The 72,089-nt window shown below is 36.0% G+C and overlaps 2 protein-coding genes and 1 long non-coding RNA gene across 6 annotated transcripts; 2 read left to right on the top strand and 1 right to left on the bottom strand.

The window, feature by feature from the left end:
- The first annotated feature begins 23,047 nt into the window (after positions 1-23,047).
- Positions 23,048-27,366, top strand: LOC143631156 (uncharacterized). Its single transcript, XM_077100003.1, has 2 exons — positions 23,048-25,497; positions 25,987-27,366. The coding sequence occupies exons 1-2, from the start codon at positions 23,100-23,102 to the stop codon at positions 27,351-27,353; spliced, it is 3,765 nt and encodes a 1,254-aa protein (XP_076956118.1). The 5' UTR covers positions 23,048-23,099; the 3' UTR covers positions 27,354-27,366.
- On the bottom strand, positions 24,673-68,116 carry LOC143631158 (uncharacterized). 4 transcript variants are annotated; one of them, XR_013153300.1, is made up of 5 exons: positions 67,989-68,100; positions 67,842-67,889; positions 25,144-25,287; positions 25,000-25,095; positions 24,687-24,771 (listed from the first exon to the last, which is right to left on the bottom strand). It is a non-coding gene; the product is annotated as an uncharacterized LOC143631158 (long non-coding RNA). The 4 variants fall into 4 exon arrangements; XR_013153298.1 differs by having other exon boundaries at positions 67,842-67,928; positions 67,980-68,096; XR_013153301.1 differs by lacking the exon at positions 25,144-25,287 and having other exon boundaries at positions 67,842-67,928; positions 67,980-68,096.
- LOC143631157 (uncharacterized) lies at positions 66,779-71,279 on the top strand. The gene is made up of 3 exons (XM_077100004.1): positions 66,779-68,246; positions 69,225-71,008; positions 71,111-71,279. The coding sequence occupies exons 1-2, from the start codon at positions 66,917-66,919 to the stop codon at positions 70,970-70,972; spliced, it is 3,078 nt and encodes a 1,025-aa protein (XP_076956119.1). The 5' UTR covers positions 66,779-66,916; the 3' UTR covers positions 70,973-71,008; positions 71,111-71,279.
- The last annotated feature ends 810 nt before the right edge of the window (positions 71,280-72,089 follow it).

The following is a 72,089-nucleotide window of genomic DNA, read 5'->3' as shown; positions in this document are numbered from 1 at the left end:
TATAATAATAAAATTATAACTTTTTTTTTTCTTTTCCTCTAACTCGGGAACACATAAAATATTTAAATTCCTTGGTTTTCCTTTTCTTCCAATTAAACTCGGGAACACAAAAAAAGCTTTTAATCTCATTTCTTTTCTCTCCTAATTTCTTTTCCCTTCCCTCCCATCGCTTAATGAGACTCTAGGACACATTAAAAGCTTATTAGTTTAAATTATTATTATTATTATTATTATTATTATTAACTCTCCAATTATATTTGTTCTTAAAAGTTTGGGTCAATGGCGTGTTGGAGTCTCCAAAGTGCAAAATGATTGAAGGGTTTTGGGCTCTTAGCTGGGTGATGAGGAAAAACGAAGACATATTATATCCAAAAATTAAAAAATTATTTTATGTGATTTTCAGTTACAACAAATTATATTAAAAATTGTAAATTCAAACTCATATAATGTTTGTTTATAAATTTCATGTACTCGTTCAAATTGTACTTCAGAATACGAATTGGTATTCCTAGAAAAATATATATACGTCATTTATATATTATCTTTTCTAATAGTCATCTCATTATTATATTACATTTTGTGTTACAAAAATATACCGTACAAATTAATTACATCAAATTAACTTTAATAAATTATTTATGTGTTAATGGGATCCAACATAATGCGTTTTAAATATAAAGGTAAATTAATTATTTCAAATGTATTTTATTTTAACAAATATTTTATATCTTTAGTGACGGTAACTAACACATTAATGTATAGCATTGTCAGTGTTGCAAAGATTGGCCTTGGCGGCCAATTTATCGGTGCGCGAGCATTAATCAAACCCCATGTGTCTTGATATTAGCTTATCGGATGCTCTAGTAACTAGTCGGCTAAAATCGGTCATAGTTAGAAAAATTAGTCCTAGTCGGGAAATCGGTCCGAATAGCCTAACTCGGCGTCGGTCAAAATCGGTCCAAGTTGGATAAATCAGTCCAAATCATGCAACTCAGCCCAAATCGTCCAACTCGACCCAATATGCCAAACCGCTTTTTAGTAAACCCGACCCAACAAAATCGGCACAAATACACTTTTTGACCTAGATGACTAGACAAAAACTTTCTAAAACCTGATTTGTTATGTTAAAGGTTAAATGCTTCAATTTCGAACTCTTTTCAAGTATTATATTCACATTGATGTGTATATAACTACATAACTATACATATATAAATTTGAAAAGTTACATATAAAAGTTCTAATCAGATCAATTATGATTATTCCTAGGCGATACCCGATCACTTGGCTGGCGCCTAGCGACTTCAACAAAACTGCAACTGAGCATTGCAATGGTGATAAATCTCTGTAACCTATAAAAAGTATTATCAAATCCATAATTTGTAAAAGAGATGATCAAATACGAAAAGTAGTTATCCCGAGACTATTTACGTTGTTAACTGTAAATTTTATTTATCTTGACTCAATTTTGTCACCTTGATAAAACTACTTAAGTACTTTTGTATAATTATCTCTTAATTTTATTTGCTTTCACTCAATTCTGTAGTCAAGATTATACTACTAGACAAAAATGTTAAACTATTTATGTAGGTTTATGAATTAATTTATTTTGTTTAAATTATGAGAGTTTCAAGTGAAGTGATAACATCAAACTACTCCGATATTGATTGATCAACAGCATTTTTATCATGTCTTAACGCAACTTACGGAGTAGGTAATTTAATTTTTAATTACGGATTTAATCATTATTAGTTGAAAAAAAGGTTTACAAATACTATAATTAAACCTTTAAAAAATTTAATATCTTCATAAACATCTTTTAGCTTTTCTAGAATTGTGAATTTCTAATGGCGACACAAATCTAACACTAACCTATTAACAAGTTTAAGTAAACATGCAATGTTCGGTCAAAATGCTAGGTTCCATGTGTTTTAGGTTAACCCGTTTAATTTTATACTTTGTTAATAAATATGTTTTTGAACGGCTAACGAATAAAGCCCAACTATCTGGGGTAACCAATGACAAAAGACGACCCCATACACCTGCGATTGCAAATAACACTGGGTAGCTCAAGCCAACCATCCGAAGGCCCACTACCATAAATCCGGTTGTACGTGATCGGATTCGGACTTGAGACCTTACGGTCTTTAGCTTGTATCTTTATTTCCACTCTAATGACAGTTGAGCTAAAGCTCATTGGGTTTCAAATACGTTACATCTCACAGGTTAAACTAAATAAATATTTCTTTAATCAAATAAAAAAAAAAGATAATTGGGCATCAAATTTAATATAGTTTAAACGTAATTATTTGGTATACTTTTCTATATTGGTTTTAAATTTATTATTTCAGTGTATATATGAAAACATAAATAACTAGTTAAACAAGCCCGTAAAAAATCGTGTCGTGTTTAGGTTTATGATTTTTGAGTTCGTGTGGGGTTCAATAACATGCCAACATGACCCATTTAGGCGTTTAACACCTCTTTTTACACTTACGCTAATCTTTTTTTTTATTAATAAATAATAATGGTACATTTGAACTGAAAAATCTAATGATACCTGTACTTTTATTATTATTATTATTATTTATTATTATTATTATTATTATATCCATTTGATGGGTTAGGTTATAATAGGAAGTATAGTTTTTGTAAGAAGGATTAGAAGTAATCTTGTCCATTGATTTTGAATATGGAGGGTTGAGATTAGTTTAAGAGGAAATCAAATGTGAAAGAAGGGGAAGGGCATAAAAGGAATAACACATTTGTTGACTTTCTCTCTCCACATGCAAGGCACATGCCAAATTCTCCCATCATTTTAAAACATAAAAAAAGACGTTTTTATTGAAAAACAAATTCACCATAATAACGAGTGTCTTTTTATCTTTCATATGAGTACCATATTGTAATATAAAATTTAAAAAAAATTAGTTGGTTTTTTACAAATTGTGTTTTACCAAATTGTGTTTTACAAAATTGTGTTATACAATAGTGTTTTTCATTGTATTTTTTACATTGTGTCATACAATTGTGTTTTTTATTGTGTTTTTTTCATAGTGTTTTCCATTGTGTTTTTCCGGACTTTTCCGACGAGGTGGTGGCGGTGGGCGACGGTTGTGGTGGCGGTGGGCAGTGGAGTGGTGGTGGTTGTAGAGAGTAAATATGTAATTGGGTTTTATGTAAGTGGGTTTTTGAAATTAAATTAAGTGGTTTTTGATATTTAAATGTTAAACTAAAATACTCTCCTTCCTAGTCTTCTTAGAAAAATCAAACTTCTTATTTGAACTTAACCCTTAATTATTATATTTCAAATTTGTTAGATTGCGTGGGCTAAAAATGCCACTAAAATACTTATTAGTTAATAATAACTTATCGTGATTATATGATTTATAATTACAGCCTATCGGCCCGTTTGGAAGAAAAGTTGAAAACAATAAAGAGTCAATAATGCCGTCCAAAATAAAAATAAAAATAAAATAGAGGGTGAGTAGTATTATGGAAATATTTTTGAATTTAGGGAAATGCATGTGAAAAATGCATTATTGGGGCTTGTTTGAAATCAACTTTGCTATCAAGAGAATAATCACATACGAAATATGTGACTTTTGTATATGAAATACTAGATTTTATCTCCCGTATTACGGGGGTTGTTTTACATTATTCGTTTTTAATATATATACATATATAGATTTTAATTTTATTTATTGTAAGAAAGTTAACAATTAATATACTTGAGGTTTGATTATAAAATGGTTTCACAAATATATGATATGTTATAATCCGGTTTAAAAACTATCTGGGTTTGGTGATACCCATTATCCGTTTATTTTCTTTATTATAAAATTCTTTCTTAATTATAAATAATATCTTTTTTTTAAATAAAATATGATATTAATTTTTAGTATATCCCTGTTTTATAGGATTTTCATATCAAATATTTGATGAGATTAATTTTTAATATAATGAGATGTTATAACACGTTTAAGAGCTATCTGAGTTTGGTAAGACCTTTACCCGGGAATTCGGGTCAAATGTGTGAGAAGTCTTCATTTACAAATAAAGCAATCTGATGGCTTGAGATAATGGTTGTTTTACATTTTTCGTTTTTTAATATTTATTTTTTGGATTTTAATTTTCTTTATTGTAAGAAAGTTAATAATAATATACTTAGGGCTTAATGATAAAAGAGTTTCATAAAAAAATGATATGTTATAACCCGTTTAAAAACTATCTGGATTTGGTGACCCATGACCCGCTTAAGTTTTTACTATAAAATTGTTTATTAATTATAAATAATATCTTTTTCTTTTTAAATTGGATATTAAATTTTAGTATATTCCTATTTTGTAGGATTTTCATATCAAATAATTGGTAAGATTAATTTTTAATTTAATGAAATGTTATAACCCGTTTAAGAGCTATATGGTTTTGGTAAGACCCATACCCATTAATTTGGGTTAAATCAATGAGAGACCTCCATTTAAAAATCAAGTAATCTGGTGGCTTCTATAAAAAGGGGAGCGACCAAATCACGAAACGTAGGATTTTAGGGTTTTCATTTATATATATTATAGATATAGATAGATATGACTTTGTAATATATATCTATGATATATATAAACGAAAACCAAAAAATCCTATGTGTCGCTCCCCCTTTAAGGATGGAGGCCACTAGATTTCTTGATTTTTAAATGGAGGCCTTTCATTGATTTAACCCAAATTAATGGGTATGGGTCTTACCAAAACCATATAGCTCTTAAACGGGTTATAACATCCCATTAAATTAAAAATTAATCTTACCAATTATTTAATATGAAAATCCTATAAATTAGGAATATACTAAAATTTAATATCCAATTTAAAAAGGAAAAAGATATTATTTATAATTAATAAACAATTTTATAGTAAAAAACATAAGCGGGTCATGGGTCACAAAATCCAGATAACTTTTAAACATGTTATAACATATCATTTATTTATGAAACCCTTTCATCATCAAACCCTAAGTATATTATTAACTTTCTTACAATAAAAAAAATAAAATCCAAAAAATAAATATTAAAAAATGAAAAATGTAAAACAATCATTTTCTCAAGCCATCAGATTACTTTATTTGTTAATGAAGGCTTCTCACGCACTTGACCCGAATTCACAGGTAAATATCTCACCAAACCCAGATAGCTCTTAAACGGGTTATAACATCTCAAATATTTAATATGAAAATCATATAAAATAGGAATATACTAAAAATTAATATTCTATTTTATGTTAAAAAAAGATATTATTTATAATTAAGAAACAATTTTATAATAAAGAAAATAAACGGGTAATGGGTATCACCAAACCCAATATATATATATATATATATATATATATATATATATATATATATATTATATATTACGGGAGTTGTTTTACATTATTCGTTTTTAATGTTTATATATGCATATTTGTATTTTAATTTTATTTATTGTAAGAAAGTTAATAATTAATATACTTGAGGTTTGATTATAAAATGGTTTCACAAATAAATGACATGTTATAATCCGGTTTAAAAACTATCCGAATTTGGTGATACCCATTACCCGTTTATTTTCTTTATTATAAAACTGTTTCTTAATTATAAACAATATCTTTTTTTTTAAAATAAAATAGGATATTAATTTTTAGTATATCCATATTTTATAGGATTTTTATTTCAAATATTTGATGAGATCATTTAGGCGTTTAACACCTCTTTTTACACTTACGCTAATCTTTTTTTTATTAATAAATAATAATGGTACATTTGAACTGAAAAATCTAATGATACCTGTACTTTTACTATTATTATTATTATTATTATTATTATTATTATATCAATTTGATGGGTTAGGTTATAATAGGAAGTATAGTTTTTGTAAGAAGGATTAGAAGTAATCTTGTCCATTGATTTTGAATATGAAGGGTTGAGATTAGTTTAAGAGGAAATCAAATGTGAAAGAAGGGGAAGGGCATAAAAGGAATAACACATTTGTTGACTTTCTCTCTCCACATGCAAGGCACATGCCAAATTCTCCCATCATTTTAAAACATAAAAAAAGACGTTTTTATTGAAAAACAAATTCACCATAATAACGAGTGTCTTTTTATCTTTCATATGAGTACCATATTGTAATATAAAATTTAAAAAAAATTAGTTGGTTTTTTACAAATTGTGTTTTACCAAATTGTGTTTTACAAAATTGTGTTATACAATAGTGTTTTTCATTGTATTTTTTACATTGTGTCATACAATTGTGTTTTTTATTGTGTTTTTTTCATAGTGTTTTCCATTGTGTTTTTCCGGACTTTTCCGACGAGGTGGTGGCGGTGGGCGACGGTTGTGGTGGCGGTGGGCAGTGGAGTGGTGGTGGTTGTAGAGAGTAAATATGTAATTGGGTTTTATGTAAGTGGGTTTTTGAAATTAAATTAAGTGGTTTTTGATATTTAAATGTTAAACTAAAATACTCTCCTTCCTAGTCTTCTTAGAAAAATCAAACTTCTTATTTGAACCTAACCCTTAATTATTATATTTCAAATTTGTTAGATTGCGTGGGCTAAAAATGCCACTAAAATACTTATTAGTTAATAATAACTTATCGTGATTATATGATTTATAATTACAGCCTATCGGCCCGTTTGGAAGAAAAGTTGAAAACAATAAAGAGTCAATAATGCCGTCCAAAATAAAAATAAAAATAAAATAGAGGGTGAGTAGTATTATGGAAATATTTTTGAATTTAGGGAAATGCATGTGAAAAATGCATTATTGGGGCTTGTTTGAAATCAACTTTGCTATCAAGAGAATAATCACATATGAAATATGTGACTTTTGTATATGAAATACTAGATTTTATCTCCCGTATTACGGGGGTTGTTTTACATTATTCGTTTTTAATATATATACATATATAGATTTTAATTTTATTTATTGTAAGAAAGTTAACAATTAATATACTTGAGGTTTGATTATAAAATGGTTTCACAAATATATGATATGTTATAATCCGGTTTAAAAACTATCTGGGTTTGGTGATACCCATTATCCGTTTATTTTCTTTATTATAAAATTCTTTCTTAATTATAAATAATATCTTTTTTTTAAATAAAATACGATATTAATTTTTAGTATATCCCTGTTTTATAGGATTTTCATATCAAATATTTGATGAGATTAATTTTTAATATAATGAGATGTTATAACACGTTTAAGAGCTATCTGAGTTTGGTAAGACCTTTACCCGGGAATTCGGGTCAAATGTGTGAGAAGTCTTCATTTACAAATAAAGCAATCTGATGGCTTGAGATAATGGTTGTTTTACATTTTTCGTTTTTTAATATTTATTTTTTGGATTTTAATTTTCTTTATTGTAAGAAAGTTAATAATAATATACTTAGGGCTTGATGATAAAAGAGTTTCATAAAAAAATGATATGTTATAACCCGTTTAAAAACTATCTGGATTTGGTGACCCATGACCCGCTTAAGTTTTTACTATAAAATTGTTTATTAATTATAAATAATATCTTTTTCTTTTTAAATTGGATATTAAATTTTAGTATATTCCTATTTTGTAGGATTTTCATATCAAATAATTGGTAAGATTAATTTTTAATTTAATGAAATGTTATAACCCGTTTAAGAGCTATATGGTTTTGGTAAGACCCATACCCATTAATTTGGGTTAAATCAATGAGAGACCTCCATTTAAAAATCAAGTAATCTGGTGGCTTCTATAAAAAGGGGAGCGACCAAATCACGACACGTAGGATTTTAGGGTTTTCATTTATATATATTATAGATATACATAGATATGACTTTGTAATATATATCTATGATATATATAAACGAAAACCCAAAAATCCTATGTGTCGCTCCCCCTTTAAGGATGGAGGCCACTAGATTTCTTGATTTTTAAATGGAGGCCTTTCATTGATTTAACCCAAATTAATGGGTATGGGTCTTACCAAAACCATATAGCTCTTAAACGGGTTATAACATCTCATTAAATTAAAAATTAATCTTACCAATTATTTAATATGAAAATCCTATAAATTAGGAATATACTAAAATTTAATATCCAATTTAAAAAGGAAAAAGATATTATTTATAATTAATAAACAATTTTATAGTAAAAAACATAAGCGGGTCATGGGTCACAAAATCCAGATAACTTTTAAACATGTTATAACATATCATTTATTTATGAAACCCTTTCATCATCAAACCCTAAGTATATTATTAACTTTCTTACAATAAAAAAAATAAAATCCAAAAAATAAATATTAAAAAATGAAAAATGTAAAACAATCATTTTCTCAAGCCATCAGATTACTTTATTTGTTAATGAAGGCTTCTCACGCAATTGACCCGAATTCACAGGTAAATATCTCACCAAACCCAGATAGCTCTTAAACGGGTTATAACATCTCAAATATTTAATATGAAAATCATATAAAATAGGAATATACTAAAAATTAATATTATATTTTATGTTAAAAAAAGATATTATTTATAATTAAGAAACAATTTTATAATAAAGAAAATAAACGGGTAATGGGTATCACCAAACCCAATATATATATATATATATATATATATATATATATATATATATATATATATATATATATATTACGGGAGTTGTTTTACATTATTCGTTTTTAATGTTTATATATGCATATTTGTATTTTAATTTTATTTATTGTAAGAAAGTTAATAATTAATATACTTGAGGTTTGATTATAAAATGGTTTCACAAATAAATGACATGTTATAATCCGGTTTAAAAACTATCCGAATTTGGTGATACCCATTACCCGTTTATTTTCTTTATTATAAAACTGTTTCTTAATTATAAACAATATCTTTTTTTTAAAATAAAATAGGATATTAATTTTTAGTCTATCCATATTTTATAGGATTTTTATTTCAAATATTTGATGAGATTAATTTTTAATATAATGAGATCTTATAACTCGTTTAAGAGCTATCTAAGTTTGGTGAGACCTTTACCCGTGAATTCGGGTCAAATGCATGAGAAGCCTTCATTTATAAATAAAGCAATCTGATGGCTTGAGAGAATGGTTGTTTTACATTTTTTGATTTTTAATATTTATTTTTTGGATTTTAATTTTCTTTATCGTAAGAAAGTTAATAATATACTTAGGGTTTGATGACGAAGGGTTACATAAATAAATGATATGTTATAACCCGTTTAAAAGTTATCTGGATTTGGTGACCCATGACCCGCTTATGTTTTTTACTATAAAATTGTATATTAATTATAAATAATATCTTTTTTTTAATTTGGATATTAAATTTTAGTACATCCCTATTTTATAAGATTTTCATATCAAATAATTGGTAAGATTAATTTTTAATTTAATTGTAACATCCGGCCCCTCGCACCACCAATATTGTCCGCTTTGCCCACGAAAAGCTCACAGATTTGTTTTTGGTTGCTCAGGTGGAGACTTCCTAGAAGGTGTCAAGCAGATTTAAAATTAACTTGGTTGTATAGCAATTATGGAAAAGTAACCAACTCCAGGTTTCAGGCTGTGAAGTAGACTTGACCAATTGATTAAACCTATTTGAAATACTTGTTCGATTACACCTATAATCAAAAGATGAAATATTTGACCTTACTAATTGACGGACTTCAATCCAAACAATTGGTTTGGATGAATAACAACCTAATTGATTACCAGTTTTAGGGGCTGATAAATAGAGGTGATTTAATGGAGAACGATAAACGGGTCAATGACTCAAAGAACTTAATCCTAAAAGTTGATGACCACAAATCAATTTACTGATAAAATCACAAACCATTTAATTGCGAAAAACTTTTGAATTCATGAACAAACATAAAAGGTTAATCAATCGAATGATTAATCAATTCAAGTTCCAAAATAAAGATTCAAATACAAAAAGTCTTGCTTACAAACACAACCCTACTCCCGGAGATGGTCACGTGCAGATTAGCCTCGCATATGCATCTTCAATAGCTCTCTTGATTCTTGAACGGATGATGACATGGATGATTGTGATGATTGGGAGGTGTTAGAATGGTGTCCAGAGGCCCCAAAATCGTCCAAGGGGGCTAGGGTATAAAGCATAGGCGACATAGGGTTGAACCGGGCTTAAATATGGAAGATAAAACCTAAAAATCGTGTTTTTCCGCCCAGAAGACCGTAGCCTACGGTCTCCCCACCGTACGCTACGCTGGGACCGTAGCCTAGGTCATCAGCCACTGCCTTACGGTGACTGCCCCCCCGCACTGTTTTGCCCATAACTTCTTCGTTATAGCTCGTTTTACGCACCGTTTTCGCCCACGTCTTCGTCTTCAAATTCTCTATCATTCCATGCAATAAAATCTCTATTTCCACTCCATCTCATATGCGCCAATTTAGCTCCTTTAAGCTCCGCTCACCTGTAAACGTAAAACCACTCTAAGTAATCGTATCCAAGACATATAAACACATAAAATACATGATATAACTTACTTAACACGCATTATTTCACCCACACATCAGATTTTCACTCGGTTTGAATTTTAGCCGTTCGGTTCGGTTGTAAACGAGCCAAGCAACGAGCAAGCCTTCACTCGGTTCTGCTCATCTCATGAATAGCTCTACTGGGAAAGCATAAAATAGATGGGATGAAGCAACTTCACCTTTTGGAGTTTTGATGAGTTATACCGATGGCTTCTTCATAGTCGATGACAGAAAAGATTTAATAAAAATAGTGGGAATAGGATAAAGGAGAAACTACCTGATTGAGGTTTCAGGAGCGAGTCAAGTAGAAGATTCTTCTGTAAACTTAGCAATTCCCAGGAGGCAACCCGATAGTATGTCTTCTTTCTATTTTATTTTGCTTTGGTTTTGTTTCTTTGTTATTTCGGGTGTTTCTTTTTCATTTTTTGCTTTTAGGTTGTCCTAGGGTTGCTTATGAGACAGTTGATGATATAGGGCTTGATGCAAGTGTGAGGATGCCACTTGCTTCAGGATTTGCAACACCGTTTAGTAGAATCATTGATTGGTTGATTGCCGCTTTCATTTGTGTAAAATTACGTTATTGGAACTTATGTTGCTGATTACATTCGATTTGGGGGGGGGGGCATGGAACACAACTTACGAGTCATATCAACACTTAATTTTAGTGGTGAAGTATGTTCTAATTCTTAATTATTTTTATTTATTTTACTTTCTTATTTTTCGTTTTTTCTCAAGACACATTGGGGACAATGTGTGCTTTAAGTGTGGGGATGGACAACTGATGTCTATCTAATTAGTTAATTGCTCCTCTTGCTATTTAGTGGTTGACTCGGCATCATATGTTTTTCTCGAGTGCCCGAGAGCAAAAGAGGCTTGGAGGACGATCTCTCCATGGTGTTGTTGGGATTTAGTAGGCTTGTGTTCACTCGAGCATCTTTCGGAGGTGGCGAGTGAGCCGGGCAACAAAGTCAAGAGGCGTATCTTGGGTTCGATTATTTTCTCCTTGATATGGTTTATTTGAAAACAAAGGAACACGGATTGATTCAACAAAGGGACTCTCTCTACGTAGTCCACTTGATTAAGATTAAGACAAACCTTTTTGGATGGCTAAAGTATATATTTACCTATAAGGATATTGTATGGCTTTACTGGGTCACGTATCGGTTTAAGTGTTTGTTTGGGGCAGTTTATCATCTTGCAATGTCTTGTAGACCTCCTCCAGCAGGATGCTGGAGGTTCTGTCCTGTAACTTTTTATCTTTTATGAACGAAAGTTTGATGCTATTCTAAAAAAAAATTACAATTGCTTACTACGGAAAATCGGAAATGGAAATAGAAAAAAGAAGAAAGATAAACAAGTAGTCAATTACAGCATAATTTTTCACATGCCAGCAAACAGCCAAACATGACATGTATAAAAATCCAGTCCAATAATAAAAATGAAATAAAGTTGAAAAGTATAGTTAGTGGAGGGGTCGTGCTTAGTAATAAAGTTGCTTCTTTATATTTATACATACATTTTAATTTGTACTTTACTTATATTTATATATTTCTTTGAATATATAAAACAAAATTTATGGGCAATTATTTGCTCTTTCGTTCATTTTTTTTAACAATGTTTGCACCTAGAGGTGGACAACAAAACCGGTTCCTGGAACCGGTTCGGTGGAACCGAACCGGTTCCTACCCGTTTTTCGTAGGAACCGGTTCGGTTCCGTTTCAACCCGACGATCCGGGACCGGTTTGACATTTTTGGAGGTGGACCGGGTAGGAACCGGAACCGAACCGGAACCGGTTCTGGAACCGGTTCGACCGGAACCGGTTCGGAACCGGTTCTAGCCGTTGGGAAACGGTTTTATGGCCGTTTTTTGACCGTTGGGGTCAAAAATGGCCGTTTTTTTGGCTCCCCAAACACCCCACTACTAGTATAAATAGGTATTTGGTGTAATGGGTTCATCACAACACTCAAAACGCAAACCCGAACGCAAAAAAATACAAAAAAACGCTATTACAACGTTCTGAGTTCTCTAATCTCTTGTTTTCTCTTCTTCTATATTCATATTTGTTGTTATGGCTGCCTCACAATCATCGGTTGGTCAAGGTTCCACCGCCGGACCAAGTTTCGTTCGTATTGTACCTCATAATCGTAATCAAGAGATTTGGTGCAATTGGGATTTGGTTGAATTGAGTGACCATTCATTGAAGGCTCGGTGCAAGTTTTGTGGGATTTATTTAAATCCACTTTCGAATTCAAATTCGAAGAAACACATCGAAAGACCGTATTGCAGGGCGTTGAAACAGAACGTCGAGTCGCAACAAACGCAAATGGATAGTGAAGGCGGAATATTTACATACCAAATTGATCGAGTTCAAGATCGTATGGCGAAGTTTGTGATTCAAGAAGCTTTGCCGTTTAGCCACTTCGACAACCCTCGCTTAACCCCATGATTCGAGATACGCTTCAACCACAATACACTCACGTAAGTCGTCATACTCTTAAACGTTATTGTTTAAAATTGTGGAAGAAGGCCAAAGAGGTACTAATTGCATATTTTGAAAATATAAATACGGGAATAAACTTAACTAGTGATGTTTGGTCGGCTCCACATGGTCTACCCGAATCTTATCTTTGTGTCACCGCTCATTGGGTAGACCCGTCATCGTGGGAAATGATGAAACGCACCATTGCTTTCGAACTCTTTGAGTATCCACATACGGGAGATAATTTGTTTGAAATTTTAGATTATGTTATAAAAACTTATAAACTAGAAAATAAAATATTTTCAATTGCATTTGATAACGCGTCGAATAATACATCGGCGGTTGATAAATTAAAATTAAAATATACGCCGATTTGCAATGGTGTATTTTTTCACTCAAGGTGTGTTGCACATATCATTAATTTAATCGTGTAAGACGGACTTGCTTCGGATGAGGTTACATCGGTTATAAACGATTTTAGAGTAATGCTACATGAAGTTTTTAAGAAAAGTAAAAAAAGACAAATGGATTATAGAAAATTTTGTAAAGATACGGGAAGAAAAGCTTTGGGAGCTAATTGGGATGTACCTCATCGATGGAATTCCACTTGCATAATGTTTCAAAGTGCTTTGAAACAAAGAGAAACTTTACAAATGTTTCATTCTAGTCTTGCCGAGAATGATTTGGCAATCCCCTTTTCAAATGAGAAATGGGAAATTATCAATGACTTATCGACTTTTCTTGAAGTTTTTAAAACATCAACTACGAAACTATCGGGAACGTATTATCCGACAAGTCTCTTGGTTCTTTCGGAGTTATTTTTAATCGTTAACAATCTTAAAGAATTTGAAAATAAAAGTCCAATGTTTTCAAACATCATATTACCAATGAAGTTTAAATTAAAAAAATACTTTCTTGAATTGCCACCGATTTTTACTTGCGCCGCCGCTTTAAACCCAATGTTAAATGTTACGGGGGTTGAATGTGTGATAGACGAAATTTTTTCAGCCTTAGATATGCATGAAGTTGACCCAAACTTTTCAACAGAGGCACAAAATGATTTTAACTTGAATTTTAAATTTATGTATGACTTTTATATAAATAAATATGGGTCAAACATACACATGCCTACGCCGGGGGGGGTCTTCATCAAGTTCAAGTGCTACTAGAGTACGAGACCCCATGATTAGCCTTATGAACACCGTTCGCAACGTAACGGCTAAAAAACAAAGGGGTAACACCCCTTCAAGCGAACTAGGAAGGTATAGTGCATATGATTTCTCTACCGGTTTATCCGAAGAGGAATATGGCACTTTTGATGTTTTGGCTTGGTGGAAGGTAAAGGAAACCGAGTTTCCGATTCTTGCCACCATGGCCCGTGATTTACTAACCGCCCAAGCTTCTACGGTAGCTTCGGAATCTGCTTTTTCTCTTAGTGGCAGGGTAATATCGGTGAGAAGAACAAGACTGAATTCGGAGTCGGTGGAGATGTGCATTTGCTTGAAGGATCACTTGGACTCAATCGATCGTGTTCAACACGTAACCACTCTGGAAGACGAAACACCACTTGATGTTCGAGTGCACGACGAACAAGAAGGCGTTTCTACAAGTAATTCTGATGAATAAGTCGCCACTCAATAATTACGACGAACAAGAAGGCTTTTCTAGAAATAATATGTCACAACTTTATATTTATAAGTTTAATGTTTTGTTAGTTTGTTTTTGAATATTTTAAAACATGTAACCTTTTTTTTTGAACTTCTTAAAGTAAATAAAATGAATTTTATGTTAATTGTTTTTTTTATTTAACATGTTATACAAATACGAATCGTATAACACCGCTCTTGATTATAATTCAGCATTTGACTTGCGTAAGCCAAAAGACTATAATACATAGCAAACTCAACAAATGTAACACGATACAGATTTAAGTTCACCATTACACGATACACGATACAGACTAATCAATTCAAACACGCCGACACTCATAGCATTAAGTTCAATATGTTGTTTACCATTGCTCTGTGGGTGAACAACAAAAGTAGCATGAGCCTCTTCAGAAATCAGAAGAACACAAATCATCACCTACACAAGCAGCGGAAACGAAAAACGAAAAAAAAATAATATTTTACACTGTAACCGGTTGGAACCGGTTACAGTGTAAGAACCGGTTTAGGAACCGGTCAGAACCGGTTCCACCGGTTCCGGGTCCGAGGGTTGGGGAACCGGTTCGGTTCCCTAACCGGTTCGACCATGGAACCGGTTTAAACAGTGATGTTGACTAATGGAACCGGTTCTGAACCGGTTCCGGTTCCTTTGACCAACCCGATTTGATCACCTATATTTGCACGCACCCTCAATACTCAAGTGAGTTTTCTGATACGCGTGTTAACCGTTCATACTGATTTTGACGCTTCAGGTTAGACTCGCTCATGAACACAATCAAGGAAAAAACTTCTTAGTGTTGGAAAACTTTCTTAAGTCAGTTTTCAAACCTAAGACTGTAAGATCTCAAACCTTAACCATCACTCTTGTACCATTAAACCATGTACCATTAAACTAGAAAGCCAAACTAGAAAGCCAACTGCAGCTCTTTGATTCTAACCTTTTAAAGATGTGAGTAGGTAAAGAGAAATATCTGTTTCCTTTCATTCAAATCCACAAACAATAAGCCATATATGAAATTTTCTATCAAACTAAAGTTAAGCTATATGTATTGACTAAACTGATTTGAGTCCATGCTTTAAACTTGGAAAGTTTGACGTATTGTTGTAAATGTTGAAAACATAATGAATGACATGCAGTGACGGATCCAGAAAATTTTCTTGCTGGGGTTGGAAAACTTTTGAGTCTCAGTACTCAGTTGCTTATCGCTTATATAAATTTTTCTTCGGTCTGGTCCGGTTGTACAGATCGGGTCAAATCGGTATATAATTTCTTTTTCGATCCGCTTTGTTCGTTTAAGTCGGGTTAAATCGGGCTGGGTCATATGAAAAAAAGATAATCACACAATATATCATATTATCATATAATAAAAAAAAACATGATCCGTCATTAGTTATGCATAATTAAAATACAATATATTTATAGTTATTTTCTACGAGTTTTTATTTTTTTGGTATCTAATTATAACACCATTCGTTCGATATTCATATATTAAAAAATATAAAAGCAAAACAAATGCTTATTAAAAGTTAAAAAGTTAATTAATCATATACGAAATAAATGGGTAAGTAATTTTGGACAAAAAAACATACTAACTTTTATTATATATTATGTTATAAGTAAACTAACTTAGAAATAACTAAATATTTTGTTGACATTATCTTTATTTTCAAATGTCCTATTAAATTTTGGTAAAATAATGGGTTATGAAAGAGAGTTAATAAAGACCAATTACATCCTTAAAATGTTAAATTAGGTCATCTCCCTTTTTTTTGGGGGTGGGGGGCATGGAACACAACTTACGAGTCATATCAACACTTAATTTTAGTGGTTAAGTATGTTCTAATTCTTAATTATTTTTATTTATTTTACTTTCTTATTTTTCGTTTTTTCTCAAGACACATTGGGGGACAATGTGTGCTTTAAGTGTGGGGATGGACAACTGATGTCTATCTAATTAGTTAATTGCTCCTCTTGCTATTTAGTGGTTGACTCGGCATCATATGTTTTTCTCGAGTGCCCGAGAGCAAAAGAGGCTTGGAGGACGATCTCTCCATGGTGTTGTTGGGATTTAGTAGGCTTGTGTTCACTCGAGCATCTTTCGGAGGTGGCGAGTGAGCCGGGCAACAAAGTCAAGAGGCGTATCTTGGGTTCGATTATTTTCTCCTTGATATGGTTTATTTGAAAACAGAGGAACACGGATTGATTCAACAAAGGGACTCTCTCTACGTAGTCCACTTGATTAAGATTATGACAAACCTTTTTGGATGGCTAAAGTATATATTTACCTATAAGGATATTGTATGGCTTTACTGGGTCACGTATCGGTTTAAGTGTTTGTTTGGGGCAGTTTATCATCTTGCAATGTCTTGTAGACCTCCTCCAGCAGGATGCTGGAGGTTCTGTCCTGTAACTTTTTATCTTTTATGAACGAAAGTTTGATGCTATTCTAAAAAAAAATTACAATTGCTTACTACGGAAAATCGGAAATGGAAATAGAAAAAAGAAGAAAGATAAACAAGTAGTCAATTACAGCATAATTTTTCACATGCCAGCAAACAGCCAAACATGACATGTATAAAAATCCAGTCCAATAATAAAAATGAAATAAAGTTGAAAAGTATAGTTAGTGGAGGGGTCGTGCTTAGTAATAAAGTTGCTTCTTTATATTTATACATACATTTTAATTTGTACTTTACTTATATTTATATATTTCTTTGAATATATAAAACAAAATTTATGGGCAATTGTTTGCTCTTTCGTTCATTTTTTTTAACAATGTTTGCACCCACCCTCAATACTCAAGTGAGTTTTCTGATACGCGTGTTAACCGTTCATACTGATTTTGACGCTTCAGGTTAGACTCGCTCATGAACACAATCAAGGAAAAAACTTCTTAGTGTTGGAAAACTTTCTTAAGTCAGTTTTCAAACCTAAGACTGTAAGATCTCAAGCCTTAACCATCACTCTTGTACCATTAAACCATGTATCATTAAACTAGAAAGCCAACTGCAGCTCTTTGATTCTAACCTTTTAAAGATGTGAGTAGGTAAAGAGAAATATCTGTTTCCTTTCATTCAAATCCACAAACAATAAGCCATATATGAAATTTTCTATCAAACTAAAGTTAAGCTATATGTATTGACTAAACTGATTTGAGTCCATGCTTTAAACTTGGAAAGTTTGACGTATTGTTGTAAATGTTGAAAACATAATGAATGACATGCAGTGACGGATCCAGAAAATTTTCTTGCTGGGGTTGGAAAACTTTTGAGTCTCAGTACTCAGTTGCTTATCGCTTATATAAATTTTTCTTCGGTCTGGTCCGGTTGTACAGGTCGGGTCAAATCGGTATATAATTTCTTTTTCGATCCGCTTTGTTCGTTTAAGTCGGGTTAAATCGGGCTGGGTCATATGAAAAAAAGATAATCACACAATATATCATATTATCATATAATAAAAAAAAACATGATCCGTCATTAGTTATGCATAATTAAAATACAATATATTTATAGTTATTTTCTACGAGTTTTTATTTTTTTGGTATCTAATTATAACACCATTCGTTCGATATTCATATATTAAAAAATATAAAAGCAAAACAAATGCTTATTAAAAGTTAAAAAGTTAATTAATCATATACGAAATAAATGGGTAAGTAATTTTGGACAAAAAAACATACTAACTTTTATTATATATTATGTTATAAGTAAACTAACTTAGAAATAACTAAATATTTTGTAGACATTATCTTTATTTTCAAATGTTCTATTAAATTTTGGTAAAATAATGGGTTATGAAAGAGAGTTAATAAAGACCAATTACATCCTTAAAATGTTAAATTAGGTCATCTCCCTTTTTTTCTTCTTTAACTGCAGCATGAGAATACTTCTTTGCGCCGGCTGCTGGAAATATGGTTGGTTTACTCTTTTTTTTTCATCTCAAGTTCTCTCTGTTGATGGTCATTCTCAAATCTATAGGGGCGGTGTCAAAATTTCATATGAATCAGCCGGAATTTTAACACATATATACCACTAAATTTTTTTTTCTCATAGGGGTCGGCTGACCCCCCTACCACTAAGGTAGCTACTAGTTACGCCACTGATGACATATGTATCAATGCACTTTACGACGGTGTACTAACCCTATGCAATTGGACGCATCATTCTAATGGGTCATAAGATACACATTGTTATTTACATGTACGTGCATTAAAAGATATTACAACAACAAGCCAAGCATATGAAGTTTGGTACACCAATGTAAACAGATTAAACACTATTGTATGCATTGACCATTGTAAGGAAAGTAGAAACCCATTTGACACATCCATTAGAAATATTACTGTGGAGGTTTCTTTTCGCGTTACATATATGTGTTTTGTGAATTGTTTAGGTTTTAGGAAGCTGACATTGACCCCTCCGTTTTATTTGTAATGCTTAATTATAAACGGTTTAACATTTTCTAAATCGATAGTACATCAACCATTATTGAAAGTATCGTTTTTTTTAAAAGAAATATAGCAAGATTCACATCAAACTAAAGAGTATAAAACTACGGGTTTTATGGTATAAATTTTGTTTAAAAAATCCATTATAGATATTTGAGATTAAAATAACTAATGGGATTGAAAATAGTTTGTTATTTAAATTTAAATCGATAGACTAAGTTTTTTTTATTAATTTTTTCCCCATATTTGTTTCATCTGTCTTGATTCGTAGGTGATTATGAACAAAAAAAAGGTTGTATGTAGGTTTTTGTCTCGTATTTTGAAACTTTTTTTAGGCTATTTATTTACCATCTTTTTCTGTTAATTCTAAGAATCATAATTCTTTATTTGAAAACGATATAAAAGATTAATTTAATAACGTCGTTTTCTTTTATGTATAAGCTTACTTTTAGAAACAGGGCCGGCCCGCTAGCTTTATTAACCAAAGCTAGGGCTTTGGGCCCCTAAATTAAAAACCCCCCTAACTTTTAAAAAATTATAGGCTGTGCATATTTTAAGTATTAGTTTCACGAGTTAAACAAAATGTTATTCTGCTTTAGTGGTAAACAACACATTTTTGTTCTGAATAGCCAAGGTTCGATTCATGAGCTCTACATTTATCTCCCCCTTTTTTGTTGTTTTCTTTTCTACAATCTGGTCTTTTGCAGCCCAAAAAATTAATCAAACAACTTTTTATGAAATTAAATAATAAATAATTTGAACGAATATGACATGTACATGAAAATATTAGATATGAAACATAAAATGTGAACTCATTAGCTATAATAATTTTTTATAAGTTTTATTTGTTCTATATGCCATATTTTCACTGATTTTTACAACTTAATTGCTTTATTCTAATCGGTGGCGAAGCTTGGACTAAGACATCGCGCGTAGGGGGGGGGGGACTCAAAATGTATACAAAAATTCACAAACGATGGGGGGCCGGACTTAAATTTTCGGCCGAAAACGCCTAAATTGACACTACGTATAAAAAATTTCGGACGAAAACGGGTAAATTTACACTACTACGCGAAAAACAAGCGGGGGGCCGGGGGTGGCCCGGCCCTAACTAGGGGTGAGCACGGTTCGGTTCGGTTTTTAGGTAAAACTGAAACCGAAACCGAAAAGTCGGTTTTTCGAATATACAAACCGTTCAGTTTTTGGTTTTTCGGTTTTTTTCGGTTTCGGTTCGGTTTCAATCAGTTTTTTTATGTGTGTAGACATTGCAAAAAAATTCCAAAATAATGAAAATGCATATTAGATTCAAAACATAAAAATAGACATTTGTTACATGGAACCAAACAAATATAAACTTGCAATAGTACTAGAGTTTAAAATTCAACAAAGTTCTTAATTAAAAAATATTAAAAGGTTAGTTCTAATCTTCATTCTTCATCTTATTCATCTTCAAAGTTTCCTCTTAATCTTCATCATCTTCATAATCTTCATCACCATCAACGGTAGATTCTTTTGGTGTTTTGTTTTCGGTCATAACATCTAAAAAACACATATAATTGTATTAATATTTAACTAAAAACACATATCGGTTCGTTTCGGTTTTTTAAAAATGGAAAACCGAACCGAAAGCGAAATTTCGGGTTTTCAAAAAAACAAAAAATTAACCACCGGTTAATGCTTTGGTTCGGTTTTTTCAGTTCGGTTTTTTCGGTTAATTCGGTTTCGGTTCGGTTAATTCGGTTTCTTGCTCACCCTTAGCCCTAACTAAGCTTCGCCAGTGATTCTAATTCTAAGTTCTTCTCAATTCGCAATATAATAACGCACACCAATGTAAATTAAAAAAAAAGAGCCTCATATTTTTACTTCACTTTGGGTTTCTAAAATGGTTGGGCCGGCCCTGTTTAGAAACCAAAAACACTAAAAAGTTATAAGATTACAAGAGGTTTTAAAAAGCTTGTCACCAACATGTAACTTTGGTCTTTTAAAAAATGTTCCAAACATCTCCGCATTTAATTAATTATTTTACAGCCTTAGAGTCTTTTTCTAATTCAAAAAATACTAAAAGAAAAGATGCTTTGAGAAATAATATAATCCTTCTAAAACAACGAATAATACGATACAAAAACTACCGTTATCACTTGTCTCGTTCCAATTTGATCATGATTTTAATACAATATAAATTTGATTTTATACATATATATGCATGTATGTATGTATGAGCTCTTTTTTCTAATTTCCTTCACTTCGCATGATTAGTACGTTTATTTAGTTTGTATTTGATCAAAACCTTATATATATGTGCGTGTGTTTGGAACGATTGAGTATATTATAAACCAAGGAACTCGCAGTTATACACACAATATGTCGAATATAAATATTTTATTATTATTAAAAAGTCGTTTTCTGTAAAATTAAACCATATGCAATACAACTCTCAATTTTATGGTATGTTTGAAAAAAATTAAAGAATATAAAAAGTTATTTGAGTTTATACCAAAAAAGTGAACAATGATGCCTTACTCCTATTTTACCTAGTTGGTCATCTGTAACTCAGTTATTTACAATTTTACTGCCTCTTAGTCTTTATTTTAATTAAGTTCTCAACGCGACGATACTTTGATGATACTAAAAAACATGTTATATCGACAACGTTTACTGATGGGTAATTCATTGTGAGTACCAATGAATACCACTTATTTCAGAAAATAAAAAAGAAAAATTAACTTTTTAGAGTTGTCATCAGAAAATACGTCGGTGTTTACCGACGGATGTACCAAAATCTCAAAGAAGTTTTTGTTGCTGTCGTCGAAAAATTGACACTAATTAGCGATGAATCCCACAAAATTCCAAAAAAAAAAGGAAAAAAAAAATAAAGTTCTAATTGACGTCGAAAAATCCAATACTGAATGTGTTTGGTAAGGAGTTAGTGTATGGGTAACCCCAAAATCGTTATGGGGCATTTAACTCCATATCAACGTGCATCACCGTAGTTCCAACTCTCCCCAAAAATGTTTGAGCACTAAGCCCCGGATTAACATGTTCGGAATCAACAACATTGAATAGTATGAAACATCTCTGAAGTCATGAGCTTTGAGATTCAACGCAACTTGACAAACGGGACGCCAATACTCTAAATATGGCACTTGACCGACAAAGATACTGCGCACACACCATCACAAGCGGATAATGATACAGATAGAAGACTCTAGTTGGACACAACCTACAAGTTTGACACAGAATATTTATGGTACGGATTAACAGTTGCTTTGCATTCTAGTTTGCCTCGATTGTAAATAGTCCCCAATAAATTTTGAATTTCACCTCAACATTGCAAAACCGAGTTTAAACATAAAATTTATTTATTTATACAATAAAATAAACATGTTTTTTAGATTATTTTCTAAAATTGAAATATGATAAGCCGCCCATACCCCACCTTCAACACACATGCAACAACCCCGATCTTATATTGTGAATTTGGTTTACAAGAAAGAAACAAAATATTTAAAAGGTTGGAATTAAATCTTTGAAAATTGCCTCACAAAATAAAAACAAAATTAAATTATCAAAGGTTCAAAGAAGCAGTACTATTGAACCAAATGGAAGAGTCTCATTTGTTTGTACCTTCTGTCGGTTTTATTTTGTATTTACAAATGAGGCATCAAGTTTTCAATTATTATTTTGCTGGGTCCCGCATTTACTTGCTTAAATTACCTAAATAATTTTTATATTAGTAATATAAGTTTTAATTGAAAGTAAATGCAAGGTAGTCGCCCAAACGAGGCCTGAGAAAGTAAAATGTTTGCCAGCTGTGAATCAATTGGAAACTTTTTTTATTACAGAAATTGCATACTAGACTTTGGCTGACAGCTTCCTTTAACGACTATTCTCTTTGCCTCCAATCTATAAATATATGCAACTTTACTCCCTAAATCATATCCTCCTCCCACCACCATCACCACCACCCTCTCCTCCACCACCACCTTCATTATGAGAGACCCCGCCGGTGGCGGCGGCCCTTTCCGAGTACGCTTATGGCCCATAGTCATCGCATTTTCGGTATGTGGAATTGCTAATCTTGTAGCGGTTTCTGCTGATAAGCCTTACTTATATTCTTCACCGCCTCCACCGTATGAGTACAAGTCTCCACCACCACCTGTCCATTCACCACCACCGCCTTATGAGTACAAGTCTCCACCTCCACCGGTGCATTCACCACCACCTCCATATGAGTACAAGTCTCCACCTCCACCGGTGCATTCACCACCACCACCTTATGAGTACAAGTCTCCACCACCACCAGTCAAGTCCCCACCACCACCATATGAGTACAAGTCTCCACCTCCTCCGGTGCATTCCCCACCACCGCCCTATGAGTACAAGTCTCCACCTCCACCGGTGCATTCACCACCACCACCTTATGAGTACAAGTCTCCACCACCTCCGGTGCATTCACCACCACCACCATATGAGTACAAGTCTCCACCTCCTCCAGTGCATTCACCACCACCGCCATATGAGTACAAGTCTCCTCCACCACCAGCCAAGTCACCACCACCCCCTTACGAGTACAAGTCTCCACCTCCACCGGTGCATTCACCATCACCGCCATATGAGTACAAGTCTCCACCACCACCAGTGAAGTCACCACCACCCCCTTACGAGTACAAGTCTCCACCTCCACCAGTGCATTCACCACCACTACCTTACGAGTACAAGTCTCCACCTCCTCCGGTGCATTCCCCACCACCGCCCTATGAGTACAAGTCTCCACCTCCACCGGTGCATTCACCACCACCACCTTATGAGTACAAGTCTCCACCACCTCCGGTGCATTCACCACCACCACCATATGAGTACAAGTCTCCACCTCCTCCAGTGCATTCACCACCACCGCCATATGAGTACAAGTCTCCTCCACCACCAGCCAAGTCACCACCACCCCTTTACGAGTACAAGTCTCCACCTCCACCGGTGCATTCACCATCACCGCCATATGAGTACAAGTCTCCACCACCACCAGTGAAGTCACCACCACCCCCTTACGAGTACAAGTCTCCACCTCCACCAGTGCATTCCCCACCACCACCTTACGAGTACAAGTCTCCACCTCCTCCGGTGCATTCACCACCACCGCCATATGAGTACAAGTCTCAACCTCCTCCGGTGCATTCACCACCACCGCCATATGAGTACAAGTCTCCACCTCCTCCGGTGCATTCACCACCACCGCCATATGAGTACAAGTCTCCGCCACCACCAGTCAAGTCACCACCACCACCATATGAGTACAAGTCTCCGCCACCACCAGTCAAGTCACCACCACCACCATATGAGTACAAGTCTCCACCTCCTCCGGTGCATTCCCCACCACCGCCATATGAGTACAAGTCCCCACCACCACCGGTCCACTCACCACCCCCCCCTTATGAATACAAGTCTCCACCACCACCCGCCCATTCTCCACCACCACCTTACGCGTACAAGTCTCCACCACCACCTGTCCATTCTCCACCACCACCTTACGTGTACAAGTCTCCACCACCACCAGTCAAATCTCCGCCACCTCCTTATGAGTACAAGTCTTCACCACCACCTGTAAAGTCCCCTCCGCCACCATACTACTACGAATCCCCACCACCACCAGTTAAATCATCACCACCTCCATATTACTACAAGTCCCCTCCTCCTCCTGTGCATTCTCCACCTCCACCATACTACTACAAGTCCCCACCACCACCTAAGAAGTCGCCACCACCACCATACTATTACAATTCTCCTCCACCACCGGTGCATTCACCACCACCATACTACTACAAATCACCTCCACCACCAGTCCATTCACCACCACCATACTATTACAAATCTCCTCCACCACCGGTGCATTCACCACCACCATACTACTACAAATCCCCACCACCACCAGTGAAGTCACCACCACCACCAGCATACTACTACAAATCCCCACCACCACCAGTCAAATCACCTCCCCATTACTACTACACTTCCCCACCACCACCAGTTAAGTCGCCACCACCACCAGCATACTACTACAAATCTCCACCACCACCGGTCAAGTCACCTCCCCATTACTACTACACTTCCCCACCACCACCAGTTAAGTCACCACCACCACCAGCATACTACTACAAATCTCCACCACCACCAGTCAAGACACCTCCCCATTACTACTACACTTCCCCACCACCACCAGCTAAATCGCCTCCCCATTACTACTACACTTCTCCACCACCACCAACTCCATACCACCCCCACCCTCATCCTCACCACCACAAATTGATCGTGAAGGTGGTCGGAAAAGTTTACTGCTACAGCTGCTATGACTGGAAATACCCTATCAAATCCCATGCAAAACACCATCTCAAAGGTACAAACTTTACCTTTAACACACCTAACAACTTTTTTCATAACTCTAAATTGATAAAGTTGTTATAATTCATATCTTTACATGTTACATCTCATGATATACAATATTTTTTTATATATAATTTAGAAAACTTTGCTATAGTTTTGTTTTACTATATATTATAAGATATTTGGGATATATGACTAGTTATCCGATTATTTATATATAACTATATTGCATAGTGTTGAATTATAGAACAATAAAGGGAAAGATCATAATATATATGTTAAATTTCAAAGTCTTTGGTCCACAATGTATATACGTTAATTATTTATCTACAAAGAAAGTAAGTTGATGACAACGATTTATGATCATAATATATATGTTAAATTTATTTTATTGAAGAATAATCGAATATTTCATGTAGTAGTTGGATCACAGGATAGCAATTATTGATGAATTATAAAAAGTTAACCATATATGCTAACTTGTTTTATGTGATAATTAAAGGTGCTGTTGTGGAGGTCACATGCAAGGCGGCTGGTGAGAAAGAAATCTTCGCTTATGGAAAGACTAAGATCAATGGCAAATTTGCAATTACTGTTGACGGTTTGGAGTATTCAAAATATGGAGCTAAAGCTTGTGTTGCAAAGCTTCACAAGGCGCCAAATGGTACCAAATGTAACATCCCAACAAACCTCCATGGTGGTTTGAAGGGTGCCGAGCTTAAGGTCAAGTCCAAAAATGATTATGAGGTTGTACTTCATGCCAAACCATTTGCTTATGCCCCCAAGACTCCTTCTAAGATTTGCGAGAAGCCAAAGCCTACTCCTACTCCTTACTACTACAAATCTCCACCACCACCAGCACCGACTTACTTGTACAAGTCTCCACCTCCACCAACACCGACTTACGTGTACAAATCTCCACCACCCCCATACCATTACACATCACCTCCACCACCAGTAAAGTCTTTACCTCCCCCTTACCATTACACATCACCCCCACCACCTAAAAAGTCACCACCACCACCATATCATTATACCTCACCCCCACCTCCAGTGAAATCACCACCTCCACCATATTACTATAAGTCACCTCCACCACCAGTTAAATCTCCACCGCCACCTTATCATTACACATCACCACCACCACCAGTGAAATCACCACCACCACCATACCATTACACATCGCCTCCACCACCTAAGAAGTCACCCCCACCACCATACCATTACACCTCACCCCCACCACCAGTAAAATCACCACCTCAACCATATTACTATAAGTCTCCTCCACCACCAGTGAAATCTCTACCCCCACCATACCATTATGCTTCTCCACCCCCACCGGTTAAGTCCCCACCACCACCATATCATTACTCATCACCTCCCCCACCTCCACCATACCATTACACATCTCCACCCCCACCAGTGAAGTCCCCTCCACCACCTTACCATTACATATCACCTCCCCCTCCTGCTAAGTCTCCACCACCACCGTACCATTACACATCTCCTCCGCCTCCGGTGAAGTCCCCACCACCACCTTACCATTATACATCACCTCCCCCTCCTGTAAAATCTCCACCGCCCCCATACCATTACACCTCTCCTCCCCCGCCAGTTAAGTCCCCACCTCCACCCTACCACTACACATCACCTCCACCACCAGTGAAATCTCCTCCTCCACCTTACCATTATGCGTCGCCCCCACCGCCTGTAAAATCTCCTCCCCCTCCATATCACTACACATCACCTCCGCCACCAGTTAAATCTCCTCCCCCACCATACCACTACACATCACCCCCACCACCAGTAAAATCACCTCCACCACCAGTGTACATCTACGCTTCTCCTCCACCCCCAATTCATTATTAGGATCTTATAAATTCATCATTCGTCAGCTATAATCATGTAAGTATCATACATATTTTTGTGTGAAAATTGTTAACTCCTTATGTGTTTGTGACCATAATCCAATTTTTATAAATACGTTAATGATGAGTTTGTGTATATTTTTCAGGTTTTATTTAAGTACCAGTACAATAAAAAGGGCTCAGTGAGAAGTTTGGGAACTAGTCATTGATAACCGATCCTTTCTAATAAGGTCTTCAACATTGGACTTCATAGAACTATTTTTTTTATCTGTTTATGACCATATCCTTTATACTTCATCGTTATGGGTGATCCTCCTAATGAAGAAGAACTTGATATTAAAATAAAAACATTTATAATTTCTTATTGGGAAGAGGGGATACGCGTGTTATGACTTTGATTGATCTTTTGTTTTTTTCCTTTGTGATTTATCGTTGTATAAATAGGTGGATTATGATACTTTTATATTTATAAATGATTGATTTCTCTTTTTAACCCTCCATTGTTGTCTTTAATAAATGGTTTTAAGCCTAAGGAAAAAATTATTTATGACACATACTAACAATATGAAGTGTGATTAAGAGTTGAAATTACACAAAAACAAAGTTTTTTGTTTTTTTCAGTCAGTATTGAACCCCACAGAAGTCTAAACTTAAAATTAAAAAAAATTAATAAATTAGAAATGTAAACTAATACCTTGCTACAACACGTTTTTTCAAGCCAAAACATATCCTACGCCATTAGCTATCTGGTGTATTTAAACTCCTTACTTTGCGCTCTACTTGAGAGGTCTTATCTTGTATGAAATAGATGATAAATCAAGTCAGCTTATGATGGTGAGTTCTAAGTTTAGCGTTTTCAAATAGCATTGTTGAAATATAAAATTTTGAAATTACTAATAAAATAATAAAATTTTGAGATTACTGATAAAATTTTGACACCTAGCAAAACATAACGCTGAAAATAGTATATCTGTAAAAAGTTTGTTTTTTTGTTTTAATTGATTTATCAAAGAGTTTTCTTCGATTTCATGTGCAATAATGTAACACCTAACACCCGGCAAGCCAAAATAAGTGGAATCACACATGTGAGATAGTTCTTAACCATCGAATACTCATAAAACAACAGAAGTCATTCAATACAAACTGTCTTAAATTTTAAAACATAACACAAACTCATCCAACTTAAATAAATATAAACTAGTGGATGCAAGTCTTCAAGCATGGATAACCTTCGATGCACCAACCATCCATATTCCATCATACGGATCTACTAACCTGATGTGATACAAAACGTCAGCTACATGCTAAGTGAGTTATAGCTTTAACCAATAAATAATTATCACCAAACATATTATAATATTACTTTCGTGATAAGACACAACATACACCATACAAACTATAATGCATAAAACTTAATTGTCGAACAATCAGGTAACTTAAGCCAAACTATCAATGACTGTAATCTCCGACACACGCCATGAAGGTGCTGCCATTTTATCTTTTAACACATAGAGGGTTACTCTAGCTCTAACCCATATAAGGTTACTTTATTTTCCCATGAGTGGGACAACTGACCAACTATACACATTAACACAACTTTCATTAAAACTTTAACACTTTACTTTTACGTATGCACACCAGCCTCAAAACACATTTAAAATATAAAAAAGGGTTCTAAACACTCACCTGAATTATTTGCAAGGTTCATTCCCATTTGCAAAGACCATTCCCATTCTCTTTATGAACTGAACCTTACTCGCTTACCAAGAACTAGTCCAAATAGTTCGTTATTACAAAGTTTGAGATTTTAACAAGCGTTCTATCGCGATCTAGTGGTATACTAAATTTCATGCAAAATCGACTTCATTACCCATTCTTTTTACAAACCGAACTTTACTCGTTTAACACGAACTGACGTAACTAACCTATTTATTTTCAAGTTCGTTACTTTATCATTAATCATGACTCGATCTATTATCCTACCAACTTTGTCAAATCTAACACTAAAATTGAGCCTTTTTAACGGAACACAACTTTATCGAGTTGTGATCCGAGAATGAGAAACTTGTTCGGTGACATGGCTTTCACATTTTCTTTTAGCCTTGACGAGATCTATCCATTCATGATGTTGGATCTTGGAACCGACGCTAAAATGAAACCTTTCAAATCTTGAGATCAAGTGTGTGAAAAGAATGGTGTAAAATGGTGTTTGGGGATAAGGGTTTAGGTTTTAAGGTTTAAGGAGTATTTATACTCCTAGCCCATGGACCATTAAGTCCACCATTTCTCCTTAAGCTCATTCTTTAATCTAATCCCACTTTAATTATCTACTTGAATAAAGAATGAACCCCTTTAATATAATAAATTCCATTTTATTATTTAGTCAAGCTGGGTTGTTACAAGTCTACCCACCTTACAAAAGGTTTTGTCCTCGAAAGATGATGTTACAAATTTATATTGGGTCGGAAAAGTTACAAGGAAGATTGCAATCTTCTCAACCTCCTCAGAAAATGGCTAAGTATGGAACTCGAGCAAGCTTGGACCTTCGAGCATGAAATTTACTACCTCGAGCATGATATCTTATGCTTGTAAGATTATCTTCTGTAATTCTTCTAAGTGTTGAAAGCTTCGAGCAAGCTACACTTCGTCAAGCAAGGATGTTCTTCAAAAAGCATAGTTTGCTATTCGAGCAAACGGTTGATCTATCCAGCTTAAACCAAGTTGTACGAGCACTTTAATGGGTCGAGCATGGATACAATAAAGGATGATCTCAGTATGTTCTAAGTAAAGCTTCGAGCATGGTTCAATCTTGAGTAAGTTTCAGTACCCGAGTACACTGGAGTTGTTCTCAATAAATCTTATGGAAAGATTGAAGAGGTCTAGAAGAACATGTTTGCTCGTGGGACTTATTCGAGCAAAGTTGGAATATGTCATGAAGATTGAAGTCTTCTGGAGTAGAATATTTTCTAAGAAAAATATTCTAAGTAAAGTTTGCTCGAAGACATGTTTCGAGCATACCCATTATTACAAGGTTTGCTTGACAAGGATATATCATACTCGAAGACCTATTTTACATTTGTATTTATTTTCAATGTATTATGTAATCATTAGGGCTTCTAGAAGGAACGTCTATGGGCCTATATAAAGAATCCTAGGTTTACATAATAGGTATGCGTGCATAAACGATTAATGAGTGACTAAGACCTGATTTATGCTAACCTAGTATGACCGTAGTTGAATATCAAAACCTAGACGTCCTATGCAAACCCTATAAACACTTCCACTGTTCTTGAACGATTTATTCTAATATACAGGAATATTTGAGTTTACTGTGAGTGTTTCATACAATCACATAGCTAGTCCAACATCCTGATTATAACTGATTCTGCCGTTAAAATCAGTGGGTGTTCATTAATAGATTTCATGTGTGTGTTCTTATCATTTGTTTTACGTGTGACATAAGATCCCGGTCATGACAAGTGGTATCAGAGCTTTGTACGCTCTTTGAAGACCATAGTGTTGGAAGTTTGTGATTAAAAGGGAACTTGCTTTAAGATCTAGGAAGGTTGAGGTTATGAATGATAAAGAAGTATCGACAAACAAGATCCCAAGATTGCTAGGGCAAGAAAATTACATCAAATAGAAGGTATTTTTTTAAGGCAGCCGTCAACTACAATGACACGGAACTATGGGCATCAATTAAAAATGGTCCATATGTTCCATCTGAAGCTGCTGGGAATAATCAAGTCCTTGAGAGACAGATGAAGAGGAGAGATGATAAGGCTCTCTCCATGTTGAAATTAGGTTTGTCTTGGGAAATCTTGACCAGTGTGAATCATCATACTAATGCTATGGCTATGTACGATGTTGTTGTTGAGATGTTTGAAGGTAATGTGGAGCTCAGAGAAATAAAGAAAGATAGGCTTAAGAAACAACTAGACATGTTCAAGCTCAAAGAAGGAGAAAGGTTGAAGTCAGTGCTACAAAGATTCATTGCTACAGTGAATGAAATCAGGACTACAGATCTCCAGATTTCAGATGTTGAGTTGAACAAGAAGCTACTTTCTTCATTTTCGGAGTAGTGGTACACTGAAAGAGGGGTCATGAAACTCACAGTTTAGTAGTTACTCAGTACCGTATCAGCTCTTGGTTCGTCTCACTCGCTATCACTTAGTCCCTATAATCAATATTATAATAATATTAATATTTTAGTATTATTATAATCTCCATACTAACTGGGTATATAAGTAGTCTGGGTATACCTGTCACGCCCATAACATATCAATAGGCTTAGATTGTGACATTGTTCAATGTCTAATGTTTAAAACTGAACTTGGCTCAGTTTCACCGTTTCACCTACTGGGCCAAGAAACAACTTATCCGTGAACCCAAGTGACTCACTTCCCATTTGCAGTTTCTTATACACGACATCAAGATGTCGGACACTACTCAGATGAACAGATCCAAGGTGAGCTCTAAATCTCGGTTCCCAACGTGCAAATTCTGACAACTTGAGTAGTTTGGACACTTGTTATGAGATCCAATCTCATTGTCCATAGTTAGCATTTGTGGCATTAGTACGTTCTGAGAAGCGAGTGCGTAATACGATGCTTGATTTGATGAAGCCATGATTTGTCAATTCAGAAAGTCAAAGGACTTAATATGAAAAAGTTGAAACTTATATCACACGAATGACAATTGTTCACGAGATACGAATGTGTGACTTTAACGAATGAACACAATACTGAGTAACGAATGAGTAAGTTTGACGAATGTGGTATGAGTAACGACTTCATATGAGAATTATACCCAAGAAAATAACCTTCAAATGCCTTTTCATCGAATTTCCTTGCATCTTTCTTCAATACCGTACATGGACACCCGAATGGTTCCAAATACTTTAGGTTCGGCTTCCGGTTATTCAGAAGTTCATAAGTCGTCTTCTTGAAATTCTTAACCGTTAGGACACGATTCAGTGTATAACAAGCAGTGTTCACAGCCTCGTTCCAGAATTGAACGGGAAGCTTTGAATCTGCCAACATCGTCCTAGATGTTTCGATCAAGGTTCTGTTCTTCTGTTTAGACACACCGTTTTGTTGAGGAACATACGGTGCGTTGCATTCTCGATGTATTTCACGTTGAATACGAAAGAAATCCAACACATTGTTTTTGAATTCAGAACCTTTATCACTTCGAATTCGTCTCACTTTCAATTTGTAAAGTGATTTGATCTTAGTGATAAGATTCTGAATTAAAACATGTGTCTGATCTTTAGACCCTATAAATAATACCCAAGAGTACCGAGAGAAGTCATCGGTCACCACTAGACAGTATGAATCACCCGTAATACTAGCACGATTCACTGGACCGAATAAATCCATGTGAAGTCGTTCTAATGGAGTTATAATCGAGTTAATCGATTTGCTTGGGTGTGACTTCTTCCTTTGTTTCCCCTTCTTGCATGCAACACAATGATCATTCAGCTTGAAATTCTTAAGGGACACACCATCCACCAAATCATTCTCAATTAGATGATTCATTTTGCGAACGTGGATATGTCCCATGCGTAGATGCCACGGAATCGAGTCTTTCTCCGTTGCTTTGGAGACAAAACATGTTTCAGAAGGTGAAACGTTTACATTAGTACTCTTGTTGAGGACATAAATATCATGTGATCTAGGAGATTGCATGACAACCATATCTTCAGGAATAGTGTATCTCGGCTAAAGAATAACACATTCCTTGTCTGTGAAGATGGTAGTGTACTTTTTGTCACAAATATGTGAAACACTCAACAGATTGTGGTCTACCTTCTCACAATAATTTACCCATTCGAATGTAATTCTACCATTCGAGACCTCTCCTTCCTTATCATTCCTCCATGATTACCCGCAAACGCTACATACCATCCCTGAATATCTTTGACGTTGTTGAGAAGATTTAGGTTGCCGGTAATATGCCGAGAACATCCGCTGTCCAATATCCACTTGTCTCCTGATATAGACCTGGATGAACTCTGCACACAAAGTAAAGATTTAGTTCAAAAAGGCGGCCCAAGCCTCAGTCTTGGGCTCTCCTTTTAATAATTTCGGAGATAAATTTAATTTAACGTTCAAATTCGGAAATGATTGGGGCACTTGTGAGTAAGTGACTGGTTTCTTAGTTTTCTTCTTTAAGTAACCATCCTAATTATTCCCGAACCAGTATTCTTGCAAATTGGTTGAGTAAAATCAACGAATTTGTTCGATACTTTAAAAGCATCAACCCGAACAACTTTCCTCGGGATGTTCGAATACATTATAAACGAGTCATCAACTTGGGTTTCCTTAGATTGAAGTTTCATATCAACAACTGGAGTGTTCATTTTAGTTATTGGTTTGTTGTTGGCAACCTTAGCCTTGCACTTCTTTGCCATATGACCTGTTTCACCACATTTAAAACACAAACGTGTGTCCAAAATTTTTCGTGGTGGAACAGAAGTCTTGATCTCAGGCTTAGGTTGATTAACTTCAACCTTTGGATTCTCATTAGTCACCAATTTTGAAACCTTATCTATTAATCCTTTTTTGTTTTTATAAAATTCGAGATTTGTAGTGTTCAATGAACTCTTCAATCCTGAAGATTTTACAAATTTTATAGGTTTAAAAGCAATTGAATTTGGTTTCACTTGAACATTAGATGATTTTGATTTCAGAAATTCTTGTTCAAGCTTGGTAACTTTTGATGTGTCATCATTGAAGACACTCTTGATCATTTCGGGTTTAAGAAGATTCAAGGGAACTTCTTTATCCGAAAATACTTTCGATAAACCCTTTAATTTAAAAACTTTGCCTTTGGTTGACACACTTTGAGGATTAATAAATCTCATCAAATCCTCATCAGACATTTGCGATTTTTCTGATGTCTTTACTTTAAATGAGAATTTTGGTTTGTTCAAGGAATTACCCGAGGATTTCGAACCATAAACGGCTTGTTCAAATTCCTCCGGTTCACACAGAATGTGATTGTCAGAAGGAATATGCTTATTTTCACAATCACTTCTGGTTCGTTTAATTCCTCAATAGACCCATCAAGTTGGTAAAGACTGAGTTGCTTTTGATATGCACAGGTTCTTGAGTCGATGTTTTTATTGTCTCAACACTTTCAGAATTCATTGGATTAACAACGGGCTTTTTCGAAGTCGTAGATTGCTCAACAATATCGGGAATGCTTGTGTAATCACCTTTGAAAGGAGGAGGAACCTCCACATATCCCAAACCAGCTTTACCATTCTTTTTATGTGAATGATTAACCTCAATTATTTCATTTAAGAGAAATGAAGAGTCTCTAAATTTACCAAGTTTATTTTTTAACTCTAAGACTTCATTTTCTAATTTTGTAATACTGGTTCGGAGTTCAAGAATCTCTTGAAAGTGTTGTTCAATAATCACAAGTTTGCAACTAACTTCCGCTTTCAGATCATGATTGCTTTCAGACAAATTCCTGATTTTAAGAGTAGGTTGATCCAAAAGTTTGGATTTTTGTCTAAAGCAATCCTTTATCATGGAAAGCTCGTTTACGAGTAGAGTATTTTGTTGTAAAGCAAACTCAAGTTTACACTTGAGTTCACCACAACTCTCACACTCGGTAACGACTTGGGTCGTTATCGTCTCGTGTGACTCATTCATGGATAATTTAAAAGAGTTAGTAGAAACCTCCTCGATCTTTGCCATGCAGGCAAAAGATTCAGTTTGTTCAGCCGATGAGTTATCAGAATCCGTCTCTGATTCTGAACTGTCACTTTCTTCAGTTAAGTTATCGCCACTTGCATCTTCAAAATGCTCCACGGGTTCAAACATCGCGAGATTTGCCTGGTTCCCTAATAACCGTTGTGACCAATCAAGCCCCTCATTAACCACTAGGGTTTGTGAGCTAACCTTAACTTGATCCCCCTCTAATGGTTTCTTCTTCTTAGGTACAGTCGAACTTTTCCTAGAAGACCTATCAGCATTACGAGGACCCGAATACTCTATCTTCGGCTTGTCACATTCTTTGGCGAAGTGTCCAAAATCACCACAACTGTAACACTTGACCTTTAATTTATCAAATCCAACCCTCTTGTTTAATGAAGGTAGATCCTTGCCGGTTCTTTGCATAAAACGCTTTACCTTATGCACGATCATGGCCATGTTCCATTTCAGGTCCATGAGTTCGAGGTCATTGGGATCAATCTGGTCATAGTCTTCATCTGTTAGTCCGCTTGTAGCAATCTTACTCCCAACTAATTGTTCGTAAGAAGTCATGAATGCGCATAAGAATGCGAACTGCTGCTTCGCTTCCTTCAAATTCACATTAGGCGGAGAGCTTGATTGACTCGATCCTAATCCCGTGTTTGCACCTGACTCCATGAAGTATATGTTAGGGTTCGCATTACAGTTAGGAGACCCTTCCTTAGAATTCTGAGTGTAGAATGTTGTAATAGGAATAGAACCCGAATTTGTTCTTGCAAGTAAAGACCCTCCATAGAGAGTAGGATTTTGGTTATCCTTAAGAGAATTTTGACATTTAATATCGTACCTCTCTCTTCCAACCTGTTAATGAACTCATCAGCGGTAAGATAATCATTTCGGAAATAACCATTTTCCTTAAGCACAAGTAAGAATGTCGAATACGATGGTGGCAACACATTCTTTATCGTGTTAATCTTGTCCACTTTAGACGGTTCTAATTTAACCGTAGACATTTCAGCCACGATATGACAAAAATGGCTAATCATCTTTTCCACGGTCTCGTTCTTCAGAAGCGAAGAATTTCTGAATTGAAATTTCACTAACGTCTTTTTGCTCTCAAGTGTATTCCCTAAGCTTCTAGTTTTCAGGGAAGCAAACAATGAAGCACACATCTTGATATGGCTAAATTGATGTAATATATTCTCGGGAAGAGCCATAGTCAAAGTCGAATATGCTTTTGTCTCATTTTCAGCATCCTTTATTTAATTTGCCTCATACATATGAAACCACGAGCTGAGATCGCACCGAGTATCAACTAAACCGTGAGTTTCATGACCGCTCTTTTGAAACTGTTTTACGAACTTTCGGGGTTAAAAGCATGTTTATATATATTTACAAGTTTGGGAACGCACTATCCTATGAAATACTTACAAGCCGATACATGAAAGATCCCTATGATAATTGATTATGAGCCTTAGAATGTGGATACTATTGATTATATGCATGACCCTATATATGACATATTCAATTAAGTATGGCGCGATCGCCAAGGTTCTGCTGCAATTGAACAAATTAAGTTGAGTATGGCCTATATGCCAAGTTCTGTTGCAACTAAAGAAACTAAGTTGAGTATTGGCTATGTGCCAAGTTATGCTGCAACTAAACAAACTAAGTTGGCTTATGTGCCAAGTTCTGTTGCAACTATACAAACTAACTTGATTATGGCATGAATACCAAGAATCTACTGTAATTATACATGTTGTGAGCGGAAGGGGGGCCACAGTGGTTAATTGTGCGTGGGAAATACTATATATATATATTATGTTGTGCTTGACATAGTTACTTGGATCATGTTGTGGGCGGAAGGGGGGCCACAGTGGTTGATTTTACATGGGAATAACGTGGTCTGTGAGGGCCATGGGATAACGTGTTCTATGAAGGCCACGGGAATAACATGGTCTATAAAGGTCATGGGAATAACGTGGTCTGTAATGGCCATGAGAATAACGTGGGAAGTGGAGGCCACGAGATTGACGTGGGCATTGGAGGCCACGTGGTACGAACAAACAGTCAAGGCTTTACTATGACTTAGCATAATTATATATATTGATCGTACACGCTATGTAATATTACACGTAATTACTTGAGACAAGTTGTGGGCGGAAGGGGGGCCACAGTAATTGGTTTTACAGGGGAAATGGAGGCACGTAGCATGAACAAACATTCACAATCTCACTGTAGATTTTCATATTTAAGTCATAAGCATATAAACATACATATGTACATACAAACATACAGATGTACATGCATACAAACGTATATACATATTACATACGCGCGTACATACAACCTATGATTGTGTAGTACGCAAAACTGATTTCGTTGAAACTTAGGAAATTCACCAACTATTCGTAGTTGACATGCTTTTCAGGTGCACAGATACTTGAAGTAGATTTCTTGTGTGCTACGTGTTTGGATTGTGATCGAGACTATGTGAATAGGTGTAACTGTACTAGTAAGAAGTGAAGCAGTTAAAGTACTGGCTTGGATTTGTATCACCTAGTTTGTAAAAGAAATTAGAATGATGTAATATATTGTAAATAGTTAGTAATATTTCGTTATAAACAATGTATTCGATACCAGTGGTGTCTGTTACATTATCGTTTTACGCTTCCGCAAATTGCTTAACGGGGTGTGACAAGGATAAACATTCCGGAATCCGAGATTGTATCAAAATCTTCAATCTTGGTGGGATTCAGTGGAGAAGCCAAGTGTACAGTGGGAGAGATCAAACTTCCAGTTTATGTTTAGGGGGTAAACTCTATCCATAATTTTTTGTGTTATTGATGCATTGACCTTTTTTAATGTTATTTTACACAGACCCTGGATCTGAGATACGAAAGCGGTCCCCTCGACCTATCACTAGTGCATCAAGATGCCGACGCCTTGGGGGGTCGTTAAGATTCAAGGTGATCAATAGGAAGCTAAAGACTGCTATGCCTCGTCACTGAAACCAATATCCAAACTAATGTCATCTAAAATATACATATTATTATATAAATATTTTCTACACCTTTTAGTACTTTTGAGCTAGATTCTTAATGAATACATTCTTCGTTGGTTTATGTGGGTTTTTAAGGTTTTAAGAGACAGCGGGCTAATATGAAGTATTTTATTAAACTTGAGACCAACAAATTATTTGAACAAATTTTATATATGATCATCGTTATAACTTTAACTGTAACATTCGTTACTTTTCAAACCCCAAAACCCGACCCATTTTAAATTTTTGGCTTTTATGTTCGTCGATATTTAATGAACTCGTGAACTTGCCTCGATTTATCATTCACGTACATTCTTGTTCTTTACACATCATTAACATTATATTCACAAGGATTTAAATTGTTCTTCGTCCGCTTCCTTACTCATTTTAATCGATTATTGATACTCCATGATTTAACGTTTTAAGGTTTAAAGTTTCTATTTTAACGAGTCGCAATAATACGTAAACTATCCAAATTATAATGTCTTTTTACGTTTATTAACGCATCTCAAGATTCGGGATTAAATTAGTAAATTATATTTTATTTTAATCTTAAACCAATATCAAAGTTCAAGGTTCATTTGGTAATTTATGTTTTAAATTGGTTTTAATATAATTTAAAACTTCAGGGGCCATAAGTGTAAAATCTATATTTAAATTATATTAATAAAACATCAAACCCTACCCAGCCGTCCCCACCCCTCCCGTTTTTCCGACGAGCCTCCGGCCACCGGAATCCGGCGCCGGAGGTGGCCGCTACCACACTTAAACGCGTTTTTGACCCAATTAAATTATATAAAATTCATTAATCGTCAACATTACATCCTAACCAACTGTTTAATGGCGATATAACAACCTAAACACCGTGTTTAATGTCTGTGATGCTCGCCGGTTTTTTGGAAATCAAATTAATGGGTTTAACGCGTAGACGCTCCAATTAGTTGTATAAATAGAGACCTAAGCTTCATTACAACTGGTTCACACATCTCTTTCTCTCTAATTCTCTCTAACTTGGCCGTAATCAAGTCCAAAAGCTTCGGCTTCGGCGAGTTCTTGTTCTTCATCAAATCAACACAACTTCGGGTAATTGTTATGTGCTTTATAATAGATTTTGATCAACAAATAAAAACCCTAAACCAATTTAATTGAATCTGGAACGGATTAAGAATATTGTAATATTAGGGTTTATATGGTGAAGAAGATGAACTTCAATACTTGTTTATAAATATTTGTTTTTCATTCAATACTGAATTGATTTGATAGCCCACTGGTTGGAACACGCTTGTGTCACGTGCGAGACCTGGGTTTGAAACCCCGGGTCAGACAGTTTTTGTACACATTTTTTTTATTATTATTAATTATGAAGATAAACCTTTAAACTGTTAATATACATATATATAATATTAAATTGTAATGAATGTCCTACCCAGACCAGTTGTTTAACACTTAGAACTCGTAACATGGAGACCCGGGTTCGAAACCCTCCCGGGTCTGACACTTTATTTTTTTTATATATACCAATTTTATTAATTTAATTAGCTTTTATCAATTAATTTTTAATCATTTAAAAATCATAAATAAATCATAAAAAATCTTTTTAAATTAAATATAAAATATATGACACCTTTTCACACTTAAAAACCGAACTTTCGTTTCCGTAAACCATTAATTAAAAATCGTTCGTTAATAACAAGTGTAAACTTTAATTTACTAAAAATCTTTTCGCTTAAACAATAATTATAATTTCAACTTATAAACTTTAGTTCAAGACTTTCGAACGTATAAACTTGTGCCTATGCCGTTAAAATGATTATAACCAATTAATAACCAAGTTGTCGTTAAAACATAAATAATAATATTATAATCAAAAGATATAAAATCTATAAAATATATTAACCAACTCCCAATATAAGTATATATAATAAATGACCTCGTAAGATTATCGATCAAGTCTCGTATTCTTTTATCATAGTTGGTGCGGATCGCTCGTTTCGGCTTTCGTAATGTTTTCGATTCTTTTACCATCATCAATCTTTTCGACGCGTTCGGATTCCCATTTTACCTCAATTTATAAGGTGAGTTTTCACAACCCTTTTTTTAAAATGTTTTCATATTTTGGGGTAGCATATGTATCCATTATTAAATTTTTAGATTTACAACTTTGCTTACAAACTATAATTCATATCATGGACTTGTATGCTTACTTGCTTATTTGTTATATACGTGGATTTCAAGTGGTTGCCTCAATAAGTATGATTATACGCCCCCCTTTGCACTTAGGTCCATTTGTATCGAGTGGAAAAGGGACCTCATATCCAAGTACGTTTGTAGTAGCCCCAACTGGAAAGGACCTTCGTTTGTTCTTTACACTCGGGTCCATTGCATCGAGTGTAAAGAACCTTTACTTACGCATTTTACGAGTTCATGGAATTTTATGGTTTTTATATAATATATATCAAACTGTGGAAATCTCACCAGCTATATTTATAGCTGACCGTATTTTATACATATGTTACAGGCATAGAGATACGAGGATGAAAGTTAGAAGACACATAGCATGCTTATAGGATATTCAAAGAAACTTATCATTTTTGGTTATTTGTTACAACTTGTATTATTTGATAAACTTGTGTTACATGATGATTTAAATGAAATAATGTTATTATGGTCACCTAATAGTGTCATGTGTGTTTGAGCAATCTGTACGTCACACTTGGGCGTTTCCGCTTTAGCCGGGATGTTACATTAACCTTTTCTATGTTGATTTTAAATTTATGCAATTAAGGTTGAAAGTATAATAAAATAATCAAGTTTAAATATACATATGCCATAACTAAGAATTTTATGATTTATCCCAAGTCCAACATAATATAATTGGTCATATGTAATTGAGCAGAATCAGTTTTACGTGGACAATAGTGGGCCGATTAAACACAAGTGAATGGGCCTCAACAATGTGCTTATCGGAGGTTAAAAGGCAAATATTGTGGGAATTATAAAAAAAGAAAAGGCACGCCAACAAGAGGTTTGGAAGAAGAAGAATATAGAGAGTTCGACGTGTCAGGACCGTCAGTCGGGCAAAGGTTTAACAAGAACACACCGACTCGAATACTCAAAGACCGATTGAATATCCCGGCGGAATCAGGATATCCAATGATTGAGAATGAAGGATTGTGAACAGATATCAAACACAAAACAGTAAATGATAATCAGTAAAAGCTATTTCAAAGACAAAGATTCACTATATTTAATGATACATCAATGGAATAGTGAATGGAATGTCTAGGGCTTTGTGTGACGGCGGCGGCTCTTGTACAATGAACAAAATGGAATGTTTTCGTAATCAGGGGGTGCCAGCCTTTGTCTCCAAAATTCGTACCTAGACATCCGTACCCTAAAGGTACCATAGGACGTCTATTTATAGACTCTGACTTTCCTTCTATAAGTCATAGTCATTACATAATGAAAGATAAATCTAATACAAGTGTTACAGTCCTCGAGCAAGGTACATACCTTGCTCGAGCAAACTTCCTATACTAGGTGTGCTCGGTGAGTATCCTCGAGCAGACTTTACTTGGAATATATTCTCTTTTGAAGAATACATATTCCCTTTGAGTAAGCATCATTCCTATTGACTTGTTCAAACTTTGCTCGAATAAGTCCATCGAGCAAGCTCATTCTTCTTGATGTCTTCAGCTTTTCTTATTCAGCAATCTTTAGCATGCTCGGATGTAAATCTTGCTCGGTAACTGAATTGTGCTCGAAGTCTTTGCTTTGATTCACGTGACATCCTCTTATTGCATCCATGCTCGTCCCCATGTGCTCGATCATCCTGTGCTCGTAACACTTAGCTGGAACTTGTTTGATCAAGTTGTTTGCTCGATTGGCAGTCCATATCTCAAACAGTTCAAAAATGTGTTTTATGATAAGCCTGAATTTATCAAGCAGTATGATGATGTGATTGTAGATCAGGATGGAGAATTTGTGATGAAACAGACTGATAAGTCAGAAACTGTGATTGATGAACAGCCTCAAGGAGAGAAAAAGAAGTGGAGTGAATACTCCAGTGAAGAAAGCAACTGTAGCTGTGGAAGCTCTAAGTCATCAAAGGAGAAGAAGAAGAAAAGAACAAATAAGAAGAAAAGTGACAAAATTCCTCTTCTGCCTCTTATGACATTAAAGGTACGAAAGCACCACGAGAGAATGAGAAGAGAGCATGTTCCATTTGATATATGTGCTAGACCACAGCCAGTCATCAAGAAGAGATCAGAATCACAGCCAATCATCAAGAAGAAAACAGAACAATCAATTAAATCCTCTTATGATCAGAGTCATCCACCAATCTACCCAGTCTTTTCTAATCATGAATTATTTGATGTTGGTGATGTGGATAATGCTCCAAGAAGAAGATATCCAAAAGAACAAGAGGGAAGTTCTTCAAGATTGCCATCCAAGTTGAAGAAATTTTTTTTGTCAAAGAAAAATATCCACAAGAAATTGATCTCAGCAAGCCAATCAATATGTATTTTTCAATCACTTTGAATCCAAAGACATCTTTAGGATTTGACTTCCCTAAACCAAGTGACAAGATCAAGGACAAGAAACTTCTTGAAGATTTGGGAAGCTTTGCTAAAGTATTCTGCAAGAAATGTGATGCTTATGGGCATCACACTGACTCTTGTTGGATTCTTGAGGATATTTTTGAAATTCCAGATGTGGTTAGTGGCTATGACATGAAAAGCTACAAAGAAATGTATGAGAGATACTTGAATGGAAATAAAAACCCATCTGAAGATAAGAACCATCAGCCTATGTTAGAACAAAGGCTCAAAACAATTTTGAAGATCAAAGAAGATGACCAAATCCTGACAACAACAGACAAGAACAAAAGGTCACCAAATGAAGAGAAAGCTAAGAGGAGACCAAGTGTTCTGAATGGTGATGAGAAGTTTTTGTTAAAACAAGGATTTGAACCAAGAGGATTCAAGTGGAAGACAAAGAAGGAAGTAGAAGAAGGGAAGGAAAAGGTGATTGAGGAAGTTGATGGTAGCATTAAAGTGTCTGCTGTGTACCTTGGATTAGAGACCGACACTGATGAGGATTGTGAAGTACTGTATGAAGATCCACCACCTGTTCCAATCCCAACTTCTGATGCATCCTCCATTATCTCTGAATTACAAACTGATGGAGTTTGTAACTCAGAATCAAACTGATTCCTTTTGTGTGTGTGCAGGAACAGTCCATGAGTAGCAATGATCTATGGTATATGGAGAGTGGATGTTCAAGGCACATGACTTGTGATAAGACTACATTAATTAATTATGTGAAGAAATATGAGGGACCAGTTGCATTTGGGAGTGATGAAAATGGAGGAAAAATTGTTGGGAAGGGAACACTCACAAATGGCAAAGTATCCTTTGAGAATGTTCTACATGTTGAAGGACTACAGTATAATTTGCTGAGCATTTCTCAAGTATGTGACAAGGGATACAAGGTTGCCTTCAATGATGAACATTGCCTGATTTTGAAGCCAGAGTTTGTGATTCCAACCAAAATGATTATGATGATGGCTCCAAGAAACGGAAACCTCTATGAACTGAGAATGAATACTGCAACTTCAAGAGGTGGTTCATGCTTTGTATCAAAGGAAACAGAGAATGAAACAGTGCTATGGCATAGGAAGATGTGTCATGCAAATTTGAAGAACATGAACAAACTAGTGAAAGGTGAACATGTTGTTGGCCTTCCCACAAGAGAGTTCAAGCTAGAAGAAAAATGCACATCTTGCCTAAAAGGAAAACAACACAAATCCTCACATAAGAGCAAACTGATTAACACAATAGATGGGGTCTTGGAATTACTTCACATGGACTTGTTTGGTCCAGTGAGTGTTCCAAGTGTTGGAAAGAAGAGATACTGCCTAGTGATAACTGATGATTTTTCAAGATTCACTTGGGTATATTTCATGGGCAACAAGGATGAAACCGCAAACCTGATCAAATCCTGTGTACTCAAGATGGAAAATCAACTTGACAGGAAAGTAAAGGTAATTAGAAGTGACAATGGGACATAATTCAAGAATGAAACTATGTATGAATTCTGCACTTCTAAGGGTATCTTCCAGCAGTATAGTGCTCCTAGAACCCCTGAACAAAATGGTATTGCAGAAAGGAGAAATAGAACTTTAATTGAAACTGCAAGAACTATGATTGCTGATGCCAACCTTCCTGTTACCTTCTGTTACTACTTGAACAAATTCCAGTCCAAATCACTGGAATGTTTCTTTGTGGGCTATTCATCTCATTCAAAAGCTTATAGAGTGTATGTGAAAGAGCAGATGGTGGTCATTGAATCATTTGATATAATCTTCAATGAAAACCAGTTCAACAATACTGATGGTCCAAAATGGCTTTTTGATCTTGAGAAAATGATCAAATCATTTAAAATCTATAGTGAAGACATGGATGATAGTATGTACAGAACCAGCTTTGAAGAAAAAAAAAAGCAAAACAAGTTGATCTGAGCAAACTATGGACCTCAGTTGCTCCTGAAGCAAATGGTTTTGACTTTGGTAGAAACATCCATGAAGAAGATGAAGTAAAGAGAGTTGGACAATAGGCTGCAGTTGAAATCTCAAATGAAGGTCCAAGTGTTATTGAAAGTGAGCCCATCCAAAGTCAACAACCCTCTCAGACTGAAGAAATATCCCAGTTGCAGACCCTGTTTGACTCATTGCAGCTAGGAGGAAATGAGGTATCTAGATCAGGACTCAATCATGTTCAAACTTCTACTGAAAATCAAGACAGATCTGAAGATGAATCTGCTGAGATGAATATGACAAATCTAGAAGCAGAAGTGTTTGTACCACCAGTTGTTCAAACTACCTCTGTTGAAAGAAATCACCCTACAGAGAACATCATTGGAGACATACATGAAAGAGTTACCAGAAGTGCATCTGAAAGAGCAAATATCTGTCTGTATGCCTGTTTTCTATCCCAAGTTGAACCAAAGAATATCAATCAAGCTTTATAGGACAACAGCTGGGTGGAAGCTATGCAGGAGGAATTAGCTCAGTTCAGAGACTTACATGTGTGGGACTTAGTGGACAAGCCCAGAGGCAAGTATGCAATTGGTACAAAATGGGTCTTTAGAAACAAGAAGGATGAAAAGGGGATAGTGATTAAGAACAAGGCTAGATTGGTGGCTCTAGGGTGTCTACAAGAAGAAGGAGTAGATTTTGAAGAGGTGTTTGCTCCTGTTGCAAGACTAGAGGCTATCAGAATTTTTCTAGCATATGCAGCATCAATGAACATTAAAGTGTATCAACTTGATGTAAAATCTGCATTTCTGAATGGAAAGATAGATGAAGAAGTTTATGTCACTCAACCTCCTGGATTTGAAGATCCAATTCATCCAAACAAAGTCTACAAGCTCAGCAAGGCACTTTATGGACTACATCAGGCACCAAGAGCCTGGTATGATGAGCTTTCTAACCATCTGTTAGAACATGGTTTTTGTAGAGGGGCCATTGAGAAGACTTTGTTTTACAAAAGAAAAGGAAAAGATTTGCTACTGCTGCAAGTGTATGTGGATGACATCATTTTTGGCTCAACAAATGAACAAATGTGCAAGGAATTTGAGCAAGTAATGAAGTCTAAATACCAAATGAGCTCAATGGGAGAAATGAATTTCTTCCTTGGACTACAAGTGCAACAGAAGACAGATGGAATTTTCATAAATTAATCAAAATATGTTCAAGATATTCTCACCAAGTTCAAGTGCCAAGACTTCAAGACAGTGTCAACACCAATGGACACACATGAGAAAATGGTACCTGATGAAAAGGGAAGCCAGTGGACCAGCATGAATATAGGGCCAAGATAGGATCATTGGTGTATCTCACAGCATCTAGGCCAGATATTATGTTTGCTGTGTGTGTCTGTGCAAGGTTTCAAGCAAACCACAAGGTGTCACATATGCTAGCAGTGAAAAGAATATTCAGATACTTGAAAGGAAAACCAGACTTGGGAATTTGGTACCCAAAGAACTCTTCCTTTGATTTGATGGCTTACATTGACAGTGACTATGATGGTTGCAACATGAGTCGAAAATCAACTTCCGGAGGATGTCAGTTTCTTAGGAACAGACTCGTGTCATGGCAATGCAAGAAACAAACCACAGTGTCAATCTCTATTGCTAAAGCGGAGTACATTGCTGCATCTGCTTGTTGTGCATAGGTTCTGTGGATTCAAAACCAACTGCTGGATTATGGTATGAATTTCTTACTCACACCTATTTTAATTGATAACACTGCTGCTATGTTCATTGTTAAGAATCCAATCCAACATTCTAAGACTAAGCATATTGAAATTAGACATCACTTCATTAGGGATTGTTAGGAAAAAGGGCTTAAAGAAATGAAAAGGGTAGACACATATGATAATTTGGCTGATTTGTTCACCAAACCTTTAGATAAGACCAGGTTTCACTTTCTGTTAAAATGTCTAGGAATGATAAATGCTGATGAGGTTTAATTTAGGATTTGTACTTAAGTGAGGTGCTTACTGATAATCTATGTTTCTCACTAAGAATGTTTGCATGATTGACTGCTGTGCTAAACTGACTATTCTGCTTGTATTAATCATGTTTGTGACTGTTCTTGTGTGGAATTTTTGTTAACTCTGATAATTACAGCTGTTAGTACTTTGATCTGTGCTTGCATGATGAATTTTTATGATTCTAAGTACTTCGAGCATGACTCTGTGCTTGATGATGTGCTCATTGCTCTTCGAGCACAAGCATAGGGTTCTGAAAGACTATTCTAAGTCATTCGAGCACAGATGTCATTGCTCAGTTGCTCGAGCATAGACTTGCTTTGGACAACTTTTCAAGTATTCCGAGCATGGTTCTGTACTTTATGGTATGTTTGCTGTTCTTCGAGCACAAACAAATCACACTTGAGGACTCTCAAGTATTTCGAGCACAAATGATATTTTTTTGATGTTCGAGCATGGACATGTGCTATGGAAAACTTTTTAAGTATTCCTAGCACAACTCTATTGCTCGAGCACAATGTTCAATTCTTTCGAGCACAAACTTTGTAATGCTACATCTTAAAGTTGCTCGATAGACTTCCGAGTATGCTCGATGGATTTCTAAGTATGCTCGACTGTATTGTATGCTTTGCTGAATGAAATGTGCTATGTGAGTATTATGCGTGTGACACTAGTGAAGTGTCTACTTGTCAAATGTGTTTAAAAGACCACTGTATTCAGAATCTAAGCTTAAATAATGACCTGTCAAAAGAAATGATTTTGAAAATGTAAGATGTTTTTTTTAAGCAACACTGTTTTGGTGATCATACAAGGGAGATGATAACATTATCCAAGTTCCTAATCATAAGTGAAAAGTGTTTTTGAAGTGGAGATTGAATCCAACTAATCTGGGAAATGATAGTATATTGTCTAATCTCCTAACTCATGGATTATAGGCTTAAAAGATTTATGTTCAGTAAACTGACAATTTGTGTAGCTTCTTCTCATGAGTGCAGTGATCTATGTGATATAAATACTATAATCATGCTAAGTTTGATGTGGTGATTCATTTGAAAAATAAGGTATGTTTCCTTGCACATCTCTCTGAATGATAGGCAGAAAGGCAATTATCCAATCATACACGAGCCTGTTGATGTTTTGGTCTACCAAAAACAGTTTATCAAATTATGAGCAGCTACTAAATAGCTATATATATAGATATATTTGAAAGTTTATAAACAGAAAATGAAGCAAGTGAAAAAGCATGAAAAAGAAAATGAAACATGCTTCACAATCATTAATGATAAATAAATAAATTATGACCTTAAGGGGCACTAACAGAACTACAAGAGCAGGGCATTCAAATAAGTCCTAAACACTCTGAATGAAAGGCATGTAAGTCCGGATGGCTTGTAAGTCCAACGTTCAACCTTATGGTCTGATATCTATGTATCTTATTATTAAATGAACTGCTCGGACAAATAAAAAATTATTTTTGACCAATGCATCAGGGGCTCGAAGTCAATTCGGGGTGATTCGGAGAAAGCTAAATAAGCTTTGAGAAGAGATAAGGAACAATTAAAGTCTAAAATGTGACCATTCTTACTCAAGCAACTAATTGAACCTTAAGAATATCACAAAAAGTCATAAGAATCATGCTAAGAGCATACACCTAATGTCAGCCTGACTTAAGTCATAATACGACTGAAAATGAAGTGGTGTGATAGTTATTGGACAATCTGATCCCATGTTGAGATCTTTCCAATGAATTGACATAACTTTTTGAACTGAATTTTGATCTCTTGTTCACCTCAAACCCAAGCTTGAGCATACGGAATGATTTCATTAAACTTGTAATCTTAATTATTGCAAAGTTTGAGTGTGATTTTTGTCTTAACTTCTAGGCAAATGATATTGACTTCACCAATGTTATCTGTGTTTGTTCTCAGTATTTTCGAGTATGATCTAGGAATTAGACTGTACTTCGAGCTTACTTTTGATGTGTTGTTATCTTTGATCTTCGAGCATGAAGATATACTTTATTATTTTACCAAGTATCTTCGAGCATGATTGCATGAGTGAGTATGATTTCAAGTCTACGAGCACGAGAACTGAATGATAGGAAACATCTAAGTGTTTCGAGCAAGGTCGGTGCTAGGTGTCTTAGTCAGCGTTTAGAGATGATTGAGTTAAAATTTCGAGATGAGGAAAGATGATTCTATTGCTAAGAAATTTTTGACCACACTAGGGTACCAGATTTCTGTGCTCGAGTGCGGGATTAGGAAAGATTTAGTTTGATTTAAGGCTTTTGAGCACACTGTACGAGCATTTTGGACTATAGATGTCACAGGAATGCATCTCGAGCATAGGGGAATGCATCTCGAGCATAGGGAATTTACATGATATATTTCTAAGTATTCTCGAGCAAGCATTGTACCATGTCCCTGTGTACAAGGGGGGGCCAGTTTTTCTTTTGGCTGTATACTCGAGCAAGGGAGGTACATGTGAATTTGAAATTAAATGACAACTGTTATGTGCTAGACGACAAACCAAGGTACCGTATCACCCAATCATTAGGTATAAAAAGGGGACTTAGAAAGTTTTTCACACATTATTCTCTAATTAAACCTAAACGAAAACCCTCTTACTCGTGCTATCTCCCTCTTGCTCGCTGGTCTATTTTTTTTCTTTTCTTAATTTCACTTCGATAATAGCCATTAACTCTGTTTCGACTTTGGTAAGACATCGCTTTTCGATAATCGTCGCACCGATTTTGAAACTAGGGTTTCCAATTGAACAAATTGACTAACTGTTTACTTGTTCTTGCATGTACGCATATTACTACGGAACAGGTTAATTGAAGACGCCGTTAATCATCTTTCTATTCTTATATATTAGTTCTGCAACTTTGTGTACTGACAACTCTTCTTGTTTTTGCAGAATTGATGGCGTTCAAATTCGAAAAACGGCATAATATGTGTGCTCGGTTGGAAATAGATGATGACAACCGTGAGTTGGAGCCAATGATAAACTTTTTGAGAAACTCCAATCTGAGGGTGGCTTTAACTACCGACCCCACAATATACAGAAATCATATTTCGGATTTTTGGGGGTCTGCAACATATGTCAATGACGTCAATAGGGAAAGAATTGAGGCGTCGATTCTAAATCATGACATTGAGATAACAGAAGCCTCAATCAGAGCTGCGCTGGACCTTAATGACAATTTTCAGGCTCAGCTGTCCTACTCAGTCCCAAGGTTACTAAGAGTCTTTCAAGAGACGATGGGCTATCAGGGAGGAGTTAAGGAAGGTCAATTTCAGAAGGGGAGTTTTCCTCTGGTCTATCGATTTTTGATTCATCATGTAATTCAGTCCCTATCTCCTCGGAGAGGGACTTGGACTTTACTTAGTAGAGAGCTTGCGTCTCTCACTGTCGCCATTCTTTACCAGCAGCCCTTCAACATTTCAAGACTCATCTTTCAAGGGTTGATTTCAAATGCAGAGAGGCCAGTCCATCAAAGATTCATAATGTATCCACATTTTCTGCAGATCTTAATAAACAGAGCCTTACCAGACATTCACAAGACAGGGCAGATTTTGAGGTTGCAAGACCCAAATATATGCAAACGTATGAATGATGCTCATAGTAAGTTCATTGAGAATGATGACTGGGATGTACTCCCATGGTTACTCATACCTACACTGGGTGCTATTGATGTACCGAGGACCCCTGGCAATAGTGATGAGGAAGATGATGATGGTGATGATAATGAAGATGATGATGGTGATGAAAATGATAATGATGATAGTGATGAGCGTGGAAATGACAAGTTGGTTGGTTGTGCTGATGTGCCTTTGATTGAACAAGTTGCAGATGAGGAGGTTATTGCACCAGTCGAAGAACAGGAGGAGATAAATGAGCCGATGGATGAAGATGTGTTTCCTGCACCTGTGATTGATAACAATGTTGTCTGTTCACCATCCATTACCGAACCTGTTACTAATGATATTCCTGTTCCTACACCACCTACTTCACCACTGAAAGACTCCACTCCTCATGAACCACCTCCATCCCCAGAACCGTAAAAAGTTCCATCCCCTGAAACAGCAGAATCTGAACCATTCTCTGAACCAGCTCCAAAACCTACTGCTGAAACCCCACCATCAAGTCCCAATCTTTACGATGTTGTGTGTGAAAATGCCAAACTTGAGTTTGAAAACATCATGTTAAGAGAACGTAATGCCATTTTGGAGAGACGTAACTCGGCATTGGAAGCTTCTCTGAATGAAGCTTTAATAAAGATTCGAACCCTTGAGGGGCAGTCTGAGGTTGAGAAGACCTCAGATGCACCAAAACAGGGGGGAGATTATTGATGTTGAAGAGGAGGTTGGACCATCTGATGCTTTGAACATGCTAAACCAAGCATACGATGATGGAGAATCGGAGTATGAGGGGGAGGATAAAGAAGAAGATGAAACTGAAGAAGAGAGACTAAAAAGAAAAACAAAAGGCAAAGGGGTTGCAATTACTAAAGAAGATTTACATCCCCTGCCTAAGCATCCAATCCAATCAGAAGATATTTTGTTTAAAGAAAATGTTGTTGATCCGAACGTAGCTGAAGCTGAGTCAGGAAAACAACAATCAATATAATGAATGAAGAGCTGGAGGCCCTTGAAAGGGAAGTAATGGTTGAAGAAGAAGAGGAGATTCCTCAAGAGGTAATTGAAGCATTGATAAACATGAAAGACAAAGATGAAGAAGTTGAGATGAGGTTAAGGGAAGCTGATGCAGCAATCAAGGCTATAATTGATGCCTTCAATGAAAGTCTGAATAATGATCAAGACAAGACTGCAGAACCTATGATAATTGAGCCTGAAGTAGCTGAACAGCCTGAAGTGAATGAAGAAGAACGGGGATTGGGTCCTGTAATAAATGAAGAAGATGAAATAGTTGAGGTTTCAGCATTTACAATGGTCAAACTGGTGATAATGAAAGATATAACACTCATACTGAACAACCCAGAAAAACATCACCCAGACATTGTAAAGGTAGCCAGGAAAGCACAACAGGAATACATCAATATGGGCAGAGAAAGGGAACAAAGATTTGAAGAGCATAATGAACCAAATGAGCCTATCATTGAAGAAATCACTGAAGAACATATAGAGACTCACACAGTTGAAACTGAAAATGGCAAATCTGAGTTAGTTGATGAAGAGATTATTTTAGAAGGACCAGAAGTTGAACTGCACCAACCTTACTCTCCCACTCAATCTCAATCATCTTTGAAAAGAAAATACGCTGATGAAATTGAGACTCCAAAGCCAAAGAGACAAAAATCTGTGAAGAAAATGGTCTACAAACTTAGGTCGGAGATTCTTGAACAAAGAAGAAGAGATCAATCCAAGCAAAATGAAGAACCAATGATTGATGCTCTTCAGGATATTGAAGAAGAAGCTGACCTTGAAGTTGAGGATGAGAAAGAAGAAAGTGTGGAGGAGACTGAAAAGACAAATGAAGATGCTGAGTATCAGATCAGTCTGGGTTATGATCCTCTTTATGTTCAAAGACTATCAAAAGAGGATGCGGCAAAAGAAGCTGAGGGTTGGAGAGTAAGGAAAGGAAAAAGGGAAGTTTTGATAAAGGCTGGTCACAAGCCTGCATTCCTCAACTTACAACCCTTTGACAAGATTGATAATTTATATAAAAGGGCTCTCATGGAGGATCTATCTGAGTATGTGAGAAAGGTGTCTAAGAGAAAGGAAGAGAAAGAAAAGAAATTTACAGAATCTGACAGCAGCAAGAGAAGAACAGAGAAGAAGGCAAATGATGAAACAGAGTATGAATCCTTGAAAGCAAAACACAAAGATATAAAATTTCTTCAGCTGTATGGCTTAGGGCTGGCAATTTGTGTCTTAACAGGTTTAACAGGTATGCAGCGGCGCGCTGAATATAAGTATTAAACATGAATATGACTCGTTTAACGACTTTATATGTCATGACTATAAGACAGTTTTAAGTTTCATGTACCAATAAAGGAATACAATGGAGTCTAGCCTACTAATTTCAATTATTTAAGAAAATTAAAAAATCACATACCGCATTTTTTGCTTAACAGGTCTTATCGTGTATTTAACAGGTACCCAATTGCCAGCCCTTACTATGGCTACAGCTAAAAATTCTTGATAAATCTCTCTCCTGAAGAACTGAAAAGAAGAATTCAACATATTAAAGACTCTCACAAAGATCAAAAAAGTCGAGAAAAATATGAGAGAGAACAGGAACTGAAAATAAGGATGCAGAAAGAAAGGGAGGAGAAAGAAAAGAAAGATCAAGAAGCTAAGAAGTGGCTTGAGGACTCTCAAATAATGGAAATGTTGAAAATTTTTGTAAGAGATAAAGGGATATCAGAAGAACAGTTTCAGAACATGCCTCTTGCTGAACTAATGGAAATATATCACAGAGAGCAGAGGATGTATCTTGAAACACAGAGGAAACTGCAAGAAGACAGAAGGAGGGCAGAACAAGAAGTTCATGCAGAAATGATGAATGCCCTCCACAAAAAGGGAGTAAAAATGTCAAGACTGGTAATGCAAACAGAAGATACAATAAAGAGATGGTATGTTGAAGAGGGTCTTGATAAGATAAAGAAGGTTGAAATGGGGAGCTCAAGCAGAACCCATATGTCAGAGAGTGTGAGGCCTGTGCAGCCAAGAAACTTGAATCTGCCCACACGTCTCTATTTTGACCGAAGATCGAAGACTTTAAGGGTGGTGACTGAAGATGAAGCAGAACATCTCATCATCTTCAGAGATGATTTGAGAAATTTTACAACAGAACAACTAACCAAGATGGCTGAGCTGACTTTATATGACAATCAAGTAAGGAGTCAACCATCTGGTCAATTGAGGAATGATCTCTTCAAGTTTTTAAAAGAACAATCAGAAAATGGATTCCCCTTTCTACAGCAGAAGAAGAGAGAGATCAGGAGCCAAGCAGAAAAAGAGAAGAGGAGGAAGAGAATCAGTGAAGTTCACATATCTGAGCTTTCCCTTTCTAAATCAAAGAAACAAAGAACTCTAGCAAGCAGCTCTCACCAGAAAAGGAAGACCTTAAAAGAATGCTTGGCTATGAGAGAAGTGATGAAGGAACCCAACTCAAGAGTACAACAATTTGGAAGAATCGCTTACATAACGTACAATCAACAGGATGATTCGACCACTTTGAGAAATGAGTCTGGGATACCTGTTGCAGTCATAAAGGAGGATGGAGATCTGCATTATATGCATCCACAAGACTTACAAGATTTAATTAGTTCAAGATTCCCAAGTGATGCCTCTGACTCCTCAGAACTTGACATGCTGAAGCAAAGAGCTGCATATGTGAAGAAACTAAAAGAAAGAGCTAAAGCCAAGAACAGAGGAAGAAGATAACAGAATGGAGCTAATGAATGATTGATTCTTATTTTTGTTTATCTTTATATTTTGTTTGATTTGTAAAAAATTTAGTTTGTAATACCCATGTGGCAGAATTCCAATTATGTAATGAAATGACATGTTCTTAAATGATTTATCTAGAAATCTGATACATGTGTAACTCTATGCAGGTATGTTTTGGTGCATCTGAGCTTGTTCCAATCTAGGGGGAGATTGTTGGGTCGGATTTTTGATAAGGAAGATTGGAATCTTCTCAACCTCCTCAGAAACGGCTAAGTATGGAATTCGAGCAAGCCCAGGCGATCGAGCATGGTTTTTACTACTTCGAGCAAGGTTCTGAACCTTAAACGGTTGATTCTTCTAAGTGTTAAAGGATTTGAGCAAGCTACACTTCAACGAGCAAGAGTATTCTTCTATCGAGCATGGATTGCCAATCGAGCAAACAGCTTGATCATACAAGTTCTAGCCAAGTTTTACGAGCACATGATGATCGAGCACATGGGGACGAGCATGGATGCAATAAGAGGATCTCACGTGAATCAAAGTAAAGACTTCCAGCACAGTTCAGTTACCGAGCAAGATTTACATCCGAGCATGCTAAAGATTGCTGAATAAGAAAAGCTGAAGACATCAAGAAGAATGAGCTTGCTCGATGAAGTGTAGTTGCTCGAATCCTTTAACACTTAGAAGAATCAACCATTTAAGGTTCAGAACCTTGCTCGAAGTAGTAAAAACCATGCTCGATCGTCTGGGCTTTCTAGAATTCCATACTTAGCCGTTTCTGAGGAGGTTGAGAAGATTCCAATCTTCCTTATCAAAAATCCGACCCAACACGACGGAAGGATGCCACGGAAATCAGAGAGAGAAGTCAGTTGACAGAATTATTAACAGAGGAGGGGTTTGACCAGAACCAAGAAAGGCAAAGAAGAAAATTAGAGAAGAAAGGGTTCAGCACCTACTCATCCAAACAATATTATTATTCGGTATGATTTTATTGTTTTCTTTATGAGTTCAGTTTTTGAACCTTATTTATTTGTTTTGCTCTTGAGTATGGTTATTGGCTAAACCCCTAAACCGCCTAGGCTTTATGATGAACTTTTGTTGACATTGGATTTTAGTTTGGACTATGCGTTGTGTTTATGGTTTATGATTAATTAAGAGGTTTATTTTTATTTATTCGACGCATATGTGTACTTAGGATTGTTTGATGAGTTTTATTTTTTCACAGTTTCCTTGGTGATTGTATGTCATATAATAGGATTCTGTTAGGTCATCTACTGTGTGTTTTTGACTAGTTTATGGTTGACTTGCAATAAAACCATAGGAACAATATTAGTAAATGAAATAGACTTAAGTGTGCTACTGATCTAAATAACTGTAAGGTGATAGATTAACGTAATTAAAAGAGTCATCAAACGTAATTAAAAGAGTCTCGTGGGTTCGATATCTGGACTTACATAGTTGTACTAGAGTCGACCGGTTCACTTGCCGGTTGGTAGTTTTGGTTAAGTTAAGAGTCTAGAATTTATTACTTAGTGTCTAGATTAGCGTGTTTTTATTAGACTAATTTTAGCACATCACAAACCATATCAAGCATAGCAATCAAAGAATAAAACACTTGATGTCTTGGAAGCTGCCGAGCAATATGTCAAAGAAGTGCAATTAGACGACCAGGATTCCGACATCAAAGGGTTGATAGGAACCGGGATTCCTGAAGAAATTGAAGATCAATTGATAAAGTTCCTCAAAAGTAGAATCTCCACCTTTACATGGAAACACGAGGATATGACAGATATTTCTAAAAATATTATTACTCACAAATTAGGCTTGGATAAAAGTTTCAGGCCAATCCAGCAAAAGAAAAGGAATTTTGTCCTTGAAAGAAATGTTGTCATCCAAGAAAATGTTGAGAGATTGTTGTAAGCAGGGATAATTAGGGAAATAAAATTCCCAAGATGGTTAGCCAACGTGGTGGTGGTCCAAAAGAAGAATGGCAGGTGGAGAGTTTGTGTCGATTACACAGACCTCAACAAATCTTGCCACAAAGATCCATTTCCATTGCCACACATAGACTCAATGATGGAAGCAACCTCGGGGCATGAAATGTTAACCTTTATGGATGCCTCTTCGGGATTCCAGCATTCATGGCCCCAACATGTATATATTGTTACACTGCAATGCCTTTTGGTTTGGAAAATGCTGGTGCAACCTATCAAAGATTGGTTAACATGATGTTCAAAAAGAAACCGGGGGACACAATGGAGGTCTATATCTATGATATGGTGGTGAAATCAAACAAATCTGGGAATCACCTCCGGGATCTTGAAGTAGCCTTTGACATCCTCAACAAGTACAACATGAAGCTGAACTCGTCCAAGTGTCATTTTGGAGTGGAGGGGGGGGGTGACAAGTTTTTGGGATATGTGGTTACTAAGAGGGGGATAGAAGCAAGCCCAGAGCATATCAAATCCATCGTGAACCTGAAAGCACCTGTCAACATAAAGAATGTTCAGAGATTAACCAGAAGGATCGCAGCCTTGAATAGGTTTATCTCGAGATCCTTAGAAAGGTGAAAACAGTTCTATGAGATCTAGAAAAAGAAAAAGAAGTTTGAATGGGGACAAAAGAATAAGAAGGCACTTGAAGACTTAAAAACAATATCTTTCATCAGCTCCTTTACTCATGAAGCCTGAAGACGGTGAGCAGTTATTCCTTTATCTAGCGGTATCCTGATATACAGTAAGTGTTGTACTAGTCAAGGATCACGAAGGGCAACAACATCCTATCTACTATGTAAGTAAAAGTCTACTTGATGCTGAAACCAGGTATTCCCATTTAGAAAAGTTAATTTTAGCTTTAGTTATGGTATCTACCAAGTTAAGGCATTATTTTGAGACACATACTATTGTCGTTAAACCTAATTATCCAATTAAAAATGTTTTGAGAAAATCTGAAATGTCTAGTAGGAAGTGGTTTGTTAAATTGAGTGCTTATGATCTTGTTTATGAGCCTAGGACAACAATTAAATCCCAAGCTTTAGCTGACTTTGTGGTTGATTTCAGTAGTGATATCCATCCAGTGGAAAGCTGACTGGGAAGTTCAACAACTAGACTAGGATATGGGTAAGTGGATATTACTTACTGATGGGGCTTCAAATGCCAAGGGGCAGGCTTAGGAATCATCCTGAAATCGCCACATGGGGACATAATACCCCAGGCAATCAAATGTGATTTCCAAGCCACCAACAATGAAGCTGAGTATGAAGCTTTAATTGCTGGCCTTCAGTTGTCTAAGGATTTGGAAATTAAAAATATTAATGTACTTGTGGATTCCTTATTGCTTGCTAATCATTTCAATGGCTCTTATTTTGTTAGAAGTGAAAAAACTAACCGAATATCTTCAGATAGTTAAGAATCTGGCAGAGAAATTCGATTATTTTATTATTAAACAGGTACCCATGGAGGAAAATTCTGATGCATACGCTTTGGTAAATCTTGGATCTGCCTTCAGGATCCCGACGAAAATAAAAATTCCGATCATACATATCCTGAATCCAGCCACAGATATGCCTTCACTTAATGAAAAGGAAGTAATAAGAAAACCTGCTAAGCGAGATCCCCAAGTCAATGAAGTGACATATTCTGAAGATGTTATTGATCAGGATCCTCAAGCTAGTCAAGTTTTCTAGCTTCAATCTATCAAGAAATATTTACAACACAACAAGATCCCTAAGGATGAGAATCCTAAAGCCTTTTGTATGAAGGTATCTCGATTTGTTATTTTGAATGATTCTCTCTATAAGAAGTCTCTCACAGGTCAATACTTGAGATGCCTGGAGGATCCTAAAATACAAGAAGTTTTAAAAGATATCCATGAAGGCGACTATGAGAATCACACTAGAGGTCGATCACCATTCTCCAAAATCCTTAGGCCTGGTTATTATTGGCCAACCATGAGGAAGGATGCAATGGTATATGCTTGAAAGTGTGTTACCTGCCAAAGACACAATAACATTCTTCATCAACCGCCTGAACCCATCCATCCGATCGTATCTCCATGGCCTTTCATGAAATGGGGGATGGATATCGTGGGTATACTACCGAAGGCTCCTGGAGGACAAGTTTTTATGTTAGAAATGACAGACTACTTTTCCAAATGGATTGAGCAGAAGCATTTGCCCAAGTTAGAGAACAAGAAGTGATATCTTTCATGAAACGGAATATTCTGACGCGCTTCGGAATCCCAGCTGAGAGCCTGAGATAATCTGTGATAATGGGTCTCAATTCATTGGCAAAAGAACCACTGACTTCTGTGCTGCATGGGGTATCAAAATGATCCCTTCTACGCCAGTACACCCTCAAGCCGATGGATAAGCAGAATCTTCAAACAAGATCATTGTCAACAATTTGAAGAAGCTGGGGACAAAGAAAGGAAAATGGGCCAAAGAGCTGCCATTTGTGTTGTGGCCAGATCAAACTACATCAAAGAATGCTAACGGTCAAACTCCTTTCTCTTTAGTGTTTGGAATCGAAGCAATGATTCCAACCAAAATGGTGATCCCTACTGCAAGATCCTGCCTCCATAATCCTAAAACCAATAATCAGGATCTTGCCGATGATCTTGACGTGGTGGATGAACTCGGGGATTCTGCAAGGATTCGTATGGAAGCATACCAACAAAGGATAATCAAGTCTTATAACAACAATGTCAGGGCTAGAAGATTTCAAGTGGGAGATCTAGTACTAAGGATGGACTGTCTTCTAATTTCAAGTGGGAGATCACTTAATTACCTCAGTTATTATCTTAACATATCTTGCAGGATCTTAAGGTTCAACCTAAAATAAATATTATGATGGATTGTCTTCTAATTTCAGGGATGCCTAGTGCCTATCAGTTTAAACCTTATCCTACTCAAACAGGTTTGATCACTAATTTACTATTCTAGCTGTGTGGTGAAGAATCACTCTTCTAAGTATTTTTCAATCAGAGTTTTTGTCAAAATATTTTAACAATAAAACAAGATAGACATAAGTATAGCTAAAAGATTGTCTTCATATTAATCAAGATTAAAATCCATGACTTCGTCCTGAAAATTAGGATCCCTCCGTCAGAGATATTAAAAGGTTTTCCTAATCAAACAAAGAATAGTTAAGGCTTTGTCTTGAAACTTAGGATCCCTCCACCTTAAACTATTCATTGTCTTAAAACCATCAAATTAAAATTGTTCAAAATATCACAGCCATGCGACAAGAAAAGTAAATTGTTTAAGAGTACAACCATATCGAATTAAACCATCAAAAACCACCAAATAAGAAGGGGCTTGGGCCTTGTCTTTAATTTCCTTCATTACCCGTCCGAAAAACCTACAACCATCCCAGCCTGCACCACCTTATATCCATCACCAATCTTGACCTCCGCATCTCCAGCCTTCTCCTCAGCAGCCTTGCTCGACTTAGCGGGATCCTTTCCAGAGGCCAAGCTTATCTCAGCCCTGATCTCAGCCTCTCTCACCTTTAACTCTTCAAGATCCCAAGAAAACATGCCAAAATCAGGCTTCTTGGCCTCCTCCATCAACTTGATTCTTGCACAACAGATGGAGTGAGCGGCGTGCATCTTGAGTCGGGTCTTAAATTCGTTTAGCTCCTTAGCGTGAGTTTCCTTGAGGTCATTGATATCCCTCTTTGGCTGATCAAATTCCTTAGCATTGTTCTCAATGTAGTGAGACTTAGCCTCGGCTACTTTGTTGAGATCATCCACCTTTAGCTTCTGCACCTCGACCTCCTGAAGAGCAGCTTGATAAATCCTAGTCAAGTGCTGGTGGACTTGCAGTAAAAAGGTATGATAAATAAATTGTTAACTTTTTTTAAAAAACACTACAGGACCTTTACCTGGAAAAAGAGTGACTCAGCGCCTTCAAAGTTGAGTGATTCGATGGCAGATCCTGAGGCATCACTGGCTTTCCTCTCCCATGAAATGGACACTCTAGTTCGGGAAGATGGAGAGAGTGTCTTGGAAATTTCAACGGCAGCAGGCTCCTTCTTCAAGATGAATCCATCCAACTCATCCAAAACCATTCCTTGACCTATTGCAACAAAAAATCAGGATTCCAAGAAAAAAATAAAAACGGATAGTGATAACGGCTTTACCCTACATCCTTTCGGTTGATGGCTGCTCGAATGCAAAGCGAGTGAGACTTCGAGCTAGAAGGAACGCTCCTCCTCGGGAATCTTCAGAATCGCTAGAATCATCTTTAAGGAAGTAGATGTAGGCGTCACAAGATCGGTAAACTTCGCTGAAAATCATAAAGCAAGATAAGTATCAATTTTATTCTTTATTTCTTAAAATCCTAGGTATATTTCCTACCCTTCTTAACCCATTGGTAAGGAAGTTCTTCACCTCCAGGGATGGGATCCCCTCGGACAAAAAAGAACCTCCTATACCATTGCCCGTCATTTCTTTTTGTATTTAATATTAGGGGGAATTGAGTATCAGCTGAAGCACAAATTGACTGGAGCCGTGGGATTTTAAGTTGTAAATGGTGGAAAAGTCGAAAATTTGAAGGTCAATATTGTGGCTTGTGATGATTTTGTTGAGCATATATAAAATCTTCCATAGCATTGGCATGGCTTGGATATAGCTGATGTTGGTGACCTTGAAGAAACGAGCAATGAAATCAAGAAAGGGATAAGTTAAGCCAAGGGTAAATGGTTAAGCCAGGAAGCCAACCCACTTTTTGGAGATGCAGTCAGAGCGAAGTGTCTTGTCAAAAGGATGAAACTTGATTCCAGCAGGGAAAACATTGCCAGATTGAAGGTAGGACAGGTCGAGATTGGAAAAATTACAAACTTCAAAATCTGGATTAACAAGGATTTGTTGACACTCGAAATCGGGATGGGTGTTTGTGCTGTTGGAGGCGAAAGTTTTTTTATCTCTTTTTGGCCATGGTCGGTAAAAAAGAAAGAGGAACGAGAAAACCCTAAGTTAGAGAGAAGAGAAAGTTACTCGGAGATGGAAGTGAAATGGGAATATAAGTGATCCAAGAGTTATTATAGGGGTTTCACTGGGATTAAAGGAAAGGCGATTTGGTTATCACGAAAATTGCGTTGGGTCTTATCAAGTTACCCAGGCCGTAATAGTTCAAATTTGTAATTGAGTGGAAAAAATATAACAGCTGTGCGAATTTATGATTGACAGCTGTAATATTTTTTGGGGACAATTGTTAAGGGTCATTTTATCCCTAGCGTGATCCTAATGTTTATCCTGATAGCTCGGGTTCTATACACACACTCAAAACACTCTCTGTAACTGCTAGCTCCGATCAAGACTTGCTCTCGAGTTGTAATTACTTTCTCATATTAATTAATTGAGACAGGGGATAATTTTTCCCTCCCGAGGTTGTTTCCGAGGATCCTTATCGGGATCTAAGATTTTTCCTCGCTATATCGTTGTGTTCACCTTTACTTTTATCGCATTAACTTACCGAATATCTGAAAAATTTCAGCTAACTAATTTGTTCAATAATTGCTTCGGTAACTTTTGACCAAAACACCCGGGAAACCATATCGTTGGCTGCTAGTTGACTAAGGGTGATCAACGGCTTGGTTAATGATTTATTCAATTTGTTCGGTTTTATTTATTCCGTTATGAGATTTTGTTACCCCTATGGAAAACCGAACCTAAAAGAATTCAGAAAGGGGTTAATCGGACCGTAATCGAACCAAATTCAATTCGGTTTGGTTTTAATTCAAACCAAACAAATCGATTCAAACCATATTAATCGAATTCATCCAAAACAATAATTTGGCTTTAATTTAGCTTATGTTTGTGTTCCATATGCGAATAGTTGTTAAAGGCCATAATAAAGAAACACAACATATGCATCCTAAAGCAAAAACTAAAGGACATAATAAAACATCTAAATCGTTAAATAGTCTTAACCATACAACCAGCCAATCATAGAACACCATCATAACCATAAATGTCTTAAATTAAACATTATAGAACATCTAAGATAATTAATAGTCTTCGGCACCTAAAGACAGTCCACGGTCTAATATGGATATGGACATTAGGCTACATATAATAAATGAGCGTAAAAAAAAGAATGGGTCATACGCAAAATGATTAATTTAGTTAATATTTTTATCAATAGATTTATTCAGTTAACCAAATAAATAAAACTAATCGCTTAAGAAAAAAATATATATATCCACAATCAAACCAAAAATCGAATTCGGAATTCGTTTTCGGTTATAACCATATAAATCCTGAGCCCACTCGGGTTTTCATCACATCGTGTGTTACGTTAGAGATTTCTGCTCTTGTGGTGGCGCAACGACTGTCAAGTGTAGGGTTGTTCAGAAAAACATAAAACCGAAATCCGAATTGTATCCGTAATTGAAAAACCGAATCGACAACCTCGCAAGGCCTAACTCAAATCCTTCATTTCCATAATCCACCAAAAATGACACGAATAATAACGTTATGTGCCCGCGTTCAAACCACAAGGATGCAAATAGAAAAAATCTCTTCTATTTTGCATGATCATTCATCTAACCACTAGCGTTTTTATAATATGTTGGCATTCAAACGTTAATCGGGTATATATGCGTTTAGAAGTTACTCCTATGTAAACTCCTATAAGGTAATGTTTCCAAAGTGTATATATTGGGTATGTTTGGCATAACTAGCTGATGGCTGGTAGCTGGAAGCTGGTAGCTGTTTGCTGTAGCTGGTAGCTGTTACATGTAGCATTTTAGATATATTTAGGTGTTTGGCAGAGTAGCTGGAGCTTTTTAGATATATATATTTAGGTATTTGACAGAGTAGCTGGAACTTTTAATAAAATTAATTGGGTGCCAGCGCGGTGCGGCGGAGTGCCCACGCAACCTGACATCAACCGCATAGTTAGTGTCGGTACGTGATTCACTTGATATTCGTGCACGGCAGTAAGCGTGTAATCGGTGGCGAAAATCAATAAACAAAGCTAAAATATACAGTAATTTCAAATAGATAATTTTTTAAACCAACCTCTTTTGATCTGAAACCCTTTCCGGCTCGACACCGTTTTAATCTGAAACATGTTTTGACCTGGCCCCTTTCGACTCAAAACCGTACCGACATGAACCGAAGTAAATTAATCCTTTTTTATCGACTCGTTCCGACCCTAATTTGGTCTTACACATGACCCGAGCTCGTCTGACTCGACTTGTTTCCAATAATAACCGGTAAAGAAGTATATCAATATTATACTCAAATTAAAGATAATAAAATGCTCTTTTTTATAATGTAATGTGTTTAAAAAAACATTAACGTATGAAAAAGTTATGGACTTTTAAAGAGTCATGGGGGTAGTTAGTTTTGAATAAGGGTAAAATATGTAACTATTATATAAATTAACAAAAGTTGATGAAAGTTCAAGTACCAAAATTGTAAAATTCAATTGTAAAAGCTTCTAACTTTTGTTTAGAAAAAGAGTTTTTTCTTCTAATATAAAAGTTTCAAGCCCATTGAACCAAACAAGGTTTTTTGTTGGGTAGGAGCTATTTCTTAAAAGCTTGAAGCTTGAAGCCCCTAAAAGCTCCTTGCCAAACATACCCATTATGTTTATTAGGCTATGTGTAATGGGGGGTTACAAATTGATGGGATAAGTAATATGTGACGCCTAGTCAACAAATGAGGAATTTTTGTTTTAGGGTGTAAGAGCATTCTCATCCCACCCTCTATTTCTAAACAAAAAATTACACTAAAACTCACTATATTTTCTCTCTCTATTTCAATTAAATAATACTTTTTATAACTTTTATCATTATCTTTTCTTTTTCCTTCATTCACAACCACTTTCAAAATATATTAAAAAATTATAGGGAATGAACAATAACTTTTCACATATACAGAAAAATCACTACTTTTTATAAAATATAAAAACTCTTTACTCACAACACCCTGAATCACTCTCTAAATTATAAAAACACCCCTCACACTAGATGAGGGGTCGTATGAGAATGCTCTAATAGTTTTGTAGTCTATCACATCGTCACGTCATCTTTTATTTATTTATTTATTTTTATAATTAAATTAAGCAAATAAAAACTCATTAAATTAAATAAATAAATATATGCATTAAAATTAAAAAAATAAATACAAAAAAAATACATAACAAAAAATCCCTTAAAACTAAAAACTACTTTTTTTAGGTTGTAAATGGATAGTTTAGGTTCGGTTGGTTTCCGGTGTTCAAGAAGTTGGTTTGTTTGTTTTGCAGGGTAGGATGTTGGCTGACATTAAGCCATGGATAGTTTAAGCTCGGTTGGTTGAGAAGAGATATGATATTTTTGTATAAAAGATTGAAATTGTTAGAGATGAAGTTAGATAAGAAAAGAGTATGTGTGTATATATATTGTTTTTAATTTTTATTTTTTTTAGTTTTTAACCGTTCAACGGTCCAAATCAATAAAATAATAATATTTTCGAAAATTGAAGGCAACAAATATTCGCACCCCCACCCCATCGCCGCTCTTATCGCCAGGGGGGTGTTTCTCTTCAAAATCGCCCACATGTCGCCCCCATTACCGTCCACTACACCTTGTCTTACCCGGCTGCTAGTCTTAGGCAAATAAGGTTGATTAAATTGAGCTGTTTAAAAAGAAAAAAAAAAGGTTAGTTTGGTTAACTGCAAATTACTATTTATTACAAGGCTGCTAGTCTTGGGCAAAGATTAGGATAATTAGATAAACTAGTTGACAATGTAAATTATATTGTACTTTTAAAACTGTGACTCTTTAAAGAGGTAATGTAAATATTTGATCTGCGATCGTTACTTCGTTAGGCAACCAATATTTTTATAAATGAGCAAATCATTGCTGCAGCCTGCATATGCTGGTTGGGCCGAGGGATGGTACCACTTAATTACCCTCTTGAAAGCCCATTTTGACAACTTAGTTTAGTTAAGGACCAGGCCTGGGTCATCAAATTGCAGGTTTTTAAAGCCCATTTCACTTGCCATCTTGTAGGTTTAAAGGCCCAATTTTGGGGTTTCTGGTGTGTTTCGGCCTGCCAATACCATAGCCGAAGCCCGATATTGTAGGCCCAACCGTTTGGTTCTTGTGTTGTATTTTAATCTTGTTTGTTTTTAGTTGTTGTATTTGGCTAGAAATGTTGTTTAGCGATAGTTCTTGCAACCGACGTTGTTGGTTCGGTTTGTATTAGGATTTAGGATATCATCCTAACTAGTATTACAATTTTTAGTATTTTAGTAGGAGTGATGTTTTTTTTAATAGGATGATAAGTTTTTCTGGTATGGACATCCTAAAACCTATTTTGACTATCTTCCAAGATTACTTGGGGTATACTCCTTAAATCTTGTAATTTCTTTTTCCATAAATATATTATTTTACCTGCCAATGCCCATTTACCAAAAAAAAAAAAAAAACCACTCCCTCCCCCCCCCCCCCCAACACCCCCCTTCCAACAAAAATTAAAAATTAAAAAATTAGTATATATTTTTGTTTTTATAAAATTGCTTATATTTTCTGTTTTGACTATTTAAATGTGTGTGTATCGATGAAACTAGCTATAGAACATCATTGGTAATATGTTGATAATGAATTAGTTGGTGAGATGGTCGTTTTCGATTTGCCAATAGTGCAAAAGCATCTTTGATAAATCGATGATATAGATCAGTCTTGCTGTCAATGTAAAAAAGTTGTCTTTGATCTGCCAATGATATATCTACTGGTAATAACGATCTTGATCCATTAGTAAAATCTTTAGTTGCACCAGGTTTTTAAAGAACCTTCGCCAACGGATTTCATAGTTACCAAGATCCCATATTCTTATATGGTAAAAGTTACTAATAATAGATCTAATTTGATTAACGTTAATGAGATGATAATTTTTTTAACAAATTTAATAATCTATAATATATATAAACGAAAACCCAAAAATCCTATGTGTTGTGATGTGGTTGCTTCCCCATTTTATGGAAGCCAACAGATTTCTTGATTTTTAAATGGAGGCCTCTCGTTGATTTAACCAAATTCATGGGTATGGGTCTTACCAAAACCAGATAGCTTTTAAACGGCTTATAACATCTCATTATATTAAAAAATAATCTCATTAAATATTTGATATGAAAATCCTATATAATAGGAATATACTAAAAATTAATATCCTATTTTATTTTAAAAAAAGATATTATTTATAATTAAGAAACAATTTTATAATAAAGAAAATAAACGGGTAATGAGTATCACCAAACCCAGATAGCTTTTAAATCGGATTATAACATATCATTTATTTGTGAAACCATTTCATCATCAAACCTCAAGTATATTAATTATTAACTTTCTTACAATAAATAAAATTAAAATCCAAATATAGATATATAAATATTAAAAACAAATAATATAAAACAACTCCCGTAATACGGGGATATAATAACATTCTAATAAATAAACTTAATTTAATAATGATATTCAACAGGAAATGTCATTTTGCTTTTTCAAATAAAAACTACAATATGGTTGCCTTTCGTGGTCCCTTGCAATTGCTTAATGATATATATATATTTCATTAATAATAAAAGTTTTAGTGGGAAGTAAATGCACTGTAGTCGCTCAAATGATGCCTTAAAAACTAATGTCTCCGAGCTGTATTGAAACAATAGGAACCTTTTTTTATTACAGAAATTGAGTATTTGATTTTATTATGACAGGTTCCTTCTAACGACTATCCTTTGGCTTGTAACTATAAATACCGGCTACTTTACTACCTTAAACATCATCTCCCACCACCACCACTCTCCTAGCCACCACAACCACCACCTTCACCGGTGAATCATGAGAGTTCCTGCCGGTGACGGCGGCCCTTTCCGGGTACGCTTATGGCCTATAGTCATTGCATTTACCTTAGTTGGTGCTGCTAATCTTGTAGCGGTTTCTGCTGATAAGCCTTACTTATATTCTTCACCACCACCGCCCTATGAGTATAAGTCTCCACCACCTCCGGTGCATTCACCACCACCCCTTTACGAGTACAAGTCTCCACCACCACCAGTCCACTCACCACCACCCCGTTATGAGTACAAGTCTCCACCTCCTCCTGTGCATTCACCACCACCGCCATATGAGTATAAATCTCCACCACCTCCGGTGCACTCACCACCACCACCTTACGAATACAAGTCTCCACCTCCACCAGTGCATTCCCCACCACCCCCTTATGAGTACAAGACTCCACCACCACCCGTCCACTCACCACCACCCCCTTACGAATACAAGTCTCCACCACCACCCGTGCATTCACCACCACCCCCATACGAATACAAGTCTCCACCACCACCCGTGCATTCACCACCACCTCCGGTGCATTCACCACCACCCCCATACGAATACAAGTCTCCACCACCACCCGTGCATTCACCACCACCACCTTACGAATACAAGTCTCCACCTCCACCAGTGCATTCCCCACCACCCCCTTATGAGTACAAGACTCCACCACCACCCGTCCACTCACCACCACCCCCTTACGAATACAAGTCTCCACCACCACCCGTGCATTCACCACCACCCCCATACGAATACAAGTCTCCACCACCACCCGTGCATTCACCACCACCCCCATACGAATACAAGTCTCCACCACCACCCGTGCATTCACCACCACCTCCTTATGAATACAAGTCTCCACCACCACCTGTCCGCTCACCACAACCTCCTTACGAGTACAAGTCTCCACCACCACCTGTAAAGTCCCCTCCACCACCATATTACTACAAATCCCCACCACCACCGGTTAAATCGCCACCACCTCCATACTACTACAAGTCCCCTCCTCCTCCGGTGCATTCTCCACCACCACCATATTACTATAAGTCCCCACCACCACCAGTCAAGTCACCACCACCACCAGCATACTACTACAAATCTCCACCACCACCAGTCAAGTCACCTCCCCATTACTACTACACTTCCCCACCACCACCAGCTAAATCGCCTCCCCATTACTACTACACTTCTCCGCCACCACCAACTCCGTACCATCCCCACCCCTACCCTCATCCTCACCACCGCAAATTGATCGTGAAGGTGATTGGAAAAGTGTACTGCTACAGCTGCTATGACTGGAAATACCCTATCAAATCTCATGCAAAGCACCATCTCAAAGGTACAAACTTTTTCTTTTTAAATAATAACCTTTTCTTGCACTTGTTTGTTTACACTATAATTTATCATGATGCATTCATAGTTGATTCTGTTTCCTACTTTCCCACATCCATGAGCCACACAGAAGTATAAAATTAAATCATCAATTAAAAGATCTTGAGACATTTTGATAAAGTTGTTATACTTCATACTTTTACGGTTTACATTTCACCATATATAAACATTTTTTTTATATATAATTTAATTTTCTTTTTGCAATTATATGGCATATGGGAAATATATAATTAATTAATTTATTTATTTGGTCTATGATAGGGAAATATGTGGTAACCTTTTGACTAGATAAACCATCTATTTTCTACAATTTTAATTTTTTTCAAATCTATTGACATGATTATAGTTGTATATGAATGTTTATAAACAACAAAACTGTATATAATAGAAGAATAGGACAACAAAAAGAATATTCCCACGAACAAAAGAAAATAACAAAATTTTTGTTCACAGTTATAAGTTTAAACATAATAATACTGGCACTACTTTGTTTAAAATAATTGGTCATGATGCATATGCACTCCTAGTTGACCCATGTTCTATCCTTGATTCTGTTTCCCACGTTCATCAGACATATGATTATGCACATATATACTATACAGAAGGATATAATTAACCTTTTTACTGTTTACAACTATCTATTTTCTAAAACTTTCATCTTCTTTTCAGATCCAAATACATGATATAACTAACTTATTTGTGATATATGATTGTTTTATTCACAATGTATAAATTTGATAACCATAAATATGTCTTTTATTAATATTAAAGAATAACCGAATTGATTAAATCATTAAATCTAGCATCTGTATATACCATGATATAATTTCATATGGTAATTGGGTCACAGGATGTCAATTATCGATGAGATCGATATAAAAAGTTGAGCATAGTTGTTAATTAACTTATTTTATGTGTGATAAAGGTGCTGTTGTGGAAGTCACATGCAAGGCTGCTGGTAAGAAAGAAATTGTTGCATATGGAAAGACTAAGATTAATGGAAAATTTGCAATTACTGTTAATGGTTTGGAGTATTCAAAATATGGAGCTAAAGCATGTGTTGCTAAGCTTCATATGGCACCAAATGGCACCAAATGTAACATCCCAACAAATCTCCATGGTGGTTTGAAGGGTGCCGAGCTTAAGGTCAAGTCCAAGAATGATTATGAGGTTGTACTTTATGCCAAACCATTTGCGTACGCCCCCAAGACTCCTTCTAAGATATGCAAGAAGCCCAAGCCTCCTCCTACTCCTTACTACTACAAATCTCCACCGCCACCAACACCAACTTACTTGTACAAGTCTCCACCTCCACCAACACCGACTTACGTGTACAAGTCTCCACCACCCCCATACCACTACACCTCGCCTCCACCACCCGTGAAGTCTTTCCCCCCAACTTACCACTACACATCACCCCCACCACCAGTGAAATCCCTACCCCCACCATACTACTATACATCACCTCCACCACCAATTAAATCACCACCCCCACCATACCACTATACTTCACCTCCTCCACCGGTAAAATCTCCACCACCACCATACCACTACACTTCACCTCCACCACCTAAGAAGTCACCCTCACCATCATACCACTACACTTCACCGCCTCCACCAGTAAAATCACTGCCACCACCATACCACTACACATCACCTCCACCACCAAAGAAGTCACCCCCACCAACATACCATTATACTTCACCTCCACCACCATACCACTACACCTCACCTCCACCACCAGTTAAATCGCCACCCCCACCATACCACTACACCTCACCTCCACCGCCAGTTAAATCGCCACCCCCTCCATACCACTACACCTCACCTCCACCGCCAGCAAAATCACCACCCCCGCCATACCACTACACCTCACCTCCACCACCAGTTAAATCACCACCCCCACCATACCACTATACTTCACCCCCTCCACCAGTGAAATCTCCACCACCACCATACCACTATACATCTCCACCCCCGCCGGTGAAGTCTCCTCCACCACCTTACCATTACACATCACCTCCTCCACCCGTGAAGTCCCCACCACCACCATACCACTACACATCTCCACCCCCACCGGTTAAGTCCCCTCCACCACCATATCATTACACATCACCACCCCCACCAGTTAATTCCCCTCCACCACCATATCATTACACATCACCTCCCCCACCGGTTAAGTCCCCTCCACCACCATATCATTATACATCACCACCTCCGCCAGTAAAATCTCCACCACCACCATACCACTATGCATCTCCACCTCCACCGGTTAAGTCCCCTTCGCCACCTTACCATTACACATCACCTCCCCCACCTGTTAAATCTCCACCACCCCCATACCACTACACCTCTCCTCCTCCTCCAGTTAAATCCCCACCACCACCACCCTACCACTACACATCACCTCCTCCACCAGTGAAATCTCCTACTCCACCCTACTATTACACATCACCCCCACCACCTGTTAAATCTCCTCCTCCACCCTACCATTACACCTCACCTCCACCGCCTGTGAAATCTCCTCCCCCTCCTTACCACTACACCTCACCTCCCCCACCTGTTAAATCTCCACCTCCATCATATCATTACACATCACCCCCTCCACCAGTAAAATCACCTTCACCGCCCGTATACATTTACGCTTCTCCACCACCGCCAATTCATTACTAATTTCTCATAAATTCATCAGTTCAAAGCTACGATCATGTAAGTATCATACTTCTTGTTGATATGTTAACTAATTATATCAGTGCACTTGCAATACAACTTTTATCACACAATAATGATAGGTTCGTATTTATTTTTCAGGTTTTACTCGAACTTTTACAATAAAGAAGGCTCCTTAAGCAGAAGTTTAAGAACTAGTTCATTTGCACCCAATCCTTTCTAATAAGGTCTTCAATATTGCACTTCAGAGTACTAATCTTTTGTTTAGAACCATTTCCGTTATACTTCATCGTTATGAGTCATCAACTCTCAACGTAGAAGAACTTCAAGGATTATTTATTTAAAAAAATATAATTGGTTATTTCGTAGAGGGTGATAAGCGTGTTGTGACTTTGATATCTTAAATTTTTTTTAATGTAATTTATCATTGTATAAATAGGCGGATGATGGTATTTCTATTATTATAAATGATTGATTTCATCGTTTCTTCACGTTGTTATCTCTTGTCTGATTTAAACTCATTTTTCATTTAATAATATTGAAAAGATAAAGTTGTTCATTGATGATTGTTCTCTTCCAAAATGATTATAGAATTAGGAACACCACATAAACATTTGAATCTTTTTTTTTTAACTTAAATTAATAAAAAAGACAAGTAACTTAAATTAATAAACATTTGAATCTCTTCGTTATCTCCCATTAAATAAGCAAATAATCATGTACAATTATATTATATGATTCTTATATTTTTCTACCTAAAAATGATTCTATATCAAACTTGTCTATTGATATGTTATCAATATGCATTTCGCCTATTATATGTAGTTGATCATACTGTTTAAATTCAATAAGTAATTATCATAATATAGTTATTTAAGTATATTAAATAGTTTTACTCAATCCAAACATTGTTTTTATTGTATATTTCTTCTTAAGTATCACGTTAACTTATTTTCAAATAACTTATTCATGAATCATGATATCATAAACTCCTTTCATGTTTAAAACATATATATAAATATTTGTAATAAGGAGTCTGATAATATCATGTTTTAGAATTGGTTCTAATAACACCGATTCAAATCGATCAAACGGTCAAATTTGGGATGGTTCTAAAACT

Source organism: Bidens hawaiensis, unplaced genomic scaffold (assembly GCF_021521415.1).
Source record: "Bidens hawaiensis isolate Kalapana, Puna unplaced genomic scaffold, B.hawaiensis_p1.1 tig00005944_1, whole genome shotgun sequence".
In the NCBI taxonomy this organism is placed as follows: Eukaryota; Viridiplantae; Streptophyta; class Magnoliopsida; order Asterales; family Asteraceae; genus Bidens; species Bidens hawaiensis.
Note: the sequence above shows the minus strand (reverse complement) of the source record. Positions and strands in the feature narration are given on the sequence as shown.

Excerpts from the sequence above, each read along its gene's own strand:
- LOC143631156 (XM_077100003.1), top strand. The coding sequence starts at position 23,100 with ATGAGAGACCCCGCCGGTGGCGGCGGCCCTTTCCGAGTACGCTTATGG. Across the intron at positions 25,498-25,986 it reads TGCAAAACACCATCTCAAAG|GTGCTGTTGTGGAGGTCACA; the intron begins GTACAAACTTTA and ends TGATAATTAAAG.
- LOC143631157 (XM_077100004.1), top strand. The coding sequence starts at position 66,917 with ATGAGAGTTCCTGCCGGTGACGGCGGCCCTTTCCGGGTACGCTTATGG. Across the intron at positions 68,247-69,224 it reads TGCAAAGCACCATCTCAAAG|GTGCTGTTGTGGAAGTCACA; the intron begins GTACAAACTTTT and ends TGTGTGATAAAG.